We start from the raw sequence: 56,008 nt of genomic DNA, 5'->3' as shown, positions 1-56,008 counted from the left end.
ACATAGCGGAGATTAATGTGTGCCAGCCCTGGGGTGTGGAGAAAAACTGATAATTGGTGAAGTCAAAACAAATCCTTTACAACCTTATGTACAAGTACAGCATAGTAATTGATATGTCAGCAAAAAAAAACAGATTGTGTCGTTTAACGAGGTCGTCAATCATGATCTGACATTTGAAATGTGTTATCTGCCCTCTCTTTGTGGTGCTTTTAGGTGGCAGTGTGTATGCATGCATGCATGTGTGTGTGTGTGGGTGTGTATTTCTCTCTCTTAGCTCCTGCATGTGTGCCAGGAACAATCTGCAATGGTTATAAGGAATAACATATGATGACACTTTCAGAAACATTCATATTTGACATTTAATTTAATGCAAAAAAGTCAATATTGACACTCATAAAATACAAAAAATGACGTATCCAGTGCGGGAAAAGTGAACAGACAGGCCTCAGAAGTCACACAAGTTTGAAAGCCTGCAAACGAAAGCAGTAGACTCCCTTTAACAAATAGTAGATAATGGGAATGAGAGGGTTGGTTTTATCAACTTCCTCAATGACTCAAGACCCTCACTGAGACTATTGTAAACAATGGCCCTCACTGAGACTATTGTAAACAATGGCCCCGTCCTTCGTCTCAGGGCAAGTGTTTGTTCTGTCAAACCTTAGCTCAGGAAGGCTCAGACTTGCCCACAGTAATGACATACCTCCATTCAACAGAGACTATTTGCTTGTGGATCACCTTACAATTCTCATTACCTGTTGGAGGCTACTGGACTTGCCTCTGCAAACAAACGATCAGGCTTTGAATTGTGAGAACATATCGAATGTGTCCAGACTAGAACTACCTGGGAACTGCTGGAGCACATGACACAGATACACTCACACACATATACACACACTCCACCAAATCCACTACAAAGTGAATGCAAAAAATGTGGGATTCATCTTTTGGTGTATTAAGACTGGCAATCTTGAGGTTATTTACTTTTTGTAGATTTTCAGTTAAATAAGACTTATGGTCACATTGTCCTGAAATATGTTGGGCCCCGGAAATGGATTCTGATGAGCTGATGCTGTGTGAGAGAATGTGGTTCTGAGGTAGAGTTTCTACAACTGAAATTGGTGCCTGGAAATATTCATGACCAAATGTAAACTGGTACTTTTTGTGTCACAGTCATTATCTCTGGCAAAGAACACATTTAATTTAGCTTGTACTCATTGTAATGGAACGTTGAGGTTTGCTGTTGGACTTGCAGGTAGCCACCACTCAGTGAAGCCATAGTTCTGGTAATTTTTACAGGAAGCCCTTAACATAACTGTGTTTTCTTGTGTATTTTCATAAGGTTTTCATGAGAAGTATTTTAGTCCTGTTGTCGATATAAATAATTTGAAGCTAAGCTTCATTCTTTTGCCAAGACCAACTCTATGACATTCTCTAAATGGAATGGCCTGTTTAGGAATGAGCAGTCCAAATTCACTGTTGAGTGTATACCAGTATTAGAAACATTTTAACATATTTAGATTTAGATTAAGCCTATGTATAAAAAAAAATGTTTAATTTTTTTAATTCGGGATCTCATGAAAGACAATGAGGTAATAAAATCATACAACATCTGTTATTTTATCTGTATCACTCTATCGATTACAGGTCACATGACAAGGTGAAATGGGTTAGTTGTATTTGTCACAAATAAATGAACTGACATTTTTGTCATTTTTGTTCTTTTGATTGATTGTTTTCTCACATGCGCTTACGGAATTCTTGCAAGAAAATAGCCTATTTATAGTCAACAGTGTATTTAAATAAGAAATCATTGAAAAATTCTAGATCTAATGTTGATGCATTAGCTCATAAATAGGCTTTTTGTCCATCACTGCGTGGTGTGTAACCGCAATTGTGCAGCCTGGCATTTAGCCCTGTTTGATTTGGATTGATCAGTTACCAACGTTTGAACGCTGCGTCTTGTTGATATTTGGATTAATAGGTGTTTCACGTAGCATATATCTTAGAATAGTCTGTCATTATAATACCCTTGTGATCCCCTTTACAATGATCTAGAACCCCAGTGAGATATGGCGCTCGTTTTTTCTCTGTTCTCCTGACACCTGGTAATCTCCAGAGGCGCCGAAATGTATAGCATATTTAACACCAGTAACATCTTGGTTAACACCAGGAGTTGTAGGCTTCTGCATGTAGACTATTTATATTTGCTATAAGTAGCCTAGTTATAGATAGCCTACTACAACACATGAATCTTAGAAAATTAGAAACACACATTAGTGAAATCAACTATTTCTTTCTTAGTCTTCCGAGGCTCCCTATCCTGAACATTGACCTGGTCCACATGCATATATGCGTACATACGTTTATAAACATTACTGTGAGAAGAGCCCATTGGCAATTGAAAGAGGCCGTCCGTTTTAAATGTCTTTATTTAGCACAGTTATAAAAATATATATAATTACAGCTTTGGCAAATATCATTTACAAAATTACAAATAGCCTGCGGCAATTTTTCACATTTTGAACTTCCCTTTCATGACATACCTAATTGGGGGGGGGGGGAGTTCATTTGTTGGCCTAGCGACATAATGTCACCATTATATAACCTATTTAAATATAGGATGAGGGTTGATTGAATGGAAACATAGTATAACATAGTAGCCTAAGTAGCAATACCGCGGCATCGGTTGCAGGTAGAGTAGCATCGAAATAGGCTAACTAATTGTTTGTTAGTTAGAACACTATCTGGTCTATGGGCAAATGCGATACATGCAATGTAGGCTATAACGCTGTAAGAAATGAAAAAAAAACTGTAGCCCATGTTACTTACGGTGTAACTCTTCACAAATTGACCTTGATTGGGCAGCATGTAGGCCTATATTAAGGCCTAGAATGGCCTTTTTTCATTGAGTCCTGACGGTTCATTTGTCGGTTTATGACGCTGAGGTCGGTAGAGACAATGCGTGCACGCCACTTAACAGCTCTTGTTGGTGTTTACTCAGTGGGCTGGGAGGTTTTCTATCTCCTGCAACAACAAAACAAAACACGTACAAAAATACATTTAAAAAAGACAAAACGTAATAATTACCATTGCGTCTCCCTTCCTAAACAAATAGCCTACCTGCCTAAACAGCAATGGTCTGTTTTATATTAGCCTATCATAAACAGGATAACACAATTGTCAACAGAGGGAATGGTTCATTTAGCTGAAATTAATTATAGGTTGAGGCCTGCTGTGCAATGCTTAAATCGTAGAATTTGTTCCTCGATGACTGACTGTCCAATAAATGAGCATTATTGTAAGTAGGCTAATCAGAAAAATAAAGGTCTGAAACATACAATAGAAAATAGAAAATAGAATATGTGAACGTGTACAAAGATCCACGTAGGAATATAGCCTATGTAATATTTAATTCAAATTCGAGACGACAAATAGGCTATATTTTAATTGGATATAGCTTATAAGGACTTCGGTTTAGAGCAATCAAACACGCTTGTGAAATAGATTCAGTTTGATTCATATTTGCCTGTGGTGATATTCCATGGAAGTCGAATGAAGCCACATGACTTCAATTCTAGAAGAGAGCAGTGCCTACCATCTCTTGACGAATGTTTGAAGGACATCGCTGTGTGAAGCTCTCCACCTTGCATCGCTACTGAATTGTTGGGATGAGTCAGGCCTGCGCTCTGGGACTGCCAGTGATGTCCCGCTGTCATGTAGTTACCCGCTGGCCCACCGTACATCCCGTATTGGTTTGGTGGAGAATATGCACAAGCTGGAACATAACTAGATATGTTTGATGAAGGCTACCTCGAAAAGAAAAAAGCACAAACACAAGGGAGAAAACGGTTAACTTTTGCGCACGGAATTATCTAATCTTGCAATGACTGAAACGTTTCAGAAAAACTGATTCGAATTCATTGTTTTTCTAATTGATTTAAATTAAACAAGCTAGACAATTTAGACCACATGTCAGTTATATCAGCTGGACTATAATACATTCGCCTGGAAACGTTTTAACATAGGGCCTATGCTACATTTCAAGCCCATGTGTGCTTAAAAATAAGGTATGCGATGCACAAATAGGGCTATATGTAACAAATATTGGCCTATGATGTGATAATCATAGTCATTTGAATTTACCTGTGAATACTTAATGTCTGTTTCAATGGATGATTTATCTATTCCGTTGACACCATGCGTAGAAAACGTTGCTCTGTTCACGCTAGCCCAATCCTCCATTTTTGTTGTGTACCCTTCTGATCCAGCGATTGCTGAAAAATAGTTTTCAAAACGATTCATTCGATTAGATACCCAGTTTATTCAAGATGAAACATTATTTCAATAAAGCAAAATCGACAGTGCGTTTGAGGCCATTGATATAGCCATATTAAGATTCAAAAGCCTTTTTGCTGTAACCCATTCGGGGTATGGTAACATTTATTATTAACAGATGTTTCTCATTTGTGAAAATTCAAAGGAACACTCATGGGGTAAACAAATTATAAATATGTATTTGTTCATCTGAATCATATCGAATATTCGTGTACATTAGTCATTTAAAATAATCTCAAGATCATTTACATTTAAACACAATTTTACATTTGATTAATGGGCTACGTTTAGGCCTAAATATAATGTCTTGATGACATCATCACGAAAATGATGACAATTAGGTTTAGGCCCTATGTAATAAAGAACAACAACATTATTTGTTAGATAAAATAAAAGTAGGCCACATTTCTATCCAACAGCCTTAATATGGGCTAATTATCTTAAACTACGGTTTGCATAATTAAGGTCTAGTGTAGGTTAAGGCAACCTTTTGGATTATTTGATGTCAGTTACATAAATCTTCTTTTTCTGTACCTTAGGTTACTTGAGAGACGCTCTAGACCTAGATCTTTCTGACACTATATAGCCTATATCCTCACAACCCTTTCCAGGCAGCATGGGTGTGTAGTTGCTTGTAACCTGCCGGCATTTCAAGTTAATATGAAGCAAGATGTTATGGCAACATTATATGGAGAGTGAAGGACTAACCTGTGGGGTCCATGAAGGCTCGAATGCCTAAAATGTTGCTGACCGTGTGCACCGAGGGCCAGGCCCGAGAGAGAACATGGCCCGCAGTAACGGGCACTCCGGGAGCACTGCCAATTTTAGTCCCGGTGGGTGACATGGCGCTTGGGTATGAGTAGGGGTACATGTGGTTATAGGCAAGCTGAGGAGGGGTTGATTTGCTGTTCTCGTATTGGCTCGGCTGGGAGAGATTTCCTATTTTGTTTCTTAGAATACGACTTATGGAACTAACAGAGGGGACGTTGTATTTGTCACAAACTGCATCGGCCAGAAGTCTGTCACGTATCTCCCAAGCAAATATTCCAGGGTCGCCTTGTTTGTAATCCCTTATGCTCTTCACCACATTGGGTGTAGTAACCCGAGGCTTACTCCCCCCTATAGCACCAGGTAAAATCGAACCTGTCTCGTTGTACCTTGCAAGAATCTTGCTCACACAGCCATGAGAAACACGAAGCTGTCTACTAATGTCACAGGGTCTTATTCCAAGTTGAGCCAACTCGACAATTCTGATCCGAATCGCATTGGGAAGTGGTCGACCGTTGACGAAAACCCCGCCAAGCTGATTAACTTCTCCATATGTTTGATCTGAAACAAATGAAACATTTTGACATTGACCATAGCTGTTAATAATAGTGAGATAACCTACTTAGCAAACAATGGGGTGTACAAGTAAAAAAACGTATGTTTCTGTCAGTAGACTATTTAAACTGAGTTTGAGGCCAACTGCAAAAGTTACTTTAAAACATGAATGTGGAAAAATATAACCCATACTGGAATGATAAAAGCTTCGCCTTAACTTTAACGAGTGTTTCTATTACGCAAATGATTTCGCGTGTCTATGCAAACTTATCAAACCATTCTCATTTGTTCAGAGAATGATGCATGCATTTGTGTACTTACCCATTATTCTCGGTTCGAGCTGGATTCTTTAATTTGTTTAGAAATTATCCGAAATTACTGTATCTCCTCTGTGCATAAAATGGGGGAGACGTGTAGCTTTCTGCGTTGCGTTACCCCTTCAGCTTTGCATTTCTGGTAAAGTGATCTAGGACAGTGGGATTGGGCAAAGGGACTAAAATGATCTGTGTACTATAAGAGGAAATGTGTCCATCCCGTAGGCTAAAGCGTGCGTAGATTAATTTGACGCGTCCTCTACGTCAAGCGTGATGGCTGCGCGAAACGTTTCCCCACATCTCATTGGTCTCTGTGGCGTGTTTATGTTAGCTTATAGGCTGCTCCACAAAATCTATTCTTGAACGTCCTACAGGAGGGGCCTTTGTTGCTGCGTGAATTTAGCTGCACACCTTTAACTTGGTATAGTCCACTTGGAACATAGGCTATATCTATCCTAAACGTGCGTTTTGAAATAGGCTACTTTTGATTTTACGCGTGCATCTGCCAGGCATTCCACGCCTTATCAATTGCCACAGTAAATTTCTTCCACGAAAGTTTGCAATTTGTGCCATTCTCTGTCCCAATCGTCTACCAAGCTCTAGTAGATTTTTAAGATTTAAATTGAATTTAATTAATTAATTTAATTTAAACAAAAAATGCAGTCCATGACTCGAAGTGGTATGAATAGATAATAAATCCAGCTGTCAGCCATCAGTCAACACTGTCCTGTTGGCCTATACGCATCGAACATGCATGCTCCTCATCAATGCCCTAGTATTATGGCTGCTACAGTATTTGCTGTTTAGCTTAATGTGTGAATATGCGATGTCATTTCATCAGCAAAAATATAAAATCCATTGTTTATTTTGTGGTATACTATGTTAATATACTGAATCCTCAAAGACCCCCTCAGACCTAAGCTGTGTAGGCTATAACCGAAACTGTAAACTCACTTCCACTGCCCCAAATTCCATTTTTAAGTCTCAGGTGTTATTCCGGTCAGCTCTAACGCTCTAACACGTTATACTTTGCAAATGTATATAACAAACCAACACATTTAAATTATATTAAAGAACATTGATTCATAATAAATATGTATGTTGTGTTGTAATTGTTCTATGTCAAAAGAATTTGTGTCTGCACATCGTTCATATTATTTAAAAATAGTTTGAAGGACTACCCAATTGTGTACGACAGTTTTGATAAAGGCCATCATTTCATAAATATTTGACAAAGATTACATGGGATATTTTATTAACATTTTCACAGTCCTACTGTAATTAGCCTATTGCTTGAATTTGACCCATGGCTTTAATGTCTTGTGTTAGCCTGTAGTCAAATATAGGACTCATACATGCTGCTTTAAACATTAGTCCCCCTCATGTTTTGAATTACAATTCAAATACACATTGGAGTATTTGGTTAAGACTGGTTACTAGTCATGAAAGGTTGGCTACTCAATAAAAGTACAGTCTTCAGTGTTGGAAGATTTTGCTCTCTGAAAAGGGGCATCAGCTGAAATGATGAGTCAATTTTTACATTGCATTCTCCCAAATGTGCTTGCAGTATGGCTACATAAATAGAGATGTGAATAATTTAAATATTAATTGACACTGATAAAAAAAAGAAATAAGAAGTGAGACCTTTGCCCGGCCTTATTTTGTTGTTTCGCGATTCATTATTATTACTTTTCGCGTTAGGATATCTGCACCTTGCATACCTAACTTAAACGTAACCTTCTACATGCATATCGTAAAAAGCCAAGTAGGCCTATACTACGAGTGCAAACTGAATAACCACAGAATTGCGTGAGAATAATTGATATGAAAAGGCGTTTCTTATCTTCTATATCTGCTCTCTCAGGATCAGCATTGCAGTCATGGGAGAGGTGTGGGCCTGCTATTGTAATAGCTGTCCTCACCTTCTGTAAGAGAGAGACAGCTGGCTGACTGGCTGAGACCTTAACCTAGACCTGCAGTGAGGAGACAAGGGTCTCTTATTCAGGTGAGCAGGAGTATACAGGGTCATAACATGAGATGGTAATTTCTCAGGGTTTGTTTTGACATATGGGCCTAAAACAAGAAATACTGGTAGGCCAAAACACCTAAAATATATAATTATATAAATAACCTTACAGTAGTAAATATTCTGTTACACTAGACCTATTTAACCATTTCCACAAAACTCCCAATTGAAGTTCTTTTAATTTTATATATGCCTATTCTGTTATTCCAGGTTTTGTTGGAGAGTTCTGGCTTTGTGTTTGGATTTGTAGTGCCAAGGCGCCCTCACCTGGACAAAAGTTATCACTGCAATTCAGCTAGTTGCTGTGCAGAATGAAGGTCAAAGGTTAGAGATAAGTTACAAAAGTTTAGCGTGTGCTCTGTCTAAACAATGCAATTGCTTTCACTTATAAACTCTCAATCAAATCCGAATTGTATTTATTTTTGTGTTTGGCTTTCTCCAGGAATACATTTAGGGCGTATGTGTTTAGTGTAGGAATAAAGTGCATTTAGGCTAATGTTTTGTCGTTTTCAAAGTGGTATCTATATAGATGTATGTCATTAAAACGTACAATTTCAAATTTTTGAATGAGAATGTGTAGGCTACATACTTATGGCATCAATTGCGCTTAGATAGTATTTGTTGACTGTGGGGTTTGGTTTCGTGCCATATCTGTGAACCAGTAGGTGGCACTCTTTACCAACAGTTGATTAATAATTGGTTGTCGCCATAGTTAAATGTTTGTCTTAGGGGAGGGACTTAAAGCAGTTACAGTCGAATGTGTTGTATTGAATCAGAGCCTGTGCATCATGGATATCGTTTGTTTATCGATTAAGGCCCAATTGAAGATTTCAATCCAAAGGTAGTCTCACTTGTGTGTAAAGAGAATCTAAAATGTTTGCCTACTAGATGGCCTCTTAAAGGTGTGTTTTCATGAACTTGTACTTGTACTCTTTGCACAATGTGAGTTAGTTGGTTTGTGGTAGTTCATCCTTAATCAATCTTAAACTGGACAAAACAAATTTGCAGTCTGAAATCATTTTGACCCATATGTATTCAAATTAATCATAGGCCTAATGACCTAGGACAAGGTCTTGTCAGGACCAGTTTGCTCCACCACAATGTTTGTATAATTTTTTCATATGTACAGCATTGATCGGCCTCAGCTTTTAATTCCAATTGTTATGGCCTATAATATTTAAATTGTCTTTATACAGTAACTTAAGCAAATCGCATTGTTCAGAGGGAAAACATTTTATAAAGGCATCGTCGAAATAAAGTAGACTGACTTATGTATTATGTATTATGTCTAATAAATACCAGTGAAGTCGGTTTCCTAGTTCCCGACTCTCTTCCTAGCCAAACAAATCCTGAGTGTTGACAGAACTATTTACAGCGTGATGACGCTAGCGATATTGTTACTGCTTCTAACACTACTACTACTATCCCTACTACTACTAGCCTACTATTACTTTTACTACTACTTATACTTATAATAATGATAATAATATTTGAATAAGAACAAATAATAAGAATAAAAGTATTGGGCCTAACTACATTATGTTGCTTAGGAGTGATCATTTTACTCTCATGAGGTGCCTACAAAAACACTCCTGGTTTTAAATGAGCATTTAAAAAATCATTTGAAGTTACTTTGCTGTGTAACAATAAACAATAATCATTATGACGTGAAGGGGCATGGTTTTGTGTACTGTGTGTGTGAGTGTGCGCGCGTGTGTTTGTGAGTGAGTGTGTGTGTTAGGAAGGTCGGAGATGAATAAAGAGATAGTCCATTGAAAGCAGTTGAATACCATGACAACTAGGAGCAACCTCGGATTTATGCCAACAGTTACGGCACATTGTGAGGGGGCGTCAATCATCTATTATTTGGCCCCCAAAATAAATGCAAAAACTCAGCCTTAACAAAAACTTTCAAAAGCAGCCGGACATTTGTCTACATTTCCTCTATTGTCCGCAGCTTAGAAATCGGTTTGTACGTGTGTTTGCTTAGTCCGACCACCCAGGAGGCTTAAATTCTCTAAGAACAGGATTCATTGTCACCCACATCACATAGGCTGGTCTGCTGGGTGAGGGCAGTGGAGCGTAAACGGAAGTTGAAATACATCGAAATAAAACAATTTGAAAATAAGCAGTCTGTCCAGCAAGGATTTTTATTTTCTTCAGCATGAGTAGGCTAGGCTATATGATATAGGCCTAATTGGTCATTGCTAAATGCGATAATATGGACTAATACTAATTGAGAAAGCTATAATGACTATAATGATGATAACAGGGTTACGGGGATAGATTGTAATGATGAGAGTAGTTATAATTCGTTTTAATGGTTTTGCTGAACTAGGCTAATATTATTCTTGCATAAGTGTTTGCCCCGCCATTACCATCACCTAACAAGACCATGACACGTTGGATCCACTTGAGTTAAGCCTGAATCAAAATATTGACATGAAATGGTATCAGATAGCCTTTCTCAAAATGCTGAAGAATATAATCTTTTTTTTATTTTCTTTAATGGCTTACTATTAGGCTTGCATCCCAAACGGATGTTTATTTTATACGTCAGCCTATCAATAAATTGAATGTTGAAGTATTGTTGAGAAACGCAATGAATGCATGGATTATGTAAATTACGAACAAACGCCCCTCCCCATTCCTGTAATTATCTGTCCCATAATAACACTCATCACTTTCTGAAGCACCAATGACAGAGGTTCGAATGTCCCCAAAACCCCACCATTTCACACCCACGGACAGTCTTCATCTACTTGACTCCAAGGACCCGCCTACAGAGGTTTAGTCTCTTCTGTTTTCCAATGAATTTTCCATTGCAGGATCAGTGGCTAAATAAATCTTTATGTGGACCAATCCTTTCGCCGCTGATTTTACTCCCCAAGCTCATAGTGCAGCATCCGTGAGTTTATCCATCAACTCCTGCAAACCTCAATGACCGACACTGGAGCCTCAAGACAAGCCAGCGATTAATAAGACGCAAGGAATAGTCTTCGTTTCCTTGAGTTACCCGTAAAGACTCCCTGCGTTCATCCTCCTGAAATACGATCAGTTACGACTATTGGTTTGAGAGCAGGAAAATCATACTCTCCATAAAACGCATAAATACGTTTTTTCACATCATGTCTTTGGGCAACACAAAGACTGGGTTCTCCGTGAAGGATATTTTGGACCTTTCTGACACGAATGGGGGATCTGGAACTGAGGAGACTGAAGATGAAAATGAAGATGAAACTAGTGAAATCATGGCGCAAAAGAATCTGTCTGAAAACAATGGAAATGTGAGATATAAAAGCGTGTTGTGTGATAATGGTGGTAAACCATACTCGCGGTGGCTTGCGTCCTCAAACAGCATCCACTATTCAAGTAAGTAGCCTAGTCTTTAGAAAGTTAGTTAATAGTAGCCTTCACAAAGTAGACGATTCTTTCCCATAGGATATTTCCAAATTTTATGGTCATTATTATAGCCTGCAGAGTAGTCTAATTAGAATGTACTGTTGTTTATTAATTGTCAATTATTTTTTACCATTTAGGCCTATGCATATGTGCCTTATGACGCTAACATTCGATGGATTAACAACATCGAATGTTTACGATTTGAAAAACTTTGAAAACAGTTTTCTATAGTGAGTAAATCATCGCAGTCACATCACTGCGTGCAAGCAACCAATATTTATGAATTACAGTCCCCTATACGTTATCCTATCCTACTTTTTATATATATAGATTTAGGCCTATAATAACTTAAGCTACACATAAAGGCTATATTTGTGCATTGATTTCATTAGGCTTGGGATAGTGTTTTATTTAGCCCACGTGGAGAAATACTGATTTATGTTAAATTAGAGGCCAATTTTCCAAACCAGCCTAATTTTTGTTTCCTCCTTAATAGTGATCCACGGTGTGTCAATTGATTCTCGAAACGAATCAAAATCTCCAGAGTTGTCCACTGACGAATCCCAAGATATTGACAGGGACCCCACAGGTGACAACAGTGAAACGGTAAAGAAGAGGAAAAGGAGAGTGCTCTTTTCTAAGGCCCAAACATATGAACTTGAGCGAAGATTCCGTCAACAGAGATATCTCTCGGCACCGGAAAGGGAACATCTTGCTAACGCCCTACGACTGACACCAACCCAGGTGAAAATCTGGTTCCAGAACCATAGATATAAAATGAAGAGAGCTCGAGCAGAGAAGGGCATGGATATGGTTCAATTTGTTTCTCCAAGGCGGGTAGCCATTCCAGTTTTGGTGAGGGATGGCAAGCCGTGTGACACTGTAAAAACTCAAGAACTTGACGGTGCGTTTAGGGCTGGCATAGGCCTACCGTTCTCGGCCTACAGTGCATATTCCCTCCCTCACGTGCAGATGCGTTCACATTTCAGTCCTGATGCCATGTCTCAACTTTCCAGTGTGCATCATTTGGCGCAAATGTACCAATGGACTTGGTAAAAAGGTGGATTCTCAACAGAACATTAATCAAGATAAAAAAAAAAAATGTGGATGACCTCTGCTTTCAAAATAGTCATTGTCCACAATTTCACTTTTCGACGGCAGAAATTCGCACTACTTTGTGAAATAAGCCTATTCTTGATTTTCAGATGGTGGTCGTTTACGGAATGTTTGTGTTGTGTTCAAATTGTTCAGTCATTTAACAAATGTATGATGTGTTCTCGTGAACTGGTATGTAATGAACCTGAATATTTATGAATATGTATATAATAAACCTGTTTGACCTGGGCATTATCGTTAATGCAGTTGATACATTTTTAAATGTAGGACTGTCTGAAGGATGGTGACTTCGTTGAGCAGAAATATGTGTAGGCCTATTGATAACTGATAATTATGATAGAAATAATAGCCAACCCTGAAAATTGGACACATTAATTCATGAGTTGCCCAACTTAGCCTAACTTAATTCTAAGTAAATGTACAGTACCAGTCAAAAGTTTGGACTGGTACTGTATGTCTTGGTAAAGTGTTAAAATGCCTATGGGCCTATGTGGCATTGTAACAAAGTTTGACAGTAATTACATGCACTATCTTACAAGCGTTTGTGCTTCATTTCCATTGCGATCCCATAACACTAATGTTTCATGAGAATATTGTGATGGACATTTTGAACTCTATAGCGTAGGCCTACACTTCCTACATGTCATGAAACAAATAATGATACACGGCTCTGAATTGTTTTTCCAGTAGTGACAGCTTTACTAAACCTTATACCCACAGACAAAATTGCAGGCGGTGAGTTTAAACCTATAAGACACACTCGAAATTCTGTAACTGTGTAGCTTGTGTTCATTCACAAAAGACGACACCAAATATAGATGAGTGCAGCTGTGCAGAGTTCACACAAAACGGAAAAGAGAGGGGCTGTTGTGGCGAAGCAGAGAGCCATGGAGGCGGTGTTGCTTTTCAGCAGTGTCAGTTGGGTCAGCTCATTTCCAAGCAAGAGATGAGGAGTAAAGTATCTCAGCGTTTTTGTCAATGCTGTCACTTGGTTCCTTTGTGACCCATGTTGGACACGTTGCATCCAATATGGACAGCTGGCCTAGTGAAGGGCATGGGGAGGAACCCTAATGAACACACAACTTGTGTTCTGCTTTCAAACATGGCATTGTTGCCGACTAAGGGGGAAGACTGGGTACAAATTCATGCACTGTCTTATTCTTAGCCATGGAACCCCATTCATGTAAAACAGGGAGCCCCTTCTTCCTTTTGTCATTGTAAAAGATCTGTTCATTCCATATACTTTCGAAATTCAGCTGATGTTACTGAACAATTACTGGTAAATTTGTATCTTATAAACACAAATGTTTGGTTTATATGTGTATTTTTTATATATATAATTAGGTTTTCTAAAAGAAACTTACATGTAGTTTTTTTCTCTCATCAGCGGAGCAGCTAATGTTTAGCCACAAGATGGCACCAAATGATTTGATTAAAATTACGTCTACACGGGCGTCGTTGTTAAAAGGACATAACCTAATTCAATACCTATTCAGTTTTCCCAGTGTTGTAAATTAACACTGCCAAAAAACACTATTAAAACGTGCAATTGTAGAAACATGATTGTACAATCAGATATGCTGATCTAAAATATTGCCTAATGGCAACTTACGAATTTATCTTGTGTGACATTTCACAAGAATACTGTGACATCAGTTGAATCAGTGACTCTTAATCAGTTGTTTAGACCATTTGTGTAAATTCGATGAGAACAAAAGTTTGCTTCATAATAAATCCACTGAGTTTGAAAGATAAAGGGCAGAGCTGTGGCATGGTTGGTTTGTCCACAGAGGGGAGCAGTTGGGCAACTAAACACGAAGAATTATCCCGGTAAGTGAAAGTATAGCTGTGTGTGACAATTCGGTGACTAGGATTATTAGCGGCTTCCCCTTTTTACTATTCAATAAAAATCTTTGTTAATAGAAATTGGATCTCAATGATCGATATTGCATCTTACTAAAGTCAGATGCTGTATAGCTCATCCTCCAGGCTCCAGTCTCATTCAGGTTAGATGACGTGTTAGGCTCGTTACCTTATATAAGGCCTTATCTCAACTAAGCAAACTCACGCATATATCCATAATGAAAAGGGAACACGAAGGCTCAATGATGAACAACCTCAGGTGTAGTATCAATTAGGATGTGTTTTTATGATCAATCCCATAAACTCAAACAAACCATACACATTTTAATTCACATTTTAATTAATTAGGCCTAATAATTGTACATCAACATTAAATAAGTGTAACATCCCAAAATTCGTTTTTGCAAATAATATTCTTAGTCATCACAGTGTAATATTTATACACAGCATTCAAATTATCCAAAGACACTTTCAGTCCAGGTCCCTCTTTACGGGTCACAAATGTGTGTGGGCATCACAGGTCACTGCATGGCTCATCCAGTCCTCTTTCACTTACCCGTGCCACGGTTTGATCATGCACGCCACTGACCAATTTCAACCACTGCTTTAGCTGCAACACTGAAAAAAATCAAATTCCACCTGCTGATATGTAGTCAGATGGCTGAGCGGTGAGGGAGTTGGGCTGGTGATTAGAAGGTTGCCAGATCGATTCCCCGCAAATGATGTTGTGTCCTTGGGCAAGGCACTTCACCTTACTTGCCTCGGGGGAATGTCATGTCTTACTGTAAGTCGCTCTGGATAAGTGCGTCTGCTAAATGACTAAATGTATACACAGGAATGAGTTTATCAACTTAAACTTGCTTACACTCTCCTTGTAGTCAATCATACGTAACACAGGGAGCCCAGATTGTTGAGCTGAACCCAACTGGGTATCCAAGTCATGGCACCACTGTTACTGATGTCAAGAGTGTCCTTTCACTCTTGACTACTTTGGATGACCACCAGTAGCCAGTGGGAAAAGCTAGCAATGCAGTGGCATGGGTGAGGGCAGTATTTATACTGGGAAGGATATTTACCTTGAGGACATGGGCTGGAGGGGGGGGTGCAGAATTCATGTCTCAGTTGACACTGTGTGTTACAAACAACATAACTCGTTTATTCCACAGATTTATGGCAGGCAGGAAATCAGGTGGTTATGTAGTAGAACTGGAAGTGAACAGCCATTTAAAAGCCAGACATTCAGGTCACATATTGTGTGGAGCCTTGCGTTGGCCTTTGACTGGCTAGCCTGGCTAGCACAAGCAGCCGTGTGTTTTCACAGTGCCCTCTCTAACTCTTTCAAACTCACAGACATGCTTGGTGAATTGCAGGTTTGTCAGCATTGCATGATAATCCCACTGTGGCGCTCTGGAGATCTTCTAGAGGTCTTTGAGTGGGGGCTTGCCTGCCTGACACCCCACACTCTCAAGAGCACCTCAGCAAAATCAAAACTCAACCGAACACCAATGCATGTGGCTCCATTGCCAATGCAAGTTTAGAAAAATACACATTTTATAATGTGCCAAATCATTGTTCACATCATCACATGTATGTATGTGTTGTCCACATTTTCTTTAGTCATTTTCCAAAGGGAATGATACAAATCTCTTACAAGACCTGACTGAAATGGCCGATATGTTGCTGTTTTTTTCTGTTGTTAACATACTAAATAAAGTGTACCATTGTATGTGGTTTCTGCCTTGACCTTAAGGCTTGAGGTAGAAAACAGGTTGAGTTCAGCAGAATACGTAGCAGTTGACCTTCATCTCTCTTTGTTGTTCTTCTTGCCAAGCTCTGTGTGGCTTATAGATAGAGATGGTGCAGACATAGCTTTTTCTACCATGGAGAGGGCTCAGACGTGTGAATTGCCTTCATGCATGTGTGCTGAAACCCTTAAAGCTGTTCTTGCTTAGGTATGTGTAGGAAAACATGTTATTTCAAAGAGCAGGATGCAACCGAACAATATAACAGATTTTCTTTCCCTTACAGTACACTACATAGAAAAAACGCCCTTACAAATCTTTGTGTGTCGATGTGTGTGCGAACACACCGCTGGGAGCAGTGGATGCTGTAGGTCAGAGGTCACTGTTGCTTCCCCTCCCCCCATCCACTCTCTGGCTTTAGTGTGAGTTCTGGCCCCGGCTTCCTCCCACCGCTGAGAGCCTGGGTGCCCAGGAGCCAGGTGGTCTGGACCCCTCCTGTGACGGACTCGAGTGGCTGCCTTTCCAAGAGCCGCGGGAGCACAGCTGCTTGTCCTATTGCTCCTCAAAAGAGCAGGGGATTAAACGAAGAAGGGAGAGAATGAGGGCCAGGGGAGAGAGAGTGGAGGAGAGGAATGGAAGAAAAAAAACTGGGGGGAGGGAGATATAAAAAAAAAACCTTTGGAAAGAGGTGAATCTACGGGCAAAATGTCATACGTTCACAGGCGCGCGCACTTTATGTTATATATATTTATGCAATATATCCCTGTGAATGTGAAACCTGACAGGAAGCTGGGGGAATCTAGAATTTTTTTGTTTTAAAAAAAATACCAAATATTGTTTAAGGCACATCTGTGAGATAGTATAGCACACGGGCTCCCAACCACATGTCTTCTATTTATAAAGAGATTACAAGGTAGATGCTAACCTCAACCCTTATAAACCACAGAAGCAAAGCAAGCTACTGTACCCCTCTCTTCTAATATAGACCTGCATTGTACGCTAATGATGGTCATTTAAGGGTGCACAAAAGGACCATTAAGAAGTGGCCAGGACACAACCAATTTCCCAAAGCAATATGCAATGAAGAGGTCAGAAATGATCCAGAAAGGCTGTTCGTCAGAAGATTGCTCTTCTGTTTACAACGGAGGGGACCAGTCAATAAAGTCACCCGCTACAGAGACCAAGTGTTAATGATGGACCTAGACTGCGGCAAAAATGATGGGCCTGTGGGCGTGAAAACATGTCTTTTCACACCATAATGGCTTTGTAGTGGTCTTTACACAAAAGAGGACACAGGCGTGATGAGTCCCATAATCACCATGTCTTTCTCATTTCAGATACAACATTTTACTTCCCTTCTGAAATGCTTGCTGATAAGCTGAGGGCAATTTTCTCAAGATATCCTAGACAGAGATATGAGGGAATTTAGAGGAAAAATGTAATCAGGCCCAAGGGTGTGTCTGGTTCCCTAAATTAATTGTGACATATACGCTTGAAAAAATAGACCTGGAAAAAATGCATTTAATTGAGACTTAAACACTCTCAAGTGCCTATTTACTTGGTAGTGGATACTTTGTCCTCCTTGTCAGCAGAATGTGTCTGTAGGAAAACCGTATCACAGATGAAAAACACGATAAAAATATTTCCAATGGATTACTCGGTCAAATGACGTAATAGAATTCTGAAACCTTCCGATATGTGAAATGTTTGTATACATTTCTTGGAATGAACCCTCGCAGGTGAATTAGGCAGAGCAGGATAAATGTGAAGACAACTGCTGTCTTGTTACACTCAGCATCCACAAACTCTAATTTAGGTCAGTTGATATGCCGGTTCACATCAAAGCAACAATCCCAGCGTTCAAGTATGCACAGTGTATCATAGGTACAGCTCAGCCATGTCCACACAAGTGGGTTTTCCTTGATGGTCTGTCTTGTTCTTGGCGGATGTCTGCATATTCATTTTACCAAGTGGCCCTCACAAGATCCATAGATCATATCTTTATATTCATGAATCCACTGTCTGCACAAATGTCCGTGTGCTGCAATATGAGCCAATATCTAATCTGATTGTGGCCCAGAATTAACAGTCTTGTAAGACACATAGAGCATAGTCTTGAAATTGGATCACAACAAGGTACAGGCTGCACTCAGCTGCTCTCTTAATACAAGGGATTCATACAGACAATCAGTATGAGAATACAATGTACAGTGAATGACCAGAAGCTCTCTGATGCACTCATTATTGCCTTTTGATGTGAAAAAAACAACAACAAATAGATCATCATAAACTAAAAAGTAAACCAAAATATGAGGTAATCGACAATTTATGCAGGAATCTCATCTGAGATAGGTCATGTCATCGTTTGTTACCCATGACCAATACATCACATTGTAAACATTACAAACATACATAAATCATTAATTTCTATTAACAGACCTTGCCAACAAACATATTACACCCCATTTCTTACCTACAAATCCAAAAATCAACGACAGTAATTGAATACAGAATATTGAGTGAATGACAGGATCTTGAGGCAGCTTCCCATTATTTATAAGACGTGGACCCCTTTGTCGACACAATTCAGTTGACTGTCAGTTGTGTCCAATAACTGATACCAGATGGATTTCAAAAATAATGAGACCATTTTCAACAAAATAGTTTGTTGACGTACATGTGAAGATTAAAAACATATATGTATTATAATAAAAACTCCACGTGCTAAAGTCCCCACTTAAACATTTTTTGTTCTTCAAATTTACAGGAACACGATTGCATCTTTTACACTATGACTTTTCTTTTTTTTATATTTCCTTTTACAATGACTAATTCATAATTTACCTCTAACCCATTATTTACCATTTAAGGTAAACTTTAGTTACCTTTAATGACAAAAGACTTACAGTTAGTCAGAGAGCTAAGAGTAGCCTGTGCTGTGCCATGAAGTTCGAATTAAACTTTTTTATGTAGACTATAACACATTAGACTTCAGTAAAACATGTTCTACTGTAGCCTTCAAAAGAAAGTTACAGAAATCATAATCTTAAGAAAGTACAAATAAAGCAAAACGATAGGCTTTTAAATGAATAGGGCCTACAATATAGGCTACGTCTTTCATAACACGTACGATGGACCGGACACAAACACTTTGACACAACTGTCATACTGATAGAGAATATTGTCGTTGTAAGTTCTTTATATTTCCCAAGTTATTTGTGTTATAAAACGTCAAGACATTCCTTTAACAAAACTGCATACGGTTGGACTAAATACAAATGATATAATAGGCTATATTAATGGTATTAACAAAGATAAGTGTAGAAGTTCTCCAGTTTTACAATTCCCCAAAACATTTTGACCCATAACTGTTTCTTTGTTTTGTTCCAACTGCATTACATTTAGTTTCCTGTTCACGGACAACTGTTAGTGGCCCCTTTGGACTAGAAATTAAGATATAGATTCTTAATTCTTCGTTTTTCTTTGATTGGCAAATCTCTACGATAAAAATGGAAGTAACTGCCATGCTTGTTGTAGAACGAGCAGCCCGGATTCCACACAAGCTCATTTGCTTCTCTTACATCTTTTCTGCATTAACAGGAACGGTTCAGGACCCAGGCTCTTACTCTACGCACGCAAACCCTTTAACTGACCTCTCCAAACGTCTCTCGTTATTGAGTCAGTGATGGCGAATGCATCAAGTGCCCCATTGATAAAGAAAAGTCATCCCTTTAAAGACTTCCGAGGTTGTAGCTATTTGTATATTATATGCTCAAAATGTTACTGTAAGTCTCATTGAATGGTGCCACTAACGGTAGGCCTACATTCAATTGAAAGCGAGTACTCCATTTTGAATACAATATTTAAGACAATATTTCTACAAAATGCAGTAGGCCTAAGTGCATTTTGTGTATAGCATAGCCTAAGTGTCTCAAATTTGCAGTTGAATTGGTAATTATTGCCTTTTTCTATTGCTCAAAATTAGCTGCATTAGCTCAGTAGTCATATAATACCTAGCATGCTATTAATTTAGTTCAATAGGAAGATTAAGGTGACTTCTTCCCATTTCGTTTTTTACAGTTTAGGGTGGGCCAGATATATTAATTTCAACATGGTGCAATAACTATTGCCATTTGCTTAAACCGTTACATTTGAGCTTAATTTAACGATAAATATTTCAAGTCAGACATATTATTAATGGGTTGGGCTACAATAAAACATTTACGCTGAAAAGGTCATGTAATCGAATATTGACTAGATTTTGGGTTCAAAAAGTATTTCAGGTGTAGATTAGCCAATGCCTCGTATTTTTTTGTAGGCCTATACCACGATTAAGTTTTACTGCTTTGACAAAAATGTCTATAGTAAATTTTAAAAGTTTACCTAAAGAATTGAATGCCTCATTAATCCAGATTTTCAATGCAATAACGATCCCTTTCGTTATTGAATTCCCACCACGCAAAAGGAGTCTGCCCATGGTTCCAAAGCAGGCAGAAGCAACGTCAACGTGGTTTGAGTCCCCATTCCAGACACTGTCGGAAACGACCACGAGGTTGAGAGGTTGAATGATTTGCATATGGTCTACAGAAATACAGAATGCCACGGAAACAAACTTATGCTATGTGGCACAGTAAAGTTAGTCCGCATCTCAAATGCGTTATGGACATTGAATTGACTATCCAAAGAGTCTATTTCACATATACTGGGAAAACATACTGTTCATGCATGTGGCAACTATGTTAGCCCACATGCCGATATAATTTAAGTATTTTGACCATAAAGTTGGGGCTGAAATAGCATTTTCTATTATTGAGGTCACAAACATTCTGGCAGTCGCTGCGTAAATATAGGATTGATATGAATACAGGCACAAAGGAATATTATGATTACTATAGGCCTGTTTGACTAATCTTGCCATTTTCATTTATGGATTATTGAAATTTGTGGAGATTTTGAAAGAATGATTGGAAGGTTGACCTACAGGCTAAAACCCCTAAATTCAGTTGCTTGCAGTCCAGGAGATTTGAAGACAACAACGTTAACAACAGACTAGTGTTATATCTATACAGAGGTATTTCACAGTTCACGGAAATTATGCAAATAGGTTTAGGTTGTACGATATAGGCCTATAGTCTGTTTACAGAGCCTAGAAGCAACTTATTTAAACAATCGCTTACTACTGATATCACCAATAATGTATTAATTTACCGTGTAAATAATCGAAATAGCATTTTTCAACCTTAGCTCCAAAAGTAACATTTTTGTTCAATTACCTAGTAAAATGTCAATGGCCATTGTTGGCTCGTTTGGCTCGTTATGGCTCCACCCCTATGTTTGTCGTAAACCTGGCGCCTGGCAGAGAAACCCAGGATAAGAGCGCCCAAGGCTCGCCTCTTTCTCCAAGGCGATCAATTGGGTACCTCAGACGGAGCACAAGTACTCTTACGTAGCTGTCCTGTAACAGTGAGAGGAACAGCACCACGGGCTTGTTCCGCGTTCAGCAAATTCACCCGCGGGCTAAACCATGTCCTTGAGCCCAAAGCACTCAACTCCTTTCTCAGTGACAGATATTTTGAGCCCTATCGAAGAGACGTACAGAAAGTTTGGAGGCATGGACAACACAGGGAACCTCGCGTCTCCGCTTGGCGCATACCGACAAACTCAGGTGTCTCAATCGGGAATGCAACAGCATTCTTTGGGCCACAACACCGCAGTGGCGGCTACCTATCACATGCCACACAGTGTGTCTCAGTTTTCCAGTGCCATGGGAGGATACTGCAACGGGGGTATCGGTAATATGGGAGACCTACCGTCGTACCAAGACACTGTGAGAAACGGTGCAGCAGCAACGGCTTGGTACAGCGCCAATACCGAACCCCGATACCCAACAAGTAAGTTCAAACCCCTTTTCTTAGATGTAATTGATTGCAAATTGCTAGTAGGCTTATAAAGCCATTCAATACCAACTCCAAATAGAATGCGTGCAAAATATCCAAAAGAATGCCCACAAAACTTTGCGTTTACGCACGGTTTACGCACGAATCACCAATCGCTCACAACTCACCCAACTGTACTTATTTTATTTCAGTTTCTAGATTCATGGGGGCTTCTACTGGGATGAATATGGCCGGCATGGGAGCGTTGGCAGGTATGGACGCCACTAAGTCTATGGTGACCTTACACTCTGCGCCCAGGAGAAAACGACGGGTGCTCTTCTCCCAGGCCCAAGTGTACGAGCTTGAGAGGCGGTTCAAGCAGCAGAAATACCTCTCAGCGCCCGAGAGGGAACATCTGGCGAGCATGATACACCTCACTCCGACCCAAGTCAAGATCTGGTTCCAGAATCACAGGTACAAAATGAAACGACAGGCGAAGGACAAAGTTACACAGCAACTGCAACAAGAGAACGGTAACGCGTGCCCACAGCAACAGTCGCCAAGGCGGGTGGCCGTACCAGTTCTCGTTAAGGATGGGAAGCCCTGTCAGAACGGATCCAGTACACCAACACCTATTCATCAGCAAGTTCAACAGCAAAATAGCTCAGGTGAGCCGATGGGAGCATCTGAAAGTGCGGTCAATCTTCATCAAAATCAGCAGGTGAATCCGTTATCCTCGGCCGAAGAACTCGAGGAAATGTCTTCAAGTCCGCCTATTCTACACAGCCAGATAAACATGGCCCAGACAGACGCGGCCCTCATCGAATACACCAATAACATGATTAATTCAAACCTGCTTTACGGCAGAACTTGGTAGGACACATTTCCTATGTTTTATATATTTGCTATGGAGAACCCAACCACCTGGATGCCAGTTACGAGCAAACACTCAAGGATGGTGTTTTTTGTTCATCTCGAAAGCGCTACTATTATTTTAAATTTTTGGGCAGTTTGAATCCCTTCGAGAAAAAATTATCAACCATGCATGTTAACTTCTTGTCGCTCGAATATCCTTATGAAACTCGGATGTTTGGGGGCTTATGGGTGATGAGACCTTTGGGCGTTTTAAGTCAATCTCTTAGAATGACCCAACGGTATACATCTTATTGAACGAAATTACACTGTAAACTATTTAGATTAACGAATCATAATTGTATATAGCTAACAAATTTAATGTCACCTGTATTGTTTAACGAAATATTTGTTAGAATAATTTGTAAAATACACAATGTGATTGCTGCTGCACATACAAATATATGAATCACAATCCAGTGGAAGCATTACAATAAATATTTGACATTGGAGCATTTCTGCTTGAAGACTGTTGACTGTGTCAGGTAGCCTAGGCCATATTGACTGAAGGTAAAACAACAAATTACACTTTATATTTGTTCTATACTTTGTAAATGTATTCGTTATCCGTAATTTGTTGTTTTCGTTATCAATTTAATTTCAACTGCGTCAATAAAGGACTATCGAAACTGTCAGAAATGTGCACATGCAAATGAATAAATATGCCAAGTTTCTGACGGCGAGGAGACAAATCTTGACTGAAAGCATCTGAGATTTGTGCGTTCATAATAACGAATAGCAATAATAAAATTAATTGGTTTCAAAATGTAAAAATAAATAAATGAACAAAATAATTAATGCAAAATCGGACAGAAAAGTATATTGTTACAGATGATCAAAAAAAGTTTAATCTTTATTTTGTATTTTTTGAGGGGGGGATTTTTGAAATTCATTAGCCGTTTTTGGCCACTGGTGACTTGGCCAAACACCAATGTCTGAGCTTTGGTGAAAGGGATTTATCAATTCAATAACGTAGAGTTAATGTCATATAGGTGCACATTGTGTTACACATTTGACACGTCAGCTAAAAACTGTTAATCTCTGTATAATTGGTTATCGTTCTTAACCAGGAGAAAGACCTGATAATTGATATATTCAAGAGCCCAGCGCAAGTAAAAAGATGTCAGATTTCTTCAAAACTAAAATGGATTTCCACCTATTCACAAAATGTTTGTATCTGAGAAGTAAATTATTTTGTAAAATGTACTATTATTGTTTCACATACTGACCAATAATAAAAATCCTTAATGGAAGCTATGGCCTATGTCAGTAATTATACCTCACTGTGTGGATAAACAAACAGTATTAATGTGGAAAAGTAGTACAGCTTCTAATCTTTAAAAGAAAGAAAAACGATACACAATGGCATTCGTCTTTTGACTCACTTGTTTTATACAAGTTTTACAGGCATATATCTTAAAAATTCAGTACATAAAACATGTTCAGTACAATTAAAATAAGAAAAAAAGCATTTCACAAGTTAACAGCCTGAAAAAGACAAGTAGCAAACTGAAAATCCTCAGCTTGTCTACATCTGAAATTAATTCCAATCGTAACGCCTGGCAGGTGGTGGTGGTGGATAACCCTGTCCAGAGTTGTAACCCTACAAAAGAGGCTAAGAGTTAAATTATTTGCACAAATGTGAACTGTGAATTCACAACCAACCGTTCTCACCTACCCCATATAAATATGCTAGAATACAGTTGCTCATTCTTTGCATGCAATAAAAAAAACAAGCCCCACAAAAAATATGTTGTAACTGATGGACCGTTCTAGTTCCAATGACCCCCCATGTATGCGTACTGTTGGGTTTCATTAAGCTGCTGGAGATTAAACTTGACTTGGTTGCCAAATAGTTACCTGCGGTGGTCTGTTGTCTCTGCGGTCATCTCGGCGGTCGTCGTAGCGTTGCTGGTAGTTTCCAGCACCCCCCCCACGGCCCCGGGCCATGTTTTGTTGGTAGGCTGCTCCTTGGGACTGCATTGACCGGTCCCAGCCCTGTCCACCATACTGCTGCCTGCACAGTCAAAACTTGGTTGTCAGCTGACAACAATTGCTAGCCTGAAGGCGAGTTTGGATTAGCATTGGTCAATGTTGTGCAGCTTGGCTTCGAGCTAGCAACGTCAATTAAAACACCTCAAAATTTGTATTGCAAGACTACAGGACGATGCAATTCTGGGTTTGGGGGATTCTGAGTGTTGGGCCTGCCATCATTTTGTCCCACCCACCAATTGTTGAATTATGTCAGAAGGCCTGATATGGCTACAAAAAAAAACAAACAAAAAAAACCTTTTCAAGTTCTATTGATGCAGCCTTCAATTGACCACGGTGACCTAGCAACATCCCTGCTAATTGGTATGGACCGAGAGGCTGAATTCATAAAAGGATAAGATGGCGACCCAATTTACGCCATTCTGTGTATAAACCCCGTAAGAGTATGAAATAAACCATATTTACATGAATTGCACTCATCCCTGAAATGAGGGCACCACATTGCTCTTGGGCGATGAACACACAGACCACACTGCAGCTCTCCATGAACAGCAGCTCGACAATGTGTCGATCTGGGAGCAAACCCCAACGTATTAAGTCTCGTCTTATTGCCGACAATGGAGCAGGAAAGAGTGGAGGTGGACCCATCCCTCATTATCAAACCATGTCACATTCTTTCCCAATGCCCGACTTAGCAGAGCAGTGGAATCCATAATCCCTCCTCCAGGTTCCCTTCTTATGCATTTTCATTTGGTCCGGTCGTAAGTAGTTAAAGAAACTGTTTTCAGTCGCCGCTAATAACTACTGACCTAAGGTGACAGGGAGGCACAATGGGGATGGGAGGCCTGAAAAGTTGAACCAAAGAACCTGATTAGTCCTTCAAGAGGTCTGGAGCCAGAATCAATAGCTGGTCTGTGCGGACACTGTGGCTGCGGCACGGAAACGATAGCGCTCCGGCAGCATTAGTTATGCCTCATTAAGTTCCACAAACCTCCTCGAGAGAAATTTGTTTTAGCTCGGCCATAATTTCAATTCAGCTCCAAGCCCCCCATGGTGCGGGTCTGGTGGCCTCATGTACAGTTGGGAGGTGTGCTTCCACAGGAAAACTACAAATACAAACAAACAAAAAAACTCCAACCCAAGTGTGAAAACGGTAGGTCAACCCCCCAAAAAGTTATTCGTTCATGAGCACCACCAAGTATTTATGCAGTACACACTACTTCATCCAACAGAAAAGTTACTCAGAACTTCCCAGGCTGAGTAAAGACAGAAGATTTCCTCCTGACATGTTACAGAAGCGGACAAAGAAGACTCACCTTGGGTATTGCTGAGGGTTGTACGGGGGAGGGGCTCCTAGTATACCCTGCTGCCTGGAATCTGAGCAGAACAAAAGATACCGTTTTGAAAAAGTGTTTATTCCAATCCAAGTTCTTGTCATGTACACAGTATACTACATTCAACAATATTGGCAGGGGGAATTGTGTCTTAAATCAAGAATGTGAACAAGAAATTCATAAAGACGTGATATTGTGGAATTTGGTGGATGATCCATTAAGAGTTGCAGTTGGCCTATTGATGAAACTTTTCCCTAAACTTTTCTGGTTTGGGTGGTAATGGGGTGGGAATTCTGCTTAAGTCGTACTTGGATTGTAAACAGCAATAAGTCCCATATTTGATAACACATTTATGATGCACAACAAAAAAATTCCAGAATTAATGTTTAAGCCTAATCATGACTGTAAATGGAGTACTTCCAACAGGTTGAATGTTCAGTTCAACTTTCCATTATGCTGGAACTACAGTGTGCGCTACCTAAATTGGGGAATTAATTAACCCAATTCAATTCCACCATAACCCCAATATCAAAACAAAGCATTTTTAATGTTCAGATACTGAGAAAACAATTGCCATGATAAAATTACGCCTATTCAAGCATCAGATCACAATAGCGTTTGAGGTAAGGGCGTAAAGAAAAAAAATGCAGCATTTGCATTTCTTCTCCTGAAAATGAAATAAGCATTCAGCGGGCGGCATTGTGGATGACTCAAGTACCCTGGTTCCATCGCCGCGAGCCCTTCACAAAGCCACACTTTTTACAAAAAAGTAGCGAGCAGCTTCCAGATTCACAGTTGCCAAGGCAATGACCAGCTGCAAGCCTCAGACTTGTTTGTTTATAGGGGCAGGCCTGGTGAGTGTTTCAGATGGAGAAGAGGGTGAGGGGCGGGTGAAGGGTGGGATGAAAAGAATTTCAGTGAAGAAAAGGCTGTCATTTACAAAACCGGGATTTGAGCTGGTGTAAAAAAATCTTTGATGGTAATGATGTTGGAAATAGTATGTTTGGCCTGGAGGTTCACTGAAACTTTGGCCAGCTGAATTTGGGAATGAGAGAATAGAACGAGGACTTAGGAGGACGATAAAAGTAAAATATGACCAGGCTGCGTAGAAACCCCTGCATGACCAACATTTATTTACTGCTTGTAGAATAGCTAAGTCCTACAATAAGTCGCAACTTAGTACCAGAGATCAGCCTCAACATCAACAGACATACTAAAAAAGACAATGGGAGAAATGGCAAGTTCGCCAGACCCAAGTCATTTCAGCCTGTTTTTCGGCAAACGTTTATTAATCTTCTCGATCAACAACTTAGGACCACCCACTCTGGTCTCATTTAGAACCCTGTAACGTCTCATGTCTCTTCTGCTGATGGGTCAGTATAGTCACTCCAAAGAGAGAATTACAAGTAGACACCTGTCAATCTCCTTAATTAACAATGATCTGAAACTCTATGGAGCTCTGGCCCATGTGATACAAACGACAATAAAGGATTACGCTTCTAAATCCTCTAAACACGCTGCATTCGCTGTAGTACCACCAGGATTACAACAGGCCCAAACAAATGACATTTCCTCACATTCATTTTCAATTATCTTGTCTTTTCAGGCTGGTTTTCGTAGACAACTCGTTTGAGTACGCATGGCTCAATTAAAAATAGACGGGAGCTGAAACTTCAACAGCACAACAAAGTTGACAATACAATGTCACTACATGTCAGCACAATAATGGCCACCAACAGAGTGTCCCCTGGTTGGTTATTACACACCAGCTGTTTTGATTAGGGCGAACAAAACCTCGCTGCATGTTTCAGAGGCGGTGTGTTGACACATCACCACAGGAGGTAGTGGCACAGTCAAAGGGGAAGTTAACTTTGGTTTCAACCCTCTCCAGACTACAGCACACATCCAATCAAATAGGATCCTCCCCGAGGCTTTTATCAGGGGGCCAGTGTGTCCAGCAGACCCACTCGACAGCCTCATTACCACCCTGGTCTCCCAACACCTAATCAGCAAACAGGGACCCTGGACCCCCACCACAAAGACCCATCCTAGCCCAGGCTGGGATGATTACTGCCCACCTAGTGGATCCTCCCCGAGGAAAAAGGTTTATCTGAACAAAAGACATGCCTTTGAGCTCTCATTCGCCCCAAAATGGCACATTTCAAGATAATTTAAGAGTTACTTCTCTGGTTTACCTGGTTTCTTGTATTGGTAAGACTAATGATTTGCAAACGCCTGACTGGTGTTTAATGCATGGCCAATTCTCGGAAGTCTGATGACAGTCATAATGATCATGAGTCCAACATGGTACATCCTACATTTAACATGCATTGCTGCTGTTAGAAAATGTTTGTGTTCAGTCAATCCACAGGTAGTATTGCTAATAACCACCTTAAAAAATTAAAAGAAAACACCTCTTAAAAATATTTATGCAAATAGTCTAAACTGAATAAACAAGGAGCCTTCACTGCCACTCTGGGTGTATTATGTCCAAGGCTTTGAACTCAATTATTAGGATATGTCGCGTAAACAATAGCAGACAGTCCTGTAGTCATCCATCGCCTTAGGACCATTCATTTCCATGATAAAAAAATAAAAAATAAAAATAACTCCTCTTTAAGAAAAAGAAAATAACAATAAGAATAATAATAATAATAAAAGAAAAATAAGTCCCTCACTGCTAATTGCCAAGTTTACCATCTCGAATGAACAGTGGAGGCAAAAGGGAGGTGCTGCCGCAATCCAGAGGAGCCAAAAACCCTTATTTGCATCAAGTGCCACCAGAATAGTCTCGACTCCCCCACAGGCTATCAGCCGCCAGATGAGATTATTCATCAACTTGCAAATTGGCACATCAAAGTCAAATTGGAGAACTGCTGTCAGAGGACCACAAGGGCTAAGGCCAGGGGCACGCAGGAGCCCATGATTAGGTGCTGGGGAAGAGAATTTGTCCCTCCAGATAGAGTTACTGCAGCACCCAGTCCACTGAACAAAGGGCCATTTAATTGTATTTTAAAAAGTTTGTTAGAATGTTGTTGTTTTTTTACCATCTTTAAAAAAGCACAATTTGTCAGCCTCGAGTCCTGATTGTGCCCCCCAAAAAAACAACATGCAAGAAGGGAGGAGCCCGCTGGCCTTCCTAGTATGTAATCAGGAGACACGCAAGTGGATATTTGGCTTTGGGACATGCGCTGTATCCCTATCTAAAGGCTGTGTGTAAGTTGATGGGAAAAGCCTTGGTGCAATGGTGTTTGGATGTCTTGAGGTATGGCTGATGCACATGCTCGCGAGTCTTACGTGGGAAAGATGGGGGATGCCCGCCACTGTGTTGGGGGCGGTAGTTCCCCCGGTTGTAGTTGCCAGGGGGCGGGGCGTTGCTGTACTGTCCACCTCTGTTCATGCTGTGACTGGAAAAGACAAACCCATAAAGTGTTACAAGCACGCCAAACTGCAGTTTACAGCTTTTCTGGTTAGTAAGAGCCCCACAAATCAAACAATCCGTTCAAATGTCCATCGTGTTATAGTAGCTATATTCCTTACAATGTTGGCACACTGGTGACACATTTTTTCAAAGCCACACAAGAAAAATCCTCCTTTTTTAACCAACTGATCCATACCAGATTTTCCTCATCACCAGCCTCGGAGCACCTGCCCGTTTGGCCCCATCAAGGCAAATAACTGCTTGAATTACGAAATTAAGGATTTGGTGGACCAAAAAATATACCAAAAATAATTTGGAATACATCACGTTTCTTCAGCACCATGCATAATTCATTCCTAAACATGCTATAGTCGGCATCAGCCAGATGTTCAATTATTCAGGTTCCTTAATGACAATTCAGCCTCTTGCACGAATGTACGGAGTAAAGAGCTTAGATCCTAATCAAACGTGGGTATTTAATGGTCACCGAGGGGGGGGGGGGGGGGGGGAGCCACAGTGGCAGATAACAGTAGTAGCTGGTCCTGAGGTAGACAGAAAACGCCTACCCCAGAGCACGGAACGCTGATTGGTCCAGGTGGGTCTGCTGTCGGTTAGGGTTGAACCCAAGCTGGGGCCTCCAGGGGCCCCGGTTGCCCCTCTCCCAGTCCCCGGGCTTAAGCACCTTGTTAGGGAGCCTGAGAAGAATGGTCCGAAGAATGGTCAAAATAAGGGACTGTGGCCTCCCTGTATTAAACCCATTATATTATTCTATACACATCAAGGATAATATGCGTTACCATGCATTAATTACCTTAGCATTTAAAAAAGAAGATGCATGTTTTACACTAAACATACTCTTCTGATGGTATGGCAAACATATTTTTTAAGACTACGTGCAGTAGTCTACACAATGTAAACTAATGTGCAAAACTCACAGTAAAAATGAATTATGTTAACTTACTTGGCCCCAGGAAGAACAACTGCCTTGAACACAAAGCCCTCTGCATACTGGGGATCCACATACTTTATTCTGTAAAGAAAACCATCGATTAACATTACTATCGTCACACCATGACTCATTTTATATTTACCAAAATCTGCACTAATATGACGTACTGACACCATCTAGCGACAAGGATGACAGGAGCCCTTTCTGATTTGACAAGTCACAGCAAACCATACAAATTATATCAATTAATTTTGATCAACCCCCCCCCCCCCCCCTTGAAACTGGACCCTGAAAAGCAATAGACACGTCACAAGGAGTCCAGAGTGACAGGTGCACAGCCTCAAAACCTTGCTTCCATTGAGGTCAAACCTTCCAATGTCATTCACCTACTCCACTATAAATTCATCCTATGGAGGAGATCCATCGCATGCAGCAACAAAAAAACAACAAAAAACAGGTGAAATGTGAAGTTGGAGAGCGAGCACTCCAACAGCTGCTGACTGGGGCCCTCAGGTAGCGACTTCCAGGAAGCTCAGTCGTCTGAGCGGCGGTATGAGGTTAGGGGTTCAAGTGCACCTTCAAACGTTCATTATGTTGTTAGCGGGAACGGGTAAACAAATATTCACCAGCACATAAAGCTCATTGTCATAGCAGCTGCTTGCGTGTCCTCCTGTCCACCTGAGATCAGTGGCAGAATCTAAGGAGGTTACAAAAATAAAAAAAATTACAAAAAGAGAATCCGTACCCTATCGCACTGTTCTGTGCAATGTCTCGGAGCGTAGGGATTGGAGACTCCACTGGCCTATGAGAGAAAAGGAAGAAACTGTTACTTTCTCAAGGGATGGAGTACTAGCAAAATAAGAATGTACTCTGAAATCATAACATGTGGTAATGAAGCAGATCTTGCTTACTCATCTGGTAGAATAGGCTCTTCATCAAGACTTAGTGTCCCTTGGATTCCATGGCATAGCTCTGCAGGCATCTCAGTTCCCTAGAGATCAGAGATAGAGTCTGAGCCATCTGTAACATTTGGACTGTAAGGTGGTCCAATCCCATACAAATAACAAGAAGCTCTGCCTACCTGGTGACATTTGGTAAGATACAGCTCCTGGATGAAGTCGCAGAGAGCGTGGGACTTGCCCACAAACAGCACATCGCTTCCCAGACTGTTCCTTTTTTCTGAAGAAACCCCCACGTTTCACATACTTATTCATTCAACAGACATGATACGTAGCTCTATTTTTCACAAACTGAATATATTAACTGTTCTGAATGCCAAGGTCATGTGTAATTCCTATTCCACCTATAGATGAAATGGACAGAGTAGAAGTGTTTTTCTTAGAAAGGCTGAGTGGAAGCTGTGTGTTACACTCACCTTCCTCAGAGGAGAGGTCAGGGTACACGTCATCCAAAGCCGCCCTCAGCCTGCGCTCGTCCACAAAGGGCAACAGAGCCACACCTTCAGAGACACAACACAGACCACCTGAGGTTATCCAACTATAGTTATAGGGGAATCTGTGCGTTCCACGTTTTTGTAGCTCGATTATCTTCAAACCCCAGAGGTTCTCTGAAGGTATGAAGTAGAAAATTGGCCAGCGTCTTGATCAAGACCTAAGGACGTAGAGTGCCGCAACATGCCAGCTAGCTAACTAATAGCAAGATAATATGAAGTGGATACTCAATGTAGTGTAAAGTGGATTTTCAGTATAGCTCAGCAAATGTGGTTATGTTAATGAAATAACACATTTATTGACAATGTATGTGGATGCTCAGTAGTATTTCTAATCGAACTGTGAAACACTTCGCTTTTTTTGTGTGTGCACAAAGTTCTATAAACAACTGACAAACTACGGTAATGGACATCTTAAATCACCAGCTGCATCACAGGCACTGCACTAGTAACAGTATTTGGATAGTGACATGGTGGTCATGTTCTTTGGCTCTGCAATACCCCGCTGGATTGGAAGTGATCCAATGACAATGCGGTGAAGGCAGGCCATCAGCTTTCATTTGGCTTTTTCTACTCGATTTCTGTCCCCTTTTTGGGGGTAGTCCCTCCTTGTGTCCTTGGGCAAGGCACTTCACCCTACTTGCCTCGGGGGGAATGTCCCTGTACTTACTGTAAGTCGCTCTGGATAAGGGCGTCTGCTAAATCACTAAATGTAAATGTAATGTCAGACGACCACAGGCACGAGGCATTTGGATTATTGTAGTAAGTGAAGACTCACCCTGCCAGGCATACTTCTTTCCATTCAGATCGATCGCAAAGTCGTCAGGATAGAAATCAATAATGGAAGAGTCCTGTTGAAACGGGCAGAACGTTGACTGAGAGAGAACTTACCACATTGTTTTGTTTAAGTTAAACTGGCAATTTCACAAGGCCAAAGTAGCCTAATGTGTTTATTGAAGAAACTGTACTAGTTGTGACTGATGTTCTCACTGTAACTTACTGGGTTGCTCATGAGCGTACGCCAGGTCTCTGGCAGGAAGTTTCCACTGGCGGCAGGAAAAACACCCATCAGCTGCTCCAGGGGCTTGAACTACCCAGATGTAACCACACACACACAGCACAAAACAGGCTTAGTCGTGCGAGGAAAGGACTGGGCTGAAGAATTCCACGAGAGCGGGAAAGAACGCGAACAAGACAAGTGAAAAAGTAGCCTTCTGTCCATTCTTACCGGCTTGGTCCCAACCTCGAACTCGGTGAACAGGCCTTTGATGTCTTTGAAGTCGGATGCAAACGGAGCATAGTGGAAAGGAAAGTACCACTTCCAGGAGGCACACCCCTGTCAATCAGCAAACAAACATGAGTTTCCCACAGCAATGACACAAACAACAACCCCCAACTCTTTGCCGATTTGCTTGAAAAAGTGCACAGAAGAGAAAAAAAAAATTTGAATTCTTTTTCTGAAGTGGTAAGGGATTTATATCGCTACTGAAGTTTATTTAGCAATGGGTTGAGCTGGATTCATGAGATTTCAGTCATTTCCAAAACACCCACAAAGGGCCAACCTGCTTAGTACCTCTTCACCCTTATAACAGTAACAAAATGGATACAGAAATTAATTTCACCCCATCCCTAAAGTATACTCACGTTGAAGATAATATAAACCCTGCAAATCCAGCCTTGGAAGATAAGATGAGATAAGAAACTTCTCTGCTACAGAATTAGCTTTTCAAAGGCATACCCATGGATGACCTTCACTGCCTTGCTAGCAGGAATTTCTCTCTGAAAATTAGGTCTCCAATCCATTCTACAATCCCTGCACACATTGGGTACTCCTATTTCAATGCCAACATTTCTATGTCAAATAGACAATAATTCAAATAACAAGTTGTGGCTTTCCACCTAGACTGTGAACCCCAAAATCACAACTAATAGATCAACATTCACCACAGCCATACCACAATTGAATCCCTATGAATTAATAAAAAATAAATATAATATATATATATATATATATATGCTTTCTTGTGGTACTGACAAAAAAAGCAGGGTACTCCTATGACATGCAAAAAAAAAAAAAGTGAGACAGAACTAAATAAATAAACAAATGGTTCGATTTGTTTTGGCTTCCTAATTTGGCACCTGCCAAACGAGCTGCCTTGGCCTTTGAACATTTGGCGATGCATGTGCACGTTCACAGCACAGGTCCGCTGTTGGCAAGCCCCTGAATGTGTGGCAGAAAAGAACAGACACGTCCACATCCATGGGGGGGGGGGGGGAATGCTTGGTAATGAATACACTCAGAATCCCCCCCCGGGGGACGGCCCTCGATGGCTGAGCATGTGGTGTCAACACAAGAGCCCCGCATCCACAGAGCGCACAATTACCGCTGACAAATCCCCCTAGCTCCTGCCTAATCAGACAAGGATCTTCTGAAGAGAACCCACGCCTAATTATTGAATTTTAAGTTAAAGATCAAGATCTGCATTATCAACCGACGTACAAAGTAATACATGGTGCGTTTGGGGCTCCCGATGGCAAAGCAAACAAACTAGAGGAGGGCAGCTTGATCCCGTCCTAAATAAACAGCTCCAAGGTATGTTCCCACACCGTGACACTGTTGGCTGGTTCTCCCTTAAAAAAAATTAACGGTGTGCCACGCAAAATGATTTCAGAACAGCTGGTTCGTCTCGTGGGTGAGCGCGTGTGTGTAAAAAGGCCTTTGGCGTGTTCTGTACCTGGTAGTAGTACCTCAGGACCCAGCACAGGCCCTCCACATAGGACCGGACAACCTTGCGCTTGAAGTCCTCGTCGGTGGCGTCGACGTCAAACTTGGTCTTGTAGTATCTCTGCTTCCAGCCATCCTCCCACAACCTGCCAGAGCACATCGTGAGAAGAACGCGACACAAAACTCTGGCTATACCAGCAGGGTTCCATTATCGCCCCGTCTAAAAGTTTTTCATCGAACGCGATTGACTCGGGTAACAATTCAACCATAGTTGCAGCAACTGTAGTTATTCAGGCTTAATGCAAACAATGCGCTCGACACTGTCTTCCATGCAGCATTGAATTCCATCAGCCTGCTTCGACCACCGTAGTCGCATCCGTGTAGACATGCAGGGAAACTTTGCACCCTTTGGAGTAGTTTAATGGTTCCGACATACAAGTAGATTGGTATGCCATTCTGCACATAATCAAGGATGAACAGCATCTGTCTAGCCGATCCTCCACTCTGGCCCACTGGGAGCGACGACTTGTAACCGGAAAGCCTCCATGAATACCAATTTAGCCCAATGGATTTAACAGCTTTGGCAGGCACATCACAGAGGAATTTATGAGAATATTCCTCCTTTCCATATTAATGACTTGCAGGAAGGTGCGTGTGTGTGTGTGTGATGAAGGGGGGGAGGGGGGGGGGGGGTTATTGATGAGAACAGGGAGGCCACAGAGGAAAACCCGAAGAGCCTATGTTGCAAGTGTTGAGGCATAAATCAGAGCCTCATCCTGGATTGGATGCAGTTCTGGCTGGATCGCTCGTGCCCCGGTTTACCTGACGTTGTCTTCAGGCTCGGGCTCGCTGTCGCTGTCCTCGGCTTTCCTCTTCAGGCCTCGGCCGTCCGCCGCGTCACTGGGCCCTGCAGAGCTCTGGACGACAGGAGGGATGGGGAGATTACAAAACTTGAAAGTCGTTAACCGGGCACCTTTAGAAGAGACCATTTCTCGTTTTTATGTTACATTACATTTATTCATCTGCATTTATTCACTTTGTTCACACACTACTTATGTGAAACCTTGGGACACAAACTAGCTTTTGTATTTGAATATTGCAGAGTATTATAGAAGACCTTACCAGGGAAGGACATGTCCTTTAATGGCAAAAAGAAATCACCCAAGCATAAGGAAATACAACAAGCTGTTCTGCGCAATGGGAGACCTTCTCTTAAACATGCTTATTTTGTGAAGTTCTTATTCGTGTGCAAAATAGCTGCTTGGACATTGTTCATTCATGCATTTACGAAGCAAAGCGCGAGTGAATACAAGCACTGTAACAGTTTCTTACAACACATCTGACCCTTGCCATGACGGATTTTAAATCAATGAAATAAATCAACTGAAATAATACAGAATACCTTTAACCATGCTGTATGGTTCAAGAGGTTCGGCTGTAATGTTTGCACACAAGCAGTAAAGAGTCAGATGGCGGTGAGGGAGTCGGGCTAGTAAACAAAAGGTTGCCGGATCGATTGCCCGCCATGCCAAATGACATTGTGTCCTTGGGCAAGGCACTTCATCCTACTTGCCTCGGGGGGAATGTCCCTGTACTTACTGTAAGTCGCTCTGGATAAGAGCGTCTACTAAATGTAATGTAAATGTAAAGTCTAGATGGTAGAAATGTAGGTCAGTTAAGTTCAGAACACCTACCTTCCCACCATTCTTCATCATGGCCTTCAGGGATTGCGCTGCATCCTGAATAAAATGATATCAGAACCTTGACGTGTTGTTACACTCCTCATTCTCATGTTCTGGAACCAAATGGCTCCGGGTTCTGATTAGGGAACTAGGTTCAATATGAACTTAAAGCACAATTTCCAGGCTCCAGGCTGCGTACCTTGTTGTGCTGCTCTCTGGACTGCATCCTCATGTCGAAGGCCTGCTGCCGAGCATTCTCCACATGTTGGGGTCGGCCTCTCCCACCCAGGGCCTGAGGGGCAAACTGACCAGAGGTCAGGTAGGATGGGGCCTGCTGGGCCTAGGAAACACAAAGCCAGACGCTGTGAAACCCACGGAAACCAAAAGAAGCATTTTCTTTCTTTTTTTTCCAAGGCAGTCATTTCAAAGCATTTTGTCAAAACAAATCCAAATTAAATTTGGTATCACATGACACGAAACAGAGAGGACTTCAATTCAAATGGACACATCTGTATCACTTACTTTCATTCTCTTTTTCTTCTCCTTCATTCTTCTTTTGAAGCCCTCCTACAAGACAAACCCAATTATGTGAACAAACAGTGCAGCTGACTACAAGAGCAATAGAAAATGGCTATTCACTGTCGTTGAATTCCTAAAATTGCCGTCCCTTAAACTAGACCAAATTATAGTTGAGTATCAATGGCAAATACCTCGCCCAGAGAGCAATTTTAATCAGATGCCTACATTGCAGCTGTTCATGCAACCCAAATGGGCAATCTCCCATCTACCTGTGCAGCCACAGCAAAATATGACCTACTGAAGAGACCAAATAGGCTGCTAAAGCCACTGTTCATCCTGCAAACTTACATCATCATCTTTGCGTTTCTTGAAGATGTTGTCCTCGGCCACACCCACTGCTTGCATGATCAGTTCGACTCGTTCCAGGTTGACAAAGCCATTCTCCGTCAGGTAGCCCTGTGAGGAAACCACAGAGGGAGCGTGGCGACATGGGAGAAAACGCAGGAAGCATTCAGGCAAGAAGGTCCAACTGAAGCCTGGCTTTGAAATATACAAGCACTACTGATATACTCACTCCGGTCTTGTGGACAACATCCTTGTAGATGCCCACCAGCCGATCTATGGCACCCTCTCTGAAAACAAAGAAAATCAAGTCGAGACCTTTGAAATGTCATGAAGCCGATGAACGCTTTGCTGTAATGGATTTGTCGGCTGGCTCACCTTATTTCTAACGACGGCAAATGAGGCAGGAAATCGTTTCCCACAAAGAAACACATGAAGACCCAATCGTCAACACTCCTCTCAAAGTCAAAGGGAAAGGGTAGACTCGCCATTGTCAGCTCCCTTTCCAGATACTACAGAAAAGCAAGGAGGCCTTGATAAATATCAAACCCACAAACATCTAATACATCAATTGAAGATTGAGAAGGAGGATTCGTATTTCTTTCAATGCCACAGTTATCAGATAGAAAAGGTCCTATTCAATATAGTACACGCAATGTCTTTCACTTGAAAACTATTTATTTGATTTATTATTTTAAAAGTCTTCACATACCTCACGCAATACAGAGAGTCTTATGAATATGAATTCTTGTTCTGAAGCCGGCACAGAGTCTGCAAACTGATCATGCTGGAGAAACATCCACAGAATTGGTTATTGTCCAATTGGAGAATGCCATACAAATCCATTTGCGGGGAGGAGTGGGGAGGGGGGGTTGAACACATTCACTTACCTCTCCCTGCTTTTCTCTTGCCACTCCCTGGCAGTCTTTGATCTCATGACCCATCTGGTTGCACAGAGCACATGGCCTGGGCTTGTTGGGCTTGAACTCCTCTCGGATGATGGTGAAGTTAGGCTCATGTGTGGCCAGCCCCAGCATGATAAGATCGGCTGAGCAAACAAAGCAACATCCAAATCGATTTCAACTCATTTCATGACGGAAAACTTTCCAAAAGGAGCCCAGTTTCCAGGGACGCCGCGTGCATTGTTATCAGACAATGAGAAGGCTTTGCAGGCTCCATCTATTCACATCACCAATCCTACGTGGGCCGGACATACATTATTATGCACATGCATTGGTAATACAAATGTACAATGGTATAATTCATCCATTTAGGGGGCAAATGTATCAAGCTCCACTTCAATCTAATTACCCTGAATATTTTTCCTCCTTTGTCCACCAAATGCAGCGTAAACCACTGAATGCAGCATTCTTTTTGTTCTGTGTGCTACATAATTGCAGCCAATCTAAATGCTTTAACCAAGCATTAATAAGCAAGAACAATTAGGATAGCGGAAAAACCGATCCCTATCTTCATTCACATTCAGACCTGAAGAGTTGCAACTGGCAAAACAGTTCACAATAAAAATATCAATCACATTCGAGTGTACACCTTTTTCTTTGACTGATGTTGAACTGTAGAGTATAAATTCTGTTTTGTATTATTATCCAAATTTGGTTGCAACAGCCACTGTCCATCAAGATAATCTAAGCTTAATGTATCTTTATGTTGTTTGAATAGACAAACAACTTTGCATTAAAAAAACAAACATTTGAATGTCTACAATCTAAAGTCAAGTTTCTGTTTTACCTAGGAGTGATATATTTTTTAGATAAATTACAAGCCGTTTAATTTCTTGTTTGTAAACACTCGGGATGCGCGCGCAATTTGGCTGCAGAAAACCGGGAAATGATAGCATTTAAAACGGCAAAAGGACGACACAGATCATACAAATAGTTATATTTAAAAATACCAAAAAAGTCGAGGAGGACAGCCTATAAGAGAGAAAGTGATTCCCCATTGATCTGTGGCATCAGATTTGGGTCACGAAAGTCTTGAAATTTGAGTATGTCGCCCGGTACAGACCGCATAGTCAAGCGGCAGCCATGTCTTCACGTCATCATGTCATAAAGTTCATAATTGTACAGTTTTACAGTCAATTCTACATCTAAAAAATCGAGCAGGGCAGCTTTCAAGAAATATGGGAATTTAGCTTTTAGCCAGCTGGTCCAATTATTTTTCTGATTTGTTTGTTTAAACTGGCAATCCCGATACACTATTTTGACGTTAGCCTCAGTCAGACTCGTCGCTCACTGGTAGTGTGCACAATGTTGTACTTCACTCCATTCTACACCAGAAACGTCAGGGAGGACTGCCTATCGTAGATACGAGCCTGTTGAAGATAGCCAACATCTCAGATTTCTTTAACCAAGCCTATTTCATTCATCATTTACCTGTGATAGCGACCTCCGTTAGCCAGGCTAGTTTTGCCCGATCACTTAGTCAGGCTATTTAAAGGTATCGGGGTCAAGTGACTTTTGTGCATTGACAAGTGAAACGTATATGTACTCGTCCAAGTGCCTCAAAAGGTTAATGTCAAGCCCTGTAATCCAGTGGACAGAGATGTATGATGACCTGATCGACACTCCAAGTGTATTATACCCAGGAGAAGTTCGTCTTTTGCAACCTACATGCGCAGTTGAGCCTGCTTGACAGTCGTGTGACGTACGGTGCAAATTGGTCTATAAAAATACAGCCGTTCAAGAAAACTTGAGTTTGTATACTAGCACATTTTATGTAACCAAAGGTTTTTCAGGCTACAGCCTAACCATCCTTAACAGTGAAAAAAGGCTGGCTCTCTCTAGCCCCAGTCATCTTCCTTCATCTGCAAAGCACTCTCCGTTCTAACCATCTGCTCATTACTTAGCTTAATTACAGATAGATTGGTTGTTTTGTTCACAAATGAATGTGGACAAGACACATTGATTACGTTTGGATTTCAAGTTGAATTTGATAATTTATAGGATTTATATCTTTATATTTTTATTATCAGAACACCTTTCCAATACAATAGTTGTAATTTTTTCCCACTATCCTAATATTCTTAAAAACAGATGGAGAATGTGCATTTTGACTAGCTCAGAAATGACTAGCTCAGAGTTTGACTGGGTTCAGGTTGTTTCCTCTACTGGGCCTAAGGAACAGTCATGATACATGTCATGATTAACAATGTGTTAACACGAGGAGGACATGCAGTGCAAGACATGTATGCAGTACAGTACTGTCTCAATCAGCTTACACACAGTACACAGACTACATTGTTGTAGTTGTCACACGGGCTCAAGCTTGCCAATATTATTGAGTTGATGAGACACCGGCTTACCGTCAGCCCCACAAAGACAGTGATGGGTGTTCGGGTCATGGTGAGGCTGAGCTAAAAAGAAAGAAAACAAAGGAAATAAAGTTGAGGAAAGTTGAATGACATTCTGGCTGATCTGAGTATTTGAGTGAGGAAAGGCTAACATGATGGTCACAGTAAGCCTTGTGTCACTTCAGTTTTGGTACCTCTCTGCCTCCTGATGTAGTCCATAATCTTGTGCTCCCCCTCACCTGGCACACTGGCATCAGACAAAACAACCTAGGTAGAGAAAAGAAAACTTCTGATTCCATGCACTCCAGTAAACCCTGCATAGTAAGATGAATCATGTGACTAATGTGTATAAGGACCAAACCAAAGTAGTGGCTGGACTAAATATTTTCCTACCAACAAAATCATAATACTGACCGTAAGGTTACGCCAACCAGGATCGTTACTGAGTCTATCTGCCACATAGTATCTGAGACACTTTGCAAGGTTGTCCATGAATTCTGTTCCCTTGGAGACAATTTGTTTTTATTATTGGCGTTTTGCATTTCAGAGAGGCTTTCAAATACATTTAAATAGGGGTCAAACTATTTGACTTACTGGGGTGATGCAGTTACTGTCAAACCTCTCCTTTATTTCATCAGGTGGAAGATACCCTCCTAGACATTTTTGGACAGAAAAGCAGGTTGGATTGAGGATTCAAATAGACACAAAATCAAGACATTGGCCGGGTTTCCCAGATTCGTTAAGAAGCTCTTAACGCTAAGAGCTTCTTAGAAGCGTTCCAAGAACGCTCTAGAACGCTCTTAGAATGCTCCTAACAAGCTCTTAGCGTTAAGAGCTTCTTAACGAATCTGGGAAACCCGGCCAATATCAATTACATAATTCCACTAATGGTCTTGTTTCAAGTGCTTTAAATGTTTTGCAGTTGTTAAGAGTAAATGTTCCCAATTTAGGCACCTCTCTGGATGACCTCCTCTCTCATTTTGTTTTTCTCTTCAACCAACTCGGTCCCTTCCTTGGACGCCCGGAATCTCCTGGACCTCTGCTGGTTCATTTTGGCTCGGGGGGCCTGTTTAAAGACAAGCAGTTATGTCAGCTAAAACTGGGACTATACTTATATTTTGTAAAGCTCTCTTTTGGAAGTCGCTTTGGATAAAAGTGTCTGCTAAATGCATAAATTGTAAATGGAATGTAAATATTCCACAATTATTTAGCTGCCACCATGACTTTTTGTAATTGGTTGTAAGAAAGGAAAAAATTACCACTCCATCTATAGCCATGTAGAGCACCCTTCTTGGTCGACATATATTGAAAAGACGATCAATGTACTCAAAAATGGCAACCATCATTTCATCTTCATTTTTGGGGGCAGGCCTGTAGAGGTAAATGTTTACTTTAGCAGATGTATATCAATCATAATACAATATCATGCATCAAAACATGCGAAAAAGTATGACCAACTTGTCTTCAGGATGTGTACACGGGTGAATGATCCCATTCATGTCCAAGTACAAATTGTCAAATTCCACTTCATTCGGATTTGGCTTGCTGGTGTCCACGGGAATACGCACACCATTGCATTCCTTCGACTGTGGAAGAATAACATTTTGACAAAATAAAAATAGTGCAACCTTGACACCATCAAAGTGCATTGCGCAATATGGGTACCCGTGTGAGTAAGTGCACTAGTGCATCGCACGCGCGCATTAGCTAATGTGTGGCGTAGCTACTTTCCTTGCGTCGATTCCTAGTGTAGAAAGACCGATCGCTAATTTGTTGATTTGTATTTAAATAACAAACTACTGCCATTAATTGGTGAAATCAAACATTGGCGTAAGACGCGTCAGTTCAATATATTTATATTATAACAATAACTATTACACACGGCCTTCGTAAAACCTTTTATCTAGCAAGCTAACACGTTTGTTGGCAATAGCATGTTGGCTACAAACACTTACCCTCTCCTCAACACTATGCACAATAATTGACGCATACTTCCGACTCAGCCAACGAAAAAATGCGGGGACTCCCATCTCCCGTAGTTCATATACAAGCAATAAACACTAGTAATTAAAAAAATGTTTCAAAACACTTGGTTAAAACAACTGCTGTAGTACGGGCTCCTAAGAAACGTTCCGGGCCTACATTTGTTTCCGGGTTGTTTAACAAAATCTTCCGGTTGCTGTCCATGCGTTTTACATCTTTTATGGAGCGCCACTTTGGATTGTGGTTAAAAAGTGGACTCCATTCTATGATAGTCGCATCCTGAGAAAACCGAGAGTATCAAACAAATAGCAAAAGTTGTATATTCAGTAAGATCTTCAACTACAGAATTGGTATTATTGGTGTTTTCAGCTAATCTACTATGTAAGACTACCCTGTCATACATAATTTAAGAGATAAGAGTCGTACACAATTGAAAAATACTAGCCTAGTATGCCATATTTGTGATAGGCTACTGCATGTTGTTAGAGTAATAGCTTTCATAGCAACACATTTTAAATTCATTTGAGATTTTCTTTTATGCATTGTCCCCTTACGGACAAAATGTCCATCAGCTGTTATACTTCAGACAGGAAGGAGCTGATTTCAAGACGGAAACACTTGCCTACTAATGGTTCTATTTCCATGAACATTGACACTGCCTCATTTTGTAGGGAATTTCACCTAGCAAAGCTAGTCAATGTTAATAGTACGATAGCTCAAGTAGCCAATGATCAGTGTGTCAGAGTAACTAAGGTGACACGCAGGCGTCAGTGCCAGAGCCATAGAAAAAGCCTTTTTCTATGGCTCTGGTCAGTGCAAAAAGGCATTTCTGACAGTATTTTCAGAAAGCCCCAGTCTATAACAGATATATTTCATTAGCAATATGGATATTTTATGATTTGATGGGTAAAAAATACATTTAAAAATAGTATATCAATTAGAAGAAATAAGGCCAAGCTGTTATTATTTTATATAGCCAAAGGAAATATGTTAGTTTACAGTAAAAAAAAAAAAAGTTATAAAAGACTTTAGCCAATGAAAAAATGGTGCTATAGACAATGATATATATGCAATATCAATTTCTTACTCTCAATATGTGATACAACTCATATAGATACATAAATCAATAAATCGCTATAGAGCTCCTGCAGTGACCCAACTAATAAGCTCTACCAGAGGCCATGTCCACCACACAGAGGGAGAGGGCCCTCCACCGGCAGGTCACAGTCATTGTTGTCCCTCTCATGTTTAGAGCAAAACTTTAAACAGGCAATTACAATGAGTTCCAAAAAAATAAACAACATATTTGTGGATGATTTTAAGTATGATGACCACTGTGATTGCACCACCATTGCATGGTGGGAAAATTCTTATTTTTCTAAGGAATAATCAAATATGTGGAACAGAGAAGTCACATTTATTTCAGTTCAATGTTTTGCCAATAAGAAACACCCCCCCCCCCTACACACACACACGCACACAACCATCTCATTTCGCATTCATAACATGAGCCATTGGACAATACAACTCTCAAAGGCTCCTGAATAGGCTTAATACTCATGTAAACAACTGGAAACCAATTACTTAATGAATCGGCCTGGAACAGATGAGCTTTCTCACAAAACTGAGTATGAGTAGGCTTGTATCTGGCACTAACACAACTGACTTTTTTTAACCAACAATTCTGATAAACATCGTACCCCAAACTGGTAAACGGGTACCCCAAACTGGTAGACTACTGAAAATGTAATCAGCAGTATAGTGATTGGTCTCAAGAGCCTGGATTGCTGTTGTCATCTTAGTGCTCATCTGCTGTTTTCATCTGAACTCAACAGTGGTCTCTAAAATTCTTTAAACACATTTTACCAGGTCCTTTAATTTGTGCCCGCACAAGCTATCCTGCTTGTGAATGTCTACACTCCATCCAAAAGTAAAGAACATTCCATCAAGAATGCGTCATGCACAGAAAATACACTGTGCCATACAACACATTATAATTCAAACTATTCCAATACAGACATCAGCCACACATCTTCATCCAATTTTCCATCCAACTATTTATTTTAGCCTCTTTTGATTCGCTGATCTGCTGGCTGGGATACCGGCACATGAAAAGCTCAGTGTGAATTCACATAGTATAATAGATCAATTTATGCCTCCAAGGTCCTGATGGGGCCTTGAGCTCTGTGCTTCTTTGAGGATGTCTTCACGCCGGAGCCTCTTTGAATCCATTTCTGCTCAGTCTGTGAGAATAAAGAACCAGTAGAGATTTTTGATTGGATGTGAGACACATGCAGGATCACAATCTGCTTTGTTTGAAGGTTAAATTCAGGGCCAATGTTGGCTACAATTTAGAAAATACCTCTTCAAAACAAAGTGGAATAATTACGCAATGTTGAAGTGTGCCTCTCTCTCTTTTAATGTATTTACTGCATATTAATCCATGACATGTCAAATAAGAATACCATGTAAAGGATTCTGTACATACATGTTCAACCCACTGTGTATTCATCACAGATTTCAAAAGATTTGGCTTGCAGACTGACAGAGATGACCATGTGTGAGCGGCCAGTAGATTCAGTTTGGTAACCAATTGGTAAACAAGGTTTCATATGTGATATATTGGGCGGCCCGATGTGAAGACAGAAAACAAAGGGATCTGTTATGGATCTTTTCATCATAGCTAATTGAAAAGGATGGTTTGTAATGCTGCTCTAAAACACTCTCAGTGGACATAAAGCAGTTTAATTGGGCTAAATTGATGTGAATTGAAAGCACTCTGTTAAAAACAGGGATGCCACTGGCAGGAAGCCTAGTGTGCCCAGTATTACCAGAGCGTGAGAGCCCTTACCTGCCCATTAGCATGGAAATGCAGAGGATGAGCTTCAAGTATAAAGCGTTTTAATAACAAACATGTTTCCCCCGGTTAGCCTTTAACTGGAGTGTGATTCAATTAATTTTCAAAAGAGGTTTTCCATGAATTTGCACATTGGTCGTTTCTCTTTAGCCATCGGGCATAACCCTGAACACCACACATTTGTTCATAGTACACCGTCGTTTTATCTCGCGGATCATTCAAAATAGTCTCTCCATTTCTTTCAGTCGCATGATAGTCTCAGATACATTTTGCATGATTCATCCAGGCCAAATTGTGAGAGACATATTGACCCATGCCCTGACAGTTAGAATATACAACATCGCTGTGCATGGCCAATGAATGACAAAACCAAACTAAGTGCCCTTTGATCACAACAAACAAGACTCGGAGCCAAGTGGACCTACTGATGACTTGGGTCTACTTCTGACTAATTATGGTAAAAACAAATGAGTATACCACCCTGGAGCGGGTGTAGAGAGACACTTTTCTATGGGAATGCTTCCCATAGACATGAGGGTGTATTACATGACCACACTAGAGCACAGTGAAGGCACAGCTGCTCCAGAGGCCCTCTCATTTCAGCTAACTGCTGACCTAGAGAAAAGCTTGCCTACCATTCTTGTGTTCTCCCAGAGGGTCTGCTCAGAGACTCTCCTTCATAAAAACACTGACCTTGAAGGCCCTTGACGGAAAATGGCTTTAATTTAATTTTTCCCCCCAATTTTTGTCAGGAAAGGGTGTTGCAAAAGGGTGAGTGACATAAATAACATATGAGGAGATTTAGGATGGAGTGGGCGATAATTCACATAATACACCTCCAAGCTGTCCATGAACACACTGAACTGTTGTTTTCCACGTTAGCCTAAAAATCTGTTTCGAAAAAATTAAGAAAAACAAAGCTTGAAAGGTGCTTATGAATGTTTTTTTTTAGAAATTCACTGCACATGCTTTTCACACATGGTGTATATCTTATTTTGTTGTTGTAAATATGAGATAATGAATTACACAAACATGTAAGCTAAATTGCTAAAACATAGTTAAAAGCTATGAGCTAATTGTAAAGCATTTTACTAATATTTATGTTTTGGAGAACTGGCAAAATGCAATTTCACAAGGAAAAATAAGTTGTCAAACATGTTTACGGCTAAATATATCATATATATTTGACCAAATAAAACCGTGTGATATCGTTTGCACACATTTCTATTAGAATCTTTGCAGTTTATTTTTGCAAGGAAAATTACATTCTAAAAGCTTCACTTGGTGATGGAACGATAGAAAAGTGGTTGAACAATGATTGGTAAATACTGCCCCCAGCTGGCGAAAAGCTATCACACAGCCTCTCCCCTGAGGTGTTCTGAGGATGGGGAGATCATCCCGTCATTGTCAAAGGTCACACATCTAAAGCCCCCACTGGAAATAGGAGGATATACTGTTGAGTCCTGTTAAAACAGTATCATAATGAAGCAGTCGATACACGTCCCAGTGTCAACAGCCCTCCAGCCGTACAGCTGTCGCCTCTCCCTCCTCTTCGACGGGTGTTTGTGGAGGAGCTTAAAATCCAGGCCAAACTGGGAATCACATAGAGGTGGATTAAAACCAATAGCCCCACTTCAGTGGGGACACACTTCTAAGTGGATAGGGGTGTGATAGGTCTTGTCCTAACCACTCCGCGGAGACGAGGAAGCAAAAACAAGCTATCCAGTCAAATAATGATGCAGTCCCCCAAAAATGTACGCCTCAAAGGTAGAAAACCCGATAAATGTAAGTAGTCCTGCATATAAATACTGTATATAAACAATATGCAGAAGTTGAAATGTATACATAGTTGTGCATCCAGGTCCTATATTCAGCCCTTGGTTGCCTGCCAGGTTAAAACATTTGTGCTGTTCAATTATGATCTTGACACGATACGTATAGAATCTTTACTAACAATGTTTCACTTTTCCTTGTTTAGTAGCGGAAGCCAGGATTGTTTCCGGCAACATCTTCTGATGTTCTCTTGAAGACAATGCAGTTATCCAACTGCTACAATGGGCTCATTCTTCCTTTGTTTCAGCCTCTATCTACTGGCATTGACAGACAAGGCTACATGTCAATCATATTCATTCTAATACAGGCAGGTTTGTGGCAACACTGAATAAGAATCTTCCCTAGTTCAAACAATGAGTCCAAATTTTGACTTTCGGTGTATAACTGATGGATGACAACATTTTCTGTGCTGTTGGTGAAAACCTATTTTGAGTCGGCGTGTGGATCACCTCCATAGCTACACATTCCAGTGAAGCTACGGCATGCCTAAAATGGCAACTTTGTGATGCACATCATGTCAGTTGGAACTTCTTTGCTTCGCCTCCTTTGCCTCAGACACCCACAGCCACATTTGTTGCTCCTTATAATAGCAATGCCGTGATCCAATTCCACCATGTCTCACACTGGGATTTTCAAACAGAGCTCCCCTTCATTAGCCTTTGGGAACTTTGGCTTGAACATGAAAGTTGTCACATCAGTGCATTCGCTGTGGCTCCCTCCCCAGGAGGGCTTCCATGTCCCCGCAAGAGGACCGGCGTTTCGGTGCGACATCCTCTCTCATTGTGGGCTTCCCAGTCAAATCAGAGGCTGTTTAGCACGCGCCTCATAATGATATGGGCTGGCCCTGTCAGGGCTCCTGTGGCGGTGGGTTAGCCGAGCACAGCTAGCGAGCCTGACCCCGCGCTGTCGAAAAAGGCTCATTACGCGCTAATGTGGTTTCGGGGACAAAAGCTTTCAAATGGGAGAAAGTCACTAATGAGAAAACGCCAGCCAAATGGGAGAGCTCGGAACTGATCTGCTTCTGGAACACATGCACGTGAATCTAAACCTACACACAATGATTGTGTGTACCCACACACACACGTACACACACACGTGTACACATACAGGTAATGCACATAAAAGGTAACAAACAATAACAACTTACATACAAGAAAAATGTTCTCGCACTTTAACGTGATGTTCTGTTATGTGCTGTACACAAAACAATAAATCTACAGTCACAACCGATTTCCGATGAACAGAAATGGTAACACTACAATATGGACACAAAATGCCAATTCTGCCTGAGAACATTTGAGGAAAAAGACACTTTGTGCATTTGACACACCAAAAGCTTTTCATACAGTATGTACCCCTCCACCCAAATTATTCCAGCTCCCCTCACTCAGAACCCTCCACTCTAATCATCAGCCCACACTGATGTGACAGACACTGCTGCCTCTTAAAACATGGAACTGGAAAAGGGGTTTTATTGCAGAGATTTTTGCGTCCCTGCCATGGATCTGTGAGAGATCCTTCAAATGTAATGACACTCTTAAATGACTCATTAGCACAACTGTGTAGTCAGGAAGGGAGAATGTACTCCCTTCTTAATCAATCTGTTCCCAAACAAGACCGAGGAGGGGGGGGGGGGCGGAGGGGCGTTGCGGATGGTCATTTGTTTTTAGTGTAGTGAATGATGGAACTAAATAATACACCCTTAGTGGAATGGTGTCAGTTTGGATAAATGATGGTGCAGCAACACAAATGAAGATTGTCCACAAATGACTTACTCTCCCCATCCTCAATAAAAACAGAATGAATGTAATTATTCAGTTTGAAAAGCAACAAAGCTATTCTTTGTCTCAAAGATAAAGATCCTTGTCCGGGGGAACAGGCCACACCACGTTTCCGGAAAGAACACATTTGATACATCAGCAGTTGATGAGTTTAACAAGGTCAGTGCCGTGCTACCCGGCGTCTGGAGCGTATTGAACTCAAGATGAGTTATTACAAATATAGATGGTACTACTGAATTTAATCTATGCCAATACACAAATGATATCTGAAGCAAAATGCTATATTTATTTAACAGGTACATTGGGTCATTAGTGTAAGCTCAGAAACAGAAAGACCGATTCAGGAGACTCTCAAAAGCGTTTAGTGTGTAGTGCTCTATCCTGTTCTAGCCCTGTTTTATGCCTCCTAGGTCAAGTTTATCTCTCATTGTATTAGAACAATGGACTCCTCTGCAAAATGTCATTCCGTGCCTGTATGTTTAAGAGAGAGAGAGAGAGAGAGAGAGAGAGAGAGAGAGAGAGAGAGAGACAAGGAGAGGCACAGTGAGTAAGAGAGCGTGTGAGAGAGACGGTTCCACCTTTCAAAGCAGATAACCCATGTGACAAAAAATTATACTATATAATATTAAGTATACTTACAAAGTATAAGTACAAACATAGTTACATATATTAAAGTTCCTCAAGAAGTATTATATAATTTAAAAAAATCTGAAAATACAAAATCATTCCATTTTAAGTACACTTCCAATGGTGTAGAAAAAAACAGGTCAAAGTGTTAAGCTCTCATTTAACATATTTTAAATTTGATTTACTCCACTACGCTCGCGAAAGCTCACAACATTATCTTACCAACGGTAAGGTAACCTTTGTCCAGTTAACATTGCAGAGAAGGTGGTTCATCAATGCCGGTTGTGGCAGGTCGATCCATTGTATTGTACTTATCACTTTACCCTTATCTATCAGTGCCTCAACTAGCTTCAGTCGTCCTCATGTCACTATTAATGGGAAAAGAGGGAAAGGTGGTGTGCTGGTGAATGGTTGGTATGTTGCTGGACAACACAGTGAAATGCCAGCACACAGAGCAGCCTGTAATCCTCACTAACGGACAGAGTAAAGAGGAGGTCCACCCCAAGCCACCTAAATCAGGGAATTTACATTGAAAAGTCAAACACACCAATGTACTGCCAACACACACACACACACGGACACACACGGAGACACAACCAATCATGTATGCACACACACTCACACGCATCTCTTCCTCCCACCTCTCCCTCTGATGGGAGAGATGTAAAGAGAGACGTGTCATTGCGGCATGTCTGTTGGCCGAGGAGGCGCAGCAGCGTTAGATGACAAACATGCCTCGTCGTCTCCCTGATGTGGAACACACGTCAAAGGCAAAGCGTCAAACAACAATACAAAGTGAGATCAAACCAAAAGGACGGCTATCTGCCACGACCACAAAGAGCCGATGGAAGACGATGAGGCGGATGTGAGACCACACCTTAGGCAGAACAAGGCTCACAAACCCCTAATAGACAATAGAAATCAGAAACGGTGCATGTGTCCTCGTTTGCTATAAAAGAGGACTTTGAGCTGCTTAGCAGTATGGGTAAAAAACAACCAACCCGCCCCCCCCACGGGGCTACGGGGTGGACCACCAACGCGCTCGGCCACCACGCTGTGTAAACAGATCAAAACAAAAGCACAAAGATGCCGCGGAAATCCTTTCTGTCCACTCTGGATTGGGCTACTGCCCGGCGGTATGTGGGCTGATGGCTTCTAAGCATTAATAGCACAAACGCAATCATCATAATCATAATTATTGGTGTCATCTTTCGAAAACACAATCCTTTATTACTACACCAAAACTGATCTTCTCCCTTCTAAGCCGCTTTCATGGATTGAGGTTCCAATGGGCTGAATCTAGCTTTGGACAAGACTTTTTGCAGTCTTCATATTTGTGGAAAATCAACTCGAAAGAATTCTTTGATGCCAGAAATCATTCACACTCCAAATAATGTACACAACAAAAGCCCACCTTTGTTTATCCACCAACGGCATGTCAGGTGTATAGATATAAGTGATACGAGGACAGTATTAGCATTTCGACCCAAAGCGAGGGGGAGTTGAGGGTAGGAGACGGGGGAAGAGGGGGGCACAGCCACTCCACCATGCCCCCTCAGAGCTGAAAGCACCAGGAGCCTGGAGGTAAGTGATGCTCTGGCTCATTTCAATGGCCACTCCAGGCTTAGCCTCTCCTGCGCGTACAGCAAAAATGGATCTGCATGATGCCCTAGGAGTTTGTGAGAGTGTGTGTGTGTGTGTTGGGTCGATGTCAAATGTGTGGCCGTTCGTTGGCTGCTAAAGTAAGGCACACACTTTTTTTTTTACATTAGCAGATGACACACAAACTCCACCTTTTCGCTCAATGTACAGTGCTGCATGTCAGCAAGGTTCTGACGCCCTGTCACACATGCACCGAGAGCCCAGGAGGTGCAGTCGGCGATGCACAGCATCCCTTAATAGCAAACTCTTGTGTTAAACAGATGTTCACAGGTGTTGTTTTTTTACATATTCCCTTCAGGCAGCAAGTATCCAAGTCGAGTCTTAGTCCCTTTTTGGCAATATGTTTTAGCCAACAGGTATATATTTTATGTGAACTCTATATGACTGTAAAAAAGAAAGTGAAACATTTGTACACATTTGAAAGCATTGCACCATCCTCGAACATAGTAGTCAATTATAAATTTGAATTGAATCACATTGATTATGTCCCTTGTCAACTGGTCATGAATAACTTATAATTTGTAATTTTCCTTCTGGCTGAAGGTTCGTCAGTGTCAGAATCATGTCTCCATGGTACTTGCATGTGTTATGTCTTAAAGTTTGCTATCTGTCTCACTTGTTTTTAAAAACCATACAGGGCAAAGTAATGGCCATTTCCACATCCTGAAAATGGACCATAGTCAATGTTTAACATTTTGACATTGGACTTGTAATTTTACCTCTATGAAAGACGAGCGTGCAGATTTCTAAATGAATCTAAACATGTCCAGTCTGCAAGCGCATCAGGGAGCTTAAGGAGCAGTTTGTTAATGTATTGTAGTACTGAGTATTACATGCAGTTGACTCCATGAGTCATCATCAACTCAAATCGGTTAAACAATTTCATGCACCTCTCACTCAGTAGCCAAACACTTCATGTACAGGTATGCTTTCAACACCACGGGCATGAAGGCAAAGAGGAGACTAAGGACAGCAGAGAGAGAGAAAGAGAGAACACTCACAGTGCATAAAACAGAGTTGACGGCACGCATTTTAACAATGTGGCCTTCTCTTTCTCCCTCCCCTTACTTTCTCACTCTTTTTTTCTCTTTCTCGAAACCCAAACATTCACAGACGCGCGCGTGTGCGTGCGTGCACCCAGCTTGAATGAGTGATGAAAGTTGTCTCTAACTGGCTGGTCCTCGGTCGGAGCAAGGCATGGGGCCCAATTAGAGCCTGTCTATGCGAACACTGCTCCATCAAAAGGTTGTTACCACTCCCCTGGCCCCTCCCATCACCATATAGCTCCCGCCCTCTGTTTGCAAGACAGCGGAGCACAGGCTCCTTTCTTCCAGGCGGTGTGGAGGTCACTGGTAATCCTTCGGGAGTTCTCCCATTGTTTCCCAGCAACCAGGGGGTCAGAGCGTTTGAAAAGACGGGGTTTAGTTAAACATCTATTAGCGGAACACTTGCAGACCGGGAGAGACGCTCTCATTGGTTGCTCCGCAAAAGGGACAAGCTTCTTTTTTTTCTTCTTCTTTTTTATGGAAACAGTTTCCCCCACAGCTGTTGGGTGTTACATCATTAGTCATCTGTTCTGCGGAAAGTGTTAAGGTACAAAAGGCGCTCCGCGGTCCAGAATTTGGGGGGCGTCTGTTCACATTAGCTGAGGATGGGGAACAATAGGTGGTAGAATATCTATTTAATTACTGTGAAATGGGTGCGTTTTCCTTTCCCTTTCACTGTGAGACAAAGAACCATAGTGAAGTCTACATGTGGAAACAGAGACGCCACAACACAACAGAGGGCTTCTCTGGTTGGCTCTTCCACCTACTATTATGCACGTCAACATATTGGATGAGATCGTCAGCTCTCTCCAGGGTCCTGTTTTTAGCGAAGTGTGTCAGTGTCCAGTGTGTCAGTCTGAGTGTGTGTGTGTGTGTGTGTGTGTACTGGTGAAGTGTACAAAGAGCATGATAGTAGGGGAAGCATGTGGGCTGCAAAAGACTACATCCCAAATACCAATAACAATACTATGAGAAAAATAAAAACAGTTTCCATTTATTGAGTTGTCAAGCACAGCGGGATACTTTTATCTCTCTTTCTCTTGGATACACTAAGATTGCCGTGAAATCCAACAACTACCTCCAGTGCTTCTAAGAGCGTGGCTTGATAACCAGCTCTGGGTAGCCCGTGCGATCGTCCATTTCTCTGTCAAAGTGTAGGTCGGAGGCTTCGCCGACGAGCACCTCGGCCGTGGTGAACACCTCCAGGTCACCGAGCACGTGGCCCCCCACTGTCCTCCCGTCCTTGTCAGCCAGGCAGACGTGCAAGTGGGCTTCCTTGTTCAGCGTACCGACCAGGGACACAATCTCAAAACGCTCCTGGAGGTGGACCACCTGACAGAAGGAAAGAGGGACGCCGGTTTTTCGGGATCCCACATTGCTGTACGGCACTGGGGATACCACGGAAGAACTTGACAATGTACCTAAGGGGTTTAATACAACTTCCAAAAAACACATAAGGGGTCAACCTTGTAAGTCTTTAATTCCGGCAAGTTTAAAAAATCATTGACACACAAGGCATCACACACAAACGCCAATATATTCTATGAACAGATTTAAAGGTCCAGTTTTCAAATGTATTGCCTCAATGATACAGTAAACCTCCCTTCCCAGCCCAAACCCCCTGTGGGTACTAAACACGGAGTAAGTGACAACCCTCCTTTTTTGTTCAGAGCAGCCAACCGTAGCGTCAGCACAGGCATGCCTGCAAACTAACGGTTGGGCCCGGCCAATACCTCATTGGTATTCTCCGTGGTGGCATTTGCCAGCCGGAGCGTTGCCTTGGTTACGCTGCCCACGCAGGTGATAATGAACGGCGCTCTGAGGCCTCTCTCCTCCACCAATGCCAGCAGGCTGCTCAGCAGCTCCTGACCCGGGCCCAGACGCAGGGCATGGACCCTGAGGGAGGAACCTGAGGACTCCTGGGAGAAAGGGGGGGGGGGGGAGAGGGAGGGAGGGAGGAAAGGGGGAGGTAGGTAGGGAGGGAGGGAAAGTGAGAAAGAGAAGGAGGCAGAGAGAGGGATGTAGAGATGGAGGGAGAGAACAAGGGAAAGGGAGAGAGGCAGAGAGAGGGTGGGAGGGAGTGTGTGAGAGAGAGATAGGAAGAGAGAGGGAGGGCACAAAGGGTAGGGAAGTAGGGAGAGAGACACAGAGAGTTGGTGCTACATTACAGGTACATGACACTGGCACAGTCAAGGCCCAATCCTATTGGACCAGAGACAGCCCAAACAAAAAGGAGGGGCTAGGTGACAGCATGTTTACCATGTGCAAATGAGACAAGACAACCATCCCTCCAGCAAAAACCAGGCCAGGGTCTGGAAAGCGTACTCCTTGAACGGCTCCCAGTTCATCCTACATCACTTCAGCATGCTCGTCGATGATCATCTCGCAAATGGGAGGTTATCCAACACTGAACAGACCAAAGCCCCATGAGCCACCTGGAGGCTTGGCTTTTCAGCCCTGGGTCCTGCCCCAGGAGCCAGCTGTAGCATTGTAAGCCCCAAAAAGTCCTCCAATCCCTTCCTCTCTCCCTCTCCCTCTCTCTATGGACGCGGGACTCTATTGGTGTAGGCCTGGCTGGCTGTGGCCATGTCATTGGGGAGAGTCGTTGAGCCCCTCTGTAAGTCAATTAATCACAGTTCACATCCTGGGCAAAAAGGAAGAGAGGTAGAGAAGAGAGACAGGGGAGGAGGGGAGAGGGGTGGGCTGTGAAAGACACACTCGCTTAGATGGTGGTCCATTCATAGCCTTAACAGGATCATCACGGCTAACTAAATACGAGTCTGACCCCATAACCCGCAGTGAAGACGTGGTCCCCTGACACACGCAAATCTAGCTAACCACCTCGAAGACCTCCAAATCCATAACTCTCTTTATGGAAGAAGAAACAAAATCCTGATAGATGTCGGCAGAGTCTGTTTGCTTGAGCAATGCGACCTGACGCATTCGAAACATGACCATTGTCAGAGAGATGTTGTGGATGAGATCAAACAAACAGACCACGGTTCACAGGTCTGCCTTTTGATTTGACACATTCTTGGTTTGACATAAACGGCTTCAAACACGTGGAAAGGGTGCTTTTGTTGAAACAACAACAGTGATTGTAACCTGGCTCTGAACTGTCTTTCTGCCTTATCACAGAACAGTGTTGAGGAGAGAGGCCCCTGATGACTGCAGGCAGTGAAAGCACGTAATTATCGCCCCTCTGTGAAGCACCTCTCTGGTGCGTCTCTTGCTCATCTACCCCAAATTCTCTCTCGTGTATCACCACAAATAAACACTTGTGTAACCGGGTGATCGCGACAATCCAAATATTTCATGTGAACAAATGTCAGCGAGTGGTTGTAGTGTACTTGATTATGTAAAGACTACAAACATTGACAATAGTTACATTTCCATGGAACAAAAACAACTTTAAAAAGAACATAAAAACGGATTACTCCACTTCCGTTGCAACGTCATGGGGTATTTTGTTGTTGTTGAATGATTCATAAAGACTCGATAGATGTAACGTCTATCGGGTGGTAAGTATCTCACGTCATAGGCTTTTACAGCTTGGGGTAAAACCATGGGTGTAGCAAAAAAATAA

General features: G+C 41.5%; 5 protein-coding genes across 8 annotated transcripts in view; 2 read left to right on the top strand and 3 right to left on the bottom strand.

Moving 5' to 3' along the window:
- Window positions 1–2,411: 2,411 nt before the first annotated feature.
- On the bottom strand, window positions 2,412–6,253 carry pax1b (paired box 1b). Its single transcript, XM_047021343.1, has 5 exons — window positions 5,980–6,253; window positions 5,044–5,664; window positions 4,144–4,274; window positions 3,596–3,806; window positions 2,412–3,024 (listed from the first exon to the last, which is right to left on the bottom strand). The coding sequence occupies exons 1-5, from the start codon at window positions 5,981–5,983 to the stop codon at window positions 2,933–2,935; spliced, it is 1,059 nt and encodes a 352-aa protein (XP_046877299.1). The 5' UTR covers window positions 5,984–6,253; the 3' UTR covers window positions 2,412–2,932.
- Window positions 6,254–10,980: 4,727 nt separating this feature from the next.
- Window positions 10,981–12,456, top strand: nkx2.2b (NK2 homeobox 2b). Its single transcript, XM_047022189.1, has 2 exons — window positions 10,981–11,370; window positions 11,897–12,456. The coding sequence occupies exons 1-2, from the start codon at window positions 11,127–11,129 to the stop codon at window positions 12,454–12,456; spliced, it is 804 nt and encodes a 267-aa protein (XP_046878145.1). The 5' UTR covers window positions 10,981–11,126.
- A 9,088-nt stretch (window positions 12,457–21,544) lies between these two features.
- nkx2.4b (NK2 homeobox 4b) lies at window positions 21,545–23,231 on the top strand. 2 transcript variants are annotated; one of them, XM_047021984.1, is made up of 3 exons: window positions 21,605–22,012; window positions 22,210–22,643; window positions 22,716–23,231. In XM_047021984.1, the coding sequence occupies exons 1-3, from the start codon at window positions 21,646–21,648 to the stop codon at window positions 22,872–22,874; spliced, it is 960 nt and encodes a 319-aa protein (XP_046877940.1). In that variant the 5' UTR covers window positions 21,605–21,645; the 3' UTR covers window positions 22,875–23,231. The 2 variants fall into 2 exon arrangements, with proteins under 2 accessions (XP_046877939.1, XP_046877940.1); XM_047021983.1 differs by having other exon boundaries at window positions 21,545–22,012; window positions 22,210–23,231.
- Window positions 23,232–24,277: 1,046 nt separating this feature from the next.
- Window positions 24,278–42,800, bottom strand: xrn2 (5'-3' exoribonuclease 2). 2 transcript variants are annotated; one of them, XM_047021727.1, is made up of 31 exons: window positions 42,589–42,800; window positions 42,092–42,219; window positions 41,893–42,004; window positions 41,588–41,699; window positions 41,228–41,286; window positions 41,048–41,137; window positions 40,828–40,900; window positions 40,646–40,696; window positions 38,214–38,371; window positions 38,036–38,110; window positions 37,702–37,835; window positions 37,556–37,613; window positions 37,330–37,437; window positions 36,985–37,029; window positions 36,662–36,802; window positions 36,475–36,519; window positions 35,603–35,697; window positions 34,791–34,926; window positions 33,284–33,391; window positions 33,056–33,145; window positions 32,834–32,906; window positions 31,981–32,064; window positions 31,687–31,784; window positions 31,517–31,596; window positions 31,351–31,407; window positions 30,618–30,686; window positions 30,223–30,351; window positions 29,533–29,642; window positions 26,218–26,278; window positions 24,770–24,926; window positions 24,278–24,512 (listed from the first exon to the last, which is right to left on the bottom strand). In XM_047021727.1, exons 1-31 carry the CDS (start codon window positions 42,661–42,663, stop codon window positions 24,450–24,452), a joined length of 2,874 nt encoding a protein of 957 aa, XP_046877683.1. In that variant the 5' UTR covers window positions 42,664–42,800; the 3' UTR covers window positions 24,278–24,449. The 2 variants fall into 2 exon arrangements, with proteins under 2 accessions (XP_046877683.1, XP_046877684.1); XM_047021728.1 differs by lacking the exon at window positions 36,475–36,519 and having other exon boundaries at window positions 42,589–42,791.
- A 10,598-nt stretch (window positions 42,801–53,398) lies between these two features.
- Window positions 53,399–56,008, bottom strand: part of LOC124468976 (bifunctional protein GlmU-like) — a 3,311-nt gene continuing 701 nt past the window's right edge. The window contains exons 1-3 of one of the 2 annotated variants that reach the window (XM_047022043.1): window positions 54,682–54,756; window positions 54,156–54,341; window positions 53,435–53,754 (exon numbers count right to left, since the gene is read on the bottom strand). In XM_047022043.1, coding sequence (XP_046877999.1) covers window positions 53,512–53,754; window positions 54,156–54,341; window positions 54,682–54,708 — 456 coding nt within the window. In that variant the 5' untranslated portion in view covers window positions 54,709–54,756 and the 3' untranslated portion in view covers window positions 53,435–53,511. Of the gene's footprint in view, window positions 53,755–54,155; window positions 54,342–54,681; window positions 54,757–56,008 lie in introns of those variants that run through there. The other variant, XM_047022044.1, reaches the window with a different exon arrangement.

This window comes from Hypomesus transpacificus, chromosome 6, assembly GCF_021917145.1.
Source record: "Hypomesus transpacificus isolate Combined female chromosome 6, fHypTra1, whole genome shotgun sequence".
In the NCBI taxonomy this organism is placed as follows: domain Eukaryota; kingdom Metazoa; phylum Chordata; class Actinopteri; order Osmeriformes; family Osmeridae; genus Hypomesus; species Hypomesus transpacificus.
Note: the sequence above shows the minus strand (reverse complement) of the source record. Positions and strands in the feature narration are given on the sequence as shown.

Bases quoted from the DNA above. Each gene is read 5' to 3' on its own strand.
- pax1b (XM_047021343.1), bottom strand. The intron at 4,275-5,043 runs GTTAGTCCTTCA...ACTATTTTTCAG, and splicing joins AGCCTTCATGGACCCCACAG to CAATCGCTGGATCAGAAGGG. The intron at 3,025-3,595 runs GTAGGCACTGCT...TTGTTGTTGCAG, and splicing joins CAAACATTCGTCAAGAGATG to GAGATAGAAAACCTCCCAGC.
- nkx2.2b (XM_047022189.1), top strand. From the start codon at position 11,127: ATGTCTTTGGGCAACACAAAGACTGGGTTCTCCGTGAAGGATATTTTG. The intron at 11,371-11,896 runs GTAAGTAGCCTA...CCTCCTTAATAG, and splicing joins AAACAGCATCCACTATTCAA to TGATCCACGGTGTGTCAATT.
- nkx2.4b (XM_047021983.1), top strand. From the start codon at position 21,646: ATGTCCTTGAGCCCAAAGCACTCAACTCCTTTCTCAGTGACAGATATT. The intron at 22,013-22,209 runs GTAAGTTCAAAC...ATTTTATTTCAG, and splicing joins CGAACCCCGATACCCAACAA to TTTCTAGATTCATGGGGGCT.
- xrn2 (XM_047021727.1), bottom strand. From the start codon at position 42,663: ATGGGAGTCCCCGCATTTTTTCGTTGGCTGAGTCGGAAGTATGCGTCA. The intron at 40,901-41,047 runs GTCAGTATTATG...TTCTCTACCTAG, and splicing joins CTGGTTGGCGTAACCTTACG to GTTGTTTTGTCTGATGCCAG. The intron at 26,279-29,532 runs GTAAGACTCGCG...TGTTCTGCTCAG, and splicing joins GCATCCCCCATCTTTCCCAC to ATTCCAGGCAGCAGGGTATA.